Genomic DNA, 68,651 nt, shown 5'->3' on the forward strand with positions numbered 1-68,651 from the left:
GATCTCCCCTTTTGATGGAAACTTTCCAACCCACGACATCTGCTGCAGTCAATCCCACCCTTTAGAATTGTGTGACAATCAGAACTGCACACAGTATTTGATCTGTTTTACAAAGGTGAAATAAGACTTCCTCGCTGTTATATTCAACAGCTCCGGTACTGAAGGAAAGCATTCTGTATGCCTTCTTTAGCAGCCTGTCTGCCTGTGCTGACACCTTCTGGGATACGTAGACTTGTACACCAAGGTTCTTTTGTTCCTCAGTACTCCCTAGGGACCAATCCTTCATTGTATAATTCTTTCCCTTATTAGACCGCCCAAAATGCATTACCTCACATTTATCAGGATTAAATTCCATCTGTCATTGCAGTGTCCAATGTCCTCATACAGTAGACTGGGACCATCCCCCTCACTGTCAACAACACCGCCAATTTTCACGTCATAGAGCAAAGAACAATACAGTACAGGAACAGGCCCTTTGCACTCCAAGGCTACACTGAAACTTTTAATACATCCACACAAAAACTTCATCTGCAGGCTTACTAATTATACATTCTACATTCACATCCAATTGTTAATATGTACACAATAAGCAGCAAGGGTCCCAGCACTAATCCCTGTGATACACCACTGGTCACAGGCTTCCAATCACAAACACAACCCTCCACCATCATAGTTTACATCCTGGCTACAAGCTAATTTCAGATCCAGTTTGCTTAAGACTCCAAGAGCCAATCTTGGACCAGTCTTTTATATGGGACTTTGTCAAAGGCTGTAGGGGTGGCCTCTACCAGGCCAGATAGAGTGGCCCATATCTGTTAACACAAACTGGTGTGTAAGTGTAAAGTAGAATTAAACAACAGGTTGTGAAACAGAAGGGCAGGCAGAATCTAAGCTATACAGCCCACTCACACACAGTAAGGTAAAATGATACCATTGAACAAGCAACTCCAAGGACCCAGCCTGTTCCAATTTGAAACAGTTCTGAAAAGCAGACCGAAGGTCCGGTAAATGAGTAACTCCAGCCACATTAAACGAAAGGGTAATTGTCCCAGTTAATGAACAGACACCAGGTGTTAGTTACAGCCCATTAATCCCCTAAAACAGCTGAGGGTGCAACAGCTAAAGTTATCTTAAAGTTATCCGTTTCTTTAAGTAAGTTTGAATATTACAAAAAATTCTCGTTAAGAGTCTTAGCATTGTCACAGTAGTTTTCAGCATAAAATATAGGTGCATAATACATAGAACATAGAAAAATACAGCGCAGTACAGGCCCTTTGGCCCTCGATGTTGCGCCGACCGAAGCCTACCTAACCTACACTAGCCCAATAACCTCCATATGCTTGTCCAATGCCCGCTTAAATGACCATAAAGAGGGAGAGTCCACCACTGCTACTGGCAGGGCATTCCATGAACTCACAACCCGCTGAGTAAAGAATCTACCCCTAACATCTGTCCTATACCTACCACCCCTTAATTTAAAGCTGTGTCCCCTAGTAACAGCTGAATTCATGAGCGGAAAAAGGTTCTCACTGTCAACCCTATCTAAACCCCTAATCATCTTGTACACCTCTATCAAATCTCCCCTAAACCTTCTTTTCTCCAATGAGAAAAGCCCCAAGTGCCTCAGCCTTTCCTCATACGATCTTCCTACCATGCCAGGCAACATCCTGGTAAACCTCCTCTGCACTCGTTCCAATGCCTCCACATCCTTCCTATAGTATGGCGACCAAAACTGCACACAATACTCCAGATGAGGCCGCACCAGAGTCTTATACAACTGCAACATGACCTCAGGACTCCGGAACTCAATTCCTCTACCAATAAAGCCCAGTACACCATATGCCTTCTTCACAGCACTATTTACTTGGGTGGCAACTTTCAAAGATCTCTGTACATGGACACCAAGATCCCTCTGCTCATCCACACTGCCAAGTAGCCTACCATTAGCCCAGTAATCCATCTTCTTGTTACTCCTACCAAAGTGAATGACTTCACACTTAGCTACATTGAATTCCATTTGCCACCTTTCTGCCCAGCTCTGCAACTCCCGCTGTAACCTGCCACATCCTTCTTCGCTGTCCACAACTCCACCGACTTTCGTTTACCAAAGCATAAAGAGGAAAAGAAGCATTTAAACCTGGAAGTGAAGGTTAGTTAGCTTTAGGTAATGCCTTCTCTTCTGCCCAGAACAAAATAGATTGCTCGCAATCCATTAATCACAAAGTGCTAACAGTTGGGGCAAACAAATTACTTCACACTTTGTAACTAACTTTTTATAATAAAAATTAAAATTACAAGTCTATGGCAAGTAAGTCAAAACAAGCTGTCCTTTTTTTTTCTTCATATATTCCCCACTGTCCTAATTATATCAGAGGAGCAATTGAACTTGATAAAATGGAATACAATGTATAACAACATTCAACTGTCCTGAGAGACAAGCTAGCCTGAGAGAAACCTGAAGGTGTAGTGCGAAGAACTTTGGAATGAGAATGAATAGGATGCATAGAAAGATCACAAGGCCAAGTGATTACAATTTCCGCTAAACTCTGAGAGGTCAGGGGATCCTGAGGCAGTCCATAGAAATGCCCATCATTGATTAGGTATCTCATTGAATAGGATATGCAAAGCAGGAGAGAGGAACATCATAATAAAGTTGTATGTGATTGTTATCAGAAAGTTTATTAAAAATATTGCTTTTTATTGTAAAATCAGAGTGTGTCATAGACCTCTGTTCTGAGGCCAGTCTCAGAGGACAGTCTTTTGTCCTCTCGGAGGCCGTCTGCCTGCACTAACCACCTACCACTTTCCTGAATACTGCCTTCCTGCTGAGTCTTTCATCCCCGGTCTGGGGTTATGCCCCGACAACGGCCTGACTGAAGTACATGTAAACCAAGTCATCTGCTCTACTCTCATCGGTATGCTTCATTGCCAGGACTGGGGGTTTTGAATTATAGCAAAAGGCTGAACAGGCTGTTGCTTTGTTCCCTGGACTGTCGGAGAATGAGGTATGACCTTTGTACAGGTTGTGAAAATCACAAGGGGCATGATAGGGTGTTGGCAAGGTCTTTTTCTGAGTATGGGTGCGTGCAAAAATAGAGGGCACAGGTTTAAATTGTGTAGAAAGGATTTAAAAAGGACCTGAAGGGTTACTTTATCACATAGAGGGTGGTGCTTGTATGGAATGAGCTACCAGAGGAAGTGGAGGTGGTGGGTACAATTACAACCTTTTATAGGCACCTGGATATGTACAAGGATAGGAATAGTTTAGAGGGATATGTGCCAAATGAGACTAGCCATGATGTTGAGGTGCCAGCATTGCACTGGGGTGGACAATGTTAAGGATCACACAACACCAGTTTCTCAGACAACAGGTTTATTTGAAAGCACTAGCTTTCAGTGCACTGCTCCATCATAGTTCTGAAAGCTAGTGCTCCCACATAAACCTGTTGTACTATAACTTGGTGTCATGAGATCTTAATTTAAATGGGACTAGGTCAGATCAGGATCTCTGGTCAGCAATAACTGCTTGGACCAAAGGATCTGTTTCTGTGCTCTAAAACTGTGTGACTCTCTGAAGGCCACACCTTGATATCATTACTCCCAGTTAGACTCCGCACAATCGGAGTTGCAAAAGTCCATTGCTTTTACCTCCTTGACTCTGAAGAACAGCACAGATCCTTTCTGTGACATTGTGTTCTGGTTTCACTTGTCTGTGAATCCTACAGATACAGTCAAAGAAATTAAGATCATTCCCATTCATTTCAGGAAACATGAACTGAAAACGCTCTCCTTTGCTAACTGGCTGTCCACTTAACAGCAAACATTTAAACTGCTCAGTAATACAATGCAGGAAGATTGAAGCAGGATTAATCGAGTTTGGGCATCCTTCCTGTACCATAACAACTGTTCCTTTCAAAAATCTTTTGGCACAGTGGCTCAGTGGTTAGCACTATTGCCTCACAGCATCAGAGTCCCGGGTTCGAATGCAACTTCGGGTGACTGTGTGGAGTTTGCACATGTCTGTGTGGGTTTCCTCTGGGTACTCCGGTTTCCTCCCACAGTTCAAAGATGTGCAGGTCAGGTGAATTGGCCATGCTTAAATTGTTAATTTGGTGCATAATTCAGAGAGAAAAGGTGTTTGGGTGGGTTACTCTTCGGAGGGTCAGTGTGGACCTGTTGGGCTGATGGGCCTGTTTCCACACTGTAGGAAATTTAATCTAATCTAAAAATCAATGCATGTTCACAACAGCACATGCAGTCAACATTAAATTTTAGTTTCCAAGTTTTTCACAAGTCAATTGCTCTAATCTGTTCACAGTCTGTCCCATCTGAGCAGAGTTTTGAAGGACAATAAGCTGTATCCACAGTCCATTTGAGTAGCACAGACTGACAAGTACAAAGAACTTCCCAAGAACAAAATCTTACCAGTGAATGGAAGAAACAAAATGAGTTCTGCACTCAAAGAAGAACAAACAGTGCAGACTGTTTGTGTAATGAAGGACTTAAAGGAAACTGATCATTTCTGGACAGAACAAAGAGTGAGATGGTGCCAATACACAGTGGGTACAGAATAACTTGCAAAGTACAGAAATACTGTCAGGTCAATAGGTCTATTGGGGAAAAAATAGAAAAGACATGAACTCAAAGAAGTCTCAGTTGGGAGAATTAGCATTTTATTAAACAAGTTATCCAGGTCAGTCTGAGTGTGTGTCAGCCCCTGTGTACAAGTGAACTTCCTATAGATTTTAAATGCATGTTATCAACTTGGTCAAAAAGTACGTTCTACTTGTTTATTAGAAAATACTCAACCTATTGCATGCTGACAATGTATTCCACTTAAGAGGGAAAGAAGTAAATAAAAATCCAAACTAATTATTCATCCAATTATCTCACCATGGCTTAAACATGCTGTCTGACTCTCTGACTGTATGTAATTCATGTATCAATTCTTTTTGTCCAAACCGGAGGAATTAAATAGCAGGCCAAGTGCCAGATTGAAACAAATATTGCAATTTAATTTGTTTCCACCAGGAGAAAACAGAACACATCTCAGACAAAATGACGGAAGACATACTTTGTTTTCAAATAGTCCAAAGGGAAATCAAATATTGACATGAAAAGGTACACATTTAAACAGATACCCAGAGATTATTGGACACAGAATGAGAAACTCTCATACTGGTCTTGTTATGAACATGTGAACAATAAATTCAAAGTACACATTCAGACCAGAGACTGACCAATCCAGAAGCTATCTTACAATCATAAACTTACCATCAAATAAACTCTGGAAATTTTCCAAATTGCTTTAGAGTGTCAGAGACTGACAGTGGTATAAAAAGTCTCACTTTCATTTACAGTACGTAAAATTTCTCTAGTGCAGATAGAGGTCATTCGGCCCATCAGCCTGCAACAACTCACCAAAGCACATCCCACCTCGATATAGACCCCACCCTACCCCCGTAACCACATTTTTACCATAGTTAACCCACCTAGTCTGAGCATTGCTGAGCAGGGCAATTTACAATGGCTAATCCAGCTAACTTGACTGTGAAAGGAAACTAGAGCACCAAGAGGGAACTGTTATGAAGATGTGGGTGTACTGTACCTTTAAGAAAGTTATCAGCCAGTAGAACTACCGGACATCATCAAGTATTCCGCCAAAAATCAGTAACATTTAGTCAAACAACTCAAGTAGCTGTTTGCCTGGAGACAAAAACATTTGAATTCAACCAATTAGTTGAAATTATATCCCAAAAATATCAAATTCCAATCCAGTTTGAATTGTGTATATTGACAATCTTAAAAGTCAATGACACATCCGAAGCTCTGGAGGTATAAGACCGGGGAAAATTGAACAGTTGGGAGGAGAATTGCCAAGCCACCAGCATGTAAAAAACCTGCCTGAAAATTAGCTCTCTTAAAGGTACCTTTATCGATCAGTGACCTGTGAAGCACAATCCCCAAGAAGAACAAAAGACAACCCGAATACAGAAAAGTACCAAAAGCTGCCTGGTTTTGAGATAAGCAGTTTTGTTTTGTTAATCTTAATCATGAGTTCTATCAGACTAGTATTATTGAAGATAAGTTAGAAGAAGGAGTTGTAAATACTTGTTAGTTAATCACTCTGTTATACTTTAATATATAAAACTGTTTACTTTAACTAGTTCTTGGCCAATCAAATTTTCACAGATTACTGCATGGGTTAAATCTTTTCAGTGTTGCTGGTTTTAAATTAGCAAAGGGGTTTACCCCATGTTGTATCAAAATCAATGCAGATATGGGGAACATGTCTGTGTGCAATTTGCACAATGAGCCAAGGCTGGAATTGAAACTGGGTCCCTGGCACCAGTGTGCCATCATGCTACCCTGACATGGGTGGCAATAGATAAAATCTTATTCATGTTGATCAACAGAGACTTGAAGTAAAAAAGTGCTCCTGCAGTTTCTGACAAGTGTCATGTTAAACAGAACCAAATATTATAAGTACACTCACTTATTCACAGTGCACACATTGAAAGATACTTTCAAATGCACTCATCCATTCATTTAGTTGAAACTGTCAGGTACAGCTTGAAAACTGCACTTGAAAAATTCACATTGGAGAAACTTACGGGTATAGATTTAAAACAAAGTTCTCATATTCATTTAAAAAACTGGCAGGTACATTTTGATAACACACATTCTCAGAACCTTAGTACACACAGGCAGATAAAAATGTCACTGACTTCTCATTTTTCTTATTGCCTTCTGCTTTGAGACATTCCAAAGTGGTGTTTGGTCACACTCAAAATTGCCGATACGAAATGAGACACATTCTTATGTTAATGACTGACACCTCGAGACTAAAAACAACAAGTTACACTTCAGAAAGTTTGAGTTACAGTTCAGTAACATACTGGCTTGTAAAGACTGTGAAAAAGAATAAACAAAAATGCCTTACCTCCCAGAAATGGATAGACACAGATTGGAGGAACATTTCCAAGTGGCTGGCAAATGGTATAAAGTTTTACCGCTTCCATCAGTGTTTGGTGGATACAGAATAAAACCTGTCTTGAAGTGACCCTAATTGACTATTACACAAAGAACGAGAGTCTCAATGGACAGGTGTTGAATTCATGCCAAATATCTAAATAAGGATTTGATAGATACAAAGTTAAAGTGATACATATATAACATGCTAACGGTTGCTGGTTGATAGGCATTCATATGAGACTGAGAAATGTTCTCAATCCCTGCGTGAAAGTTCAATACTCCGAAATAAAAACTGCAGCAACGTGGTTCTGATACACTGTAGTTACTTGCAAAGCACACAGTTACAGATCGGTCTCGGGCCCACAGTAAGCAATCAAGTTCTCAGAAATATACAATCCCACAGTCAAGACAGGCATTTTCAACCCGGTACTCAAGAAAAGTTTTAAATGGGAGCTTTTTGTCATCTCTCTCCAACTCCGTGCAGTTGAGAACGAGTTCCATCAACCCCAAACCTAGAAAACACTCTCAGTCTTAGAATCCCTACAAATGTCGAGTTAGGCACTTCGGCCAAACAAGTCAACACCGACCCTCCGAAGAGTAACCACCCAGACCCAATCTGCATTTACCCCTGATTAATGCACCTAACCTACACACCCCGGAACATTATGGGCATTTAGCATGGCCAATTCACCTTCCTACACGTCTGAATTGTGAGAGGAAAACTGAGCACCCGACACGGGGACAATGTGCAAATTCCACACAGACAGTCGCCCAAAACTGGAATCGAACCAGGGTCCCTGGCACTGTGAGGCAGCAGTGTAACCACTGAGAAAAGTGGCAAGCTCAGTCTTAATTCCATCCCAGAGAGAGGACCAGAAACAGTAAACAAATCTCCCTCAGTCAGACTGACAGGAACAAAATCACCATCCACTTCACGTTTCGTTGCAGACTCTGACTGATCCACGTTGGGTCCCACCCTAACCAATCACAGCTAAATATATGGACATATGATTGATAAACGTACAGACCTGTATATAAAAATGGTAAATTCTGATCTCTGTATGTAAATGTTTGCGTATGTATGGCATGACCAACTGTACAGACCATCAAATTATTTTATGAATAAAGTATATTTTTGAAATATTAAAAAAAGATGAGAAGAAAGCACAGCAACCCTCCAAGAAGGGCGCTAAGAAAGCGGTGAAGAGGGTGCCAGCGAAGGGTGGCAAGAAAAGGAGGCGGTCCAGGAAAGAAAGTTACTCCATCTACATCTACAAAGTGATAAAGTAGGTTCACCCCGACACCTGCATCTCCTCCAAGGCCATGAGCATCATGAACTCATTCGTCAGTGATATTTTCGAGCGCATCGCGGGGGAGGCTTCCCGCCTGGCCCATTACAACAAGCGCAGCACCATCAGCTCCCGGGAGATCCAGACCGCCGTGCGGCTGCTGCTGCCCGGGGAGCTGGCCAAGCACGCCGTGTCGGAGGGTACAAAGGCGGTGACCAAGTACACCAGCTCCAAGTGAAGGACCGCATTGCACTGAGATAAACACACCCAAAAACCAAAGGCCACCCACGACCTTCCTGACACAGCTGAACAATTTCTTTAAGACTTGTTTGTTTTAGTTTACATGTGATTCTTGATAAGGTATTTTAAGATTTCGCACTGCATTCACTTTTATAATTGCTTTGCAATTTGATGAGATGCGTGAATGAAGGGGAAGGGGAGGGGGGTGAATACATCACATACAGCCCCTTCCCCTGTCTATAGGGAGACAGCAGATTAACCACTAGTGAGTCATTTTTAAGATTGATTTGTTTTAGTGTGTTTTGACCAGGTATCTTTCTTCGAGAAGTATATTTGATATTATAAGTGCTTTGCAAATTGACGAGGCGCGGAGAGCGACTTCATAAGAGAGAGAGCAGATTAAACACGAGGGAGTCATTTTTCATCTTATTTGTTCAAGTTGGTAAAAGCCCTGGTGGAATGTTAACACTTACTTTCACCCAAAAAAACAACAAACGGAAGTGCCAACAGCTTTCAATCGCACGGATTGACGCATTTTACCCTTTAAGAAAAACATTTCCATTGCGCGGATTTAATCCGATTTTTCAGAATGCAAATGCAAAGCCCTTTCTGCTGTCGGTGAGAGGCTTTCAAAGTTAACGGAGAGAACACCAAAACAACTGGCGGACTGAAACGTGGTGATTATGCTGAATCTGATCGAGAGCGATAAGGGAGGACGGCTTTAAAATATCGTCTAAACATCGCCATCGATAGTGAGCCGGAAGAATGTTGTGTGCTCCTTTATCAACATGCCGGGGTGCTATTGAAATGTGTTGTAGACTGCAGTGTTTGACCTGTTTTGTTTTAGCTTAAGTTTTAGAAAATTACCCACTCTCAAGATCAGAAATGGACAGATAATGGTGGGCAAGTGGGGGAAAGTAAGACCGTGAGAAGGATACATTTGTAAAGTAAAAGTAAATTGTCATACGAGTAGGAAGTGTTTTAAAAACCTCCTCAGTTTCTTTTAGTACTTCGTTTTTCAATGTAAAACATATTCCTTTGTAAATTGGCGGGCTTTTCATGTTGTAACAAAGGCGGTTGATGGTTTTGGCGCCGGTACTTTCCGCCCTCTACGTGTCCTGTCCGGATTGAGGAATGAGGCAGATATCTGATTGGGAATCTAAACAATATTAGTAGATGCTGAACAATGGGACCAATCAGAAATGTACGACGCACCATTCCGCCCGAAGGTATAAAAGACCGCAATGTGGGCGGAGTGTATTATTCTCTGTGAAAGTGCTTGTGAGATTGTGGTAATGTCTGGGAGAGGAAAGGGCGGTGGGAAAGGTCGCGCCAAGGCGAAATCTCGGTCTTCCCGGGCTGGCCTGCAGTTCCCGGTGGGCCGTGTTCACAGGCTCCTGAGAAAGGGTAACTACGCTGAGCGTGTGGGTGCCGGAGCGCCGGTCTATCTGGCTGCGGTGCTGGAGTATCTAACGGCTGAAATCCTGGAGCTGGCCGGCAACGCGGCCCGGGACAACAAGAAGACCCGCATCATCCCCAGGCACCTACAGCTGGCCGTGCGCAACGACGAGGAGCTCAACAAGCTGCTGGGAGGGGTGACCATCGCTCAGGGCGGGGTGCTGCCTAATATCCAGGCCGTGCTGCTGCCCAAGAAAACCGCCGCTGGGGGAGCCGCTAAAAAGTGAAGCGTGTTCTTGAATCTACCAACCCAAAGGCTCTTTTAAGAGCCACTCACAGCATCTGTGAAAGGAGTTGACCTCTGTCTAATTAAGTATTTCAGAGCCCTGGGCTTTGCACCCGACGTCGAGGAAATCCTATCTCCTTTTCATTGGCTACTGTTACTGTCTGTGGGAGCAGAGGAAGAATATATAAAATGCGATTGCAACAGTGTCTGGAACTACGTTATTTCTCACTGCCTGACGGATCTGGCTTTAGGTAATGTCCAATGAGTTTAGGCTGATGTTACGAACGTCCCCGATCGCGTTTGACCTTCCATTAGTTTCACAGTTCCTTGAAGTTGGGACTGGTTGGGTTGACCCAAAGCAGTAACTCATCAGTCGCTGAAGGAGTCGTCCCTGACCCTCTGCGCTTTACTCTCTGCTCGGTTTATATACAGTCTTTTCTCCCCATCCTCTGGAGAGAGAGAGCAGATTGAACACCATTTTTCAGCTGAAAAGGAGAGGATGGGGTAAACTGAGACTGTCTGAACTCCAATTTTGTAATGAAAAACGCAATCAACGCACACATTCTCCTCTATAAAACATCCAGCTCTTGGCGGGCATTTTCAAATTTGAAAATAAGCCGTTGATGTCTTGGCGCCAATATTACTTATCCCCTGGCACCCATGACGCTAACAGTTCAAGAGAAGAACAATGGGCTCTATATCACTAGATACTTCCACAGTCCGTGTTTCCTGTATTGACAGCACAATGCCAACAGAGTAAAACAAAAGCCAAACAATGAAATTTCACCACTCTTCGGAAAACATTTTATTCCTGCACTTTAGCTGCCTCTGTAGTCTGTCATCAATTATCTTTCTATAAATGTATCATAGCCAGTTTCGCATTGCTCTAACCGCATTAGGAACAGCTGAAAATGACCCAACTGATCGGAAATCTCACCGCCTGTGCTTGATTGTCCAGTGCGATCATAAGGTCCCTACCCGGAAAGAGAGAATACATTAAAGTGCACTCGGTCATTTAATGCGCTCATTGGGAAGAATGTTCATACCGGTATCTCCAAATCATGACTACTGTCGGAGATTAGAAAATCTTGATGAAATGTCTTTCTGCTCATTGTCCCTCAGCTGTAACTGAACGTGGCTGAGGAGGGTGGGTTGGAAATTGGCGCCAAAACATCAACCGGTTTCTTTCAGATTTGAAAATGCAGTCAAGATGTAAAAATGTCAAGATGTTGAGAATGTATCAGTGATCACACAACTGAAATTATACACTGAAAAACACCTTGACGAGATGAAAGGCTCAGCAAACGATCAAGGTATTGTTTCAAAGTATAATTTCAGTTACATCACACTAAATTTTTGTTATAAATTCTGTGCCTTACAATTGTGTCTTCCACAACCACATAAGGAGCGGCGCTCCTAAAACTTGCGTTCTTTCAATTAAACCTGTTGGACTATAAGCTGGTGTTGTGTGATTTTTAACTTTAATCTCAGACATGTATAAAACCCGTACTTCATTTATATTGTGATCACTGTTAAATTCTCACCGTGTAACTCCACTGCCGCTTGCTGACGATTGACCCTAATGAACGCCAAACAAAAGCATCAGGGCACTTACATCTCGGGTAGATTCAGTTCCGTCAAACACAGCTGAATCAACCCGGTGTAAAAACAGCAACGCATGAGTTTGTAACATAAAACCAAAAGCCCTCTCTGGATGGTTTAGTGGCTCTGAAAAGAGCCGTTGTGTTTCTCTCTCTCGGGGTGAATGTGCAGGGCCGGTCAGGCTCCGTTTAGGCGCGCTCCCCGCGGATCCGGCGGGCCAGCTGGATGTCTTTGGGCATGATGGTGACCCGCTTGGCGTGGATGGCGCACAGGTTGGTGTCCTCAAACAGTCCCACCAGGTAAGCCTCGCTGGCCTCCTGCAGGGCCATCACCGCCGAGCTCTGGAAGCGCAGGTCGGTCTTGAAGTCCTGAGCGATCTCTCGCACCAGCCGCTGGAAGGGCAGTTTGCGGATCAGCAGCTCGGTGGATTTCTGGTAGCGGCGGATCTCCCGCAGAGCCACCGTGCCGGGCCTGTAGCGATGAGGCTTCTTCACTCCGCCCGTGGCCGGAGCGCTCTTGCGGGCCGCTTTGGTCGCCAGCTGCTTGCGGGGAGCTTTCCCTCCGGTGGATTTGCGCGCTGTCTGCTTGGTTCGGGCCATTCTCTCCAACTCTCTGTAACACACACACAGGCTGCTGCTGTCAATGCTGAGGCTGCTGCGGTGCTGCCTGTTTAAGGGAATGGAGAGCCCGCCCTAGAGCTGGGATTGGATACAGCCCTGTCCCTCAACCCACAGAGAAACAGCTCCGGAAGGGACAGAAAAGACAGGAAAAGAATTGTTGGAGGCTGATTGGGTAACGTGAAATGACAGTTGGCCGATTTCAAAATGCCCGCCGAATTCACCCTCTCAAACCCTGAAATCAAATAACAATACAAGATTTATTCCGCCACTCGTCCGCAATTCAAGATACTTTATAGTAATCGATTAAAACCTAGTTCGCTGTCATCTCGGACAGAGGCGGGATCATTGCCTGATCTGTCTGTAACAGGCAGGAGGAAAGGCTGGGTTTAAAACAGCCCAGACAAACGAACAACCGAACCTTTACCCACAGTGAATCAATCTAAATAACTTCGACGATTTAAACATCTTGATTTTGTACCACGATAACATTACGGAAGTTCGCCGAATCCATATTTTATTTCAACCAGATCATGATCAGCCGAAACACAACTTAATGGCTGCCTGAAAAGTCTCTAACAGGCACATGAAAACATCTGCTGTGTCCCAGCATCAAAACTCATGAAGTATCGTTTCTGAAAGGGTCATTTCAGGGCAAAATGACACGTTATAGAACCGTTACACTATACCCTCCCAATCTGCTGCATTCTCCATCCTCAGGTCTCTGCTCTCTATCGGAGAGTTTGGGTGGCTCTGAAAAGAGCCTTTGGGTTCGCTGGAAAAGGGTCGCTTTACGTTCAGCCGCCAAATCCATAGAGAGTGCGGCCCTGGCGTTTCAGAGCGTACACCACATCCATGGCGGTGACCGTCTTGCGCTTGGCGTGCTCAGTGTAGGTGACCGCATCCCTGATCACATTCTCCAGGAAAACCTTCAACACCCCGCGGGTCTCCTCGTAGATCAAGCCTGAGATGCGCTTGACCCCGCCACGGCGAGCCAGGCGCCGAATGGCTGGTTTGGTGATGCCCTGGATGTTATCACGGAGCACTTTGCGGTGCCGCTTCGCTCCGCCTTTTCCCAGGCCTTTGCCTCCTTTGCCTCTTCCAGACATCACGTTTCTTCACTCCAATCGCTGCCAAATGAGACCCCAGCTGCCTCCCCTTCCATTTTTATACAGCCCGGCCCGACCTGGCTGAGAAAGAGCTGACAGAGAGTGAGAGGCGGGTCCGGAGAGGAAACTGAGTGACTGACAGAGCAGGGAAATGGCTTTGATCATCCAGCTCCGCCTCCAGCTCACTCCCGCCCCAACTGTATCTGGGACTGAACCTTTTCTTCCCAAAGCTGACTGTTCCTGAGTAGAGGAGCTCATGCGTGAGGCCCTCCCCCAGCGCTGCCATTGAGGAGCATTTACTCAGTTTGTTTGAAACAGACCGCAATGGAGAGATCAGTGCCCAGGGAAGGGAGGGAACAGCAGGCTCCTTCCAGCAGCACATCGGGATGGGAGCCTGGGACACAGAGGGGGCTCCGAGACCGGGATTGAATCGGGGGGAGTTCAGGGAGAACCGGGGGCTGTTTGTAAGAGGCCGAGCGGAGCAGGAACTGGTCCCGGAACTTGGAGTGAGCGGGTTGGGGGAAGAGAGAGGCCTTTCTCGGGCTGTGTGTGGCCTGCTGAGGGGGACAGAGCGGGAAGAAGCTGCTGTGGGACATTCTTGTGTTTTTTAATCCTCTAAACCCTGTTGAAATTTCATTCTGTTTCCCATTGTTTGTTGAAAGTGTGCAATCAATAGTGGAATCGCAGACCGACTGAAGGAATGGGAAACCCCTCTAAAAGGACAAACATATGGGTCTTGGTAAAAACATTAGATATCGCGCCGTTTTACCGCTCTCCAACAGATAGTATATTAGGAGTTGGATATTGAACTGTATTAGCATCCCGGTGCTGAATAGTCCCATTGACGGACCTGCAGTTATTGCTCAGTTTGTAGATCTCACTCAATTGGTACCGAATCATATGAGAAACAAACACAATCTCCAGTCAAGGTGCAGCGCGGCGCAACGTCTGTCCTGCTGATGAGCACAAGGAATCATTGAGTCATAGAGATGTACAGCATAGAAACAGACCTTGTGGTCCAACTCGTTCATGTTGATCAGGTATCCTAACCAAATCTAGTCCCATTTGCCAGCACTTGGCCCATGTCCATCTAAACCCTTCCTATTCATGTACATATCCTGATGCCTTTTAAATGTTGTAATTGTACCAGCCTCCACCACTTCTCCATGCCCCTTGTGATTTTATGAACCTCAATAAAAGGTCACTCTCCAGGGAAAAGAGATCCAACCTATTCAGCCTCTCCCTATAGCTCAAATCCTCCAACCCAGATGAAGCACATTAACATGTGACTGAGAAGGACAGAATTAATCCTTTACTGAATAGTTCTCAGATACAGAGATGACAATTAAATGTGAATTCCAAACAATTTCTGCAAAAGTCTGAGTTTTTCTCACTCCTAAATGACCTCCTCGTGGTAGCTCACACGTTATTCGACACCTCCCTCTATAACCCACTGGCAATACAACTCGATAAACTTCTGCATATTTCTCATCAGCCTGAATATGTGTTGGTCTCCAGTTCCTCATTAAGACATCATTTTTAAAGATGCAGGGACAGATTCACATTCTTCTTGTGTGTTTGCCTTTTGATACAATTGCTTTAAATTTGCTCAAGATTTAAGCTAAACACATTTGCTTTTTTATCTGTGTGCTCCTGGTTTGTCTCAACCATCTGATCCAACAGGGTCTTTGCTAATTTCACTTCAACTTTCTTATCTGTACTCTTTGATCTCTTCTGTTTCAACTGGTGACTGTGACTTTGTCACTACACAATCAGGAATAATCCCAGGATATATGTCCAGCAATAATTCAGTTGCCTGAGTTTCCATTGGCTTTTCAACAACAGTAGGTAGCGGATGTATGGATTCTTCTGTACAACAGTACAACAGTAGCCAGAACCTCCATTGTGCTTTCTGTTACCACCCCAACAAAATTCACTGGCTTATCCTGTTTCCTACATCTGGCTTCCCAGTGTTTTTCCTAACCACCAACACTGATTTATGTAGCGTATTGTATTGCAACGAAAACACCAGAGGTTTTTAACTTCTCTTTCCCCTTCAAGGGTTTCCTTTTTACCCTGTGGTAAGTCATATTTATGACCTTCACGAGATCTATTCCTTTCCATGTGAGGATTTTTCTTGTCCTCAATTTCTATCCCTCATGGATTGAAATAGGTTTTGGAAGCCAAAGTTTTACTTATGGACCAACTCATAACCATCAGCCATTTCAGCTGCCAATCTAGCCATTATAGCTCTCTGCTCTTCCACATGAGTTTTCACTAATTCAGGAAGTGCCAATTTCCAAAGTTCAAACTGCGTCTCTTTCTTCCTTTCCCTTCTCTCCTTTTCTCTCTCTTCTGTATTTAATCATAATTCAAAAGATTTTGTTTCTGTCGACCTTTCCTTCTGTTTTGCCTCTAACTCAAGTTGCTGAATTTTCCATTGAATGTTAGCCATCTCTAAAGATTCTGATGGTGTTTCCAATAAATTTAAATGCTGAGCTACTGCTGTAATTATCTCTCCTTTCCTCATGGAAGGACACAGACTCAATCCCAGCTTGTCTGCTATTTCCAGCATCTTACCCTTAATCACCTTTTGTAAAAGCCCCAAAATCGCTTCTTTCACCCCCACAGAAAACTCTTGTTGACTAAAAGAGTCATTGCTCTCCCAAACGCTGTTTAAACCAACTGTATTCAAAACCCAGAACAAAAGACACTAACACCTACCACTCGCTGCCTTAGAGTCCAGTAACCCTAATCCCAAAGCAAAACTATAGAACAAATCCTGCAAAGAGCCCCCAAACTGGTATAGACCATGCCGGATCCTCTCAAAACATTTCAAGTAGCCTGGACCCCAATTTTGCTAATTGTTTTAAGCAGGTGTAATGCGGATATTCCAGAAGTGATGTAGCTGGTCAAACCATATTGTTTTAAACAAAACAAAATTGATTTACAAGATCTATCAAATGAAACACAAACAAATGCTATGTCTTATAAGGGAACAGAATGCTAAATAAATTAACCTATCTGAAAACCCAACAGATTATACAAACTTAACGATATTGTTCCCAATACTTGCAACAATCCCCACAAACACCCTTTGGCACAAAAAGGTAAAACAACACAGGGTCTTACAGGAGAGATGTCAGAGAGAGAGTACCAGCATGGACCTGCTTCATTGGGTTCAACAGCTTTTTCAATTGCCTGACTGCTTTCAGTCAACAGCTAGACAGCCAAAAACCAAATCAAACCAGAGAAAAGCTGAGCTGGGAAAATTGGGCCACTCCCCTTTCATCGTTCAAATGTTCTTTTTAAAGGTTTGGAAGCCTCTTGCCTGAGGTATTACTTGTTAGTTATAATCAAAATGGCCCTAAAACCCATCAAGTCAGACTTTTCGGAGCCTGTGTCTTTTACAAGATTGTTAAAGGAGCATTATCATCACAGCAAACTGCTCCAAAAAGTAAAAGCTGTGGGATACATGCTAATATGTTGAATTTGATGCAAAATTGGCTTAGTAACAGAAAACAAATGGTAATGGTTAATTGCTGCTCTTGTGAATGGAAAGTTGTTTCAAGTGGTGCTCTGCATGGCTCAGTGTTGGGACCTCTGCTGTTTGTTTTATACATTAATGATTTGGGCTTGGATGTGGTGGACGAATTTGTGAAATTTGCAGGTGACACAAAAATTGGCTGTGTAGTGGATAGTGTATAGGATAGCTGTAAGCATCCAAATCTATCATAGATGGTTTGGTGGATTGGGCAGAAAAGTGGCAGATGGAGTTCAGCTCTGATAAGTGTGAGGGAATGCATTTTGGGAAGTCAAACAGTAAATGAGAATATGGTAGAGACCTTGGTGTGCAAGATAGATGGGGTTGTAAAGAAGTCATATGGAATGCTCTTCTTCATGGGAAGAGGGATGGAGTACAAAAGTAGGGATATAATAATGAAACTGTATAAGGCACTGGTGGCTACAACTGGAGTATTGTGTGCAGTCGGGTCCCCACATCACAGGAAGGACGTCATTGCTCTGGAGAGAGTGCAGAGGAGATTTACTGGAATGTTGCCAGGGCTGGTGAATTGTAGTTATCTGGACAGATTGAAGAGGTTGGGGTTACATTTCTTGGAACAGAGGTGCCATGATAAAGCAATACTAAATAGTGGGCTACTAATGAAGGAGCAGAACGCTGGAAGCCAGTGCTTCCAAATAAACCTGTTGAACTATAACCTGGTGTTGTGCGATTTTTCACGAAATCATGAGAGGGAGAGATGAGAGGAACCTGTTTCCTTTGGCAGAGAGATCAAACACCAGCGATCATTGATTCAAACCAAGCGGCTGTAGAATTAGATGATATGAGAGTAAAAATGTGTTTTATGCAGAGTGGTGGATATCTGGAATTCGCTGCCTGATCGCTGTCATGATTCTTAAAGAGGAGAGACTTAACAAACAATTCGGGTCTTTTTCAATATATAATTTCAGTTACAACACACTGGAAACTTTTGCTATAAATTCTGTGTCTTACACTCCACAATCATCTGATGAAGGGGCAGTGCTCCGAACACTAGTGCTTCCAAGTAAACCTGTTGGATGATAACCTGGTGTTGTGTGATTTTTAACTTTGATTTGGTGGCGCAGGCAGAGACCCTAAACTCTTTTAAACAAAAATCCATGGAACTGCACATTGAGTTCTGTAAACTTCAATGCTATGGGCTGTGACAGGAAGGTGGGATGAGGAAGGGCATCTGGGTGTCTTTGGGTTGGCATGGACAAGATGGGCTGAATAGCCCCCTCTGTGCTGTATTATCGTTATGATTCGATAGTTATCAATTGGACCCTGCCAGTCTCTGCAGTGTGAATATGTAAACATATTGACCATGTAATGAATGTTACAGTTTGATAACTACACTCTCACATTCACCAAGCCGGAACTGGCAGGTATAGATCAATAACTGAACTCACATACCCACTTGCATCAGGTAGTCCCATTCATGGATGTTGTTTAGTTTCTGGATCTCACTCAATTGGTCTTAGAATTTTAAGAAAAAATGGACAAAGAGCAGATCAGGGCAGGAGTGGAATCAGACCCATGGTTCTGTTTAATTTGCTGGCTTTAAATGAAAATCATAATGATCATTAACTGAATGTTACATTGATGTTGCCAATCACAGCTGATGTTGATTTACAGGAGGTATCTCTTCTGTCTTCCTCCAGGCAAGTACTCAAAGGACTAAGACAATGTAATATTCCCTCAGTACAGAGCCAAGTGTGACCAGCTGCTTCGAACAAACAGCAGGTATGTTACTGCTGTCAGAGCGAAGAACATCCTTTCCACAGTCACAGAGTGGACTGAATCAGAGACACATTGAGCACCATTTCCAGATATGTTCAAAGTCAAACACCACCGATGAAATGGAAGTTTCTATCTATTCAATCTATATTCTAAATGCATTCTACCCAGTTTCAATCAATTTGAATGAATCCTCATCCAATATTATACACTGCATTAAATCTGAACATGGAACGGTACAGCAAACAAATGGGTCCTTCAGCCCACGATGTTGTGTGGAACATGCCGCCAAATGAAATTAATCCCTTCTGTCTACCATCCATTTCTTGCATGTTCATTTACTTAGCTAAAATTCCTTTCAATACCCTTATCGTATCTGCCTCCATCTCCACCCCTGGCAGTGCGTTCCACTCCTACCACTCTCTATGTTTAAAAGAAACTGCCCTGTATGTCTCCTTCGAACTTTCCCCCCCTCACCTTATACGCATGCCTCTTAGCTTTAAACATTTCAATTCCTGGAAAAAGATTCTGAGCATCAACCTTAACCATGCATCTCAATTTTAGAGACTTTTGGATATGAGTCCACTACACTGGACAAACAGGCAGAAAACTAGCCACCAGGATACATGTACATCAACTAGACACAAAATTACATGACTGACTCTCACTAGTATCCTTACATACAGTTGAGGTAGGACACCACTTTGACTGCGACAACACATCCATCCTAGGACAAGCCAAACACAGATATGAATGAGAATTCCTAGAAGCATGGCATTCCAACCGGAACTCCACCAACAAACACATTGACTTGGATCCCATTTACCACCCCATGAGAAAAAGAATAGGAAATGACATCACCACAGGAAACTACAGAAACGTGACTCAGAAATGGACAGGACTGGCAGTTTAATGTTCCAGGATACAAATGCTACAAGAAGGACATAAAGGGAGGCAAGAGAGGAGGGGAGTGGCATTTTTGATAAGGGATAGCATTACAGCTGTACTTAGGGAGGATATTCCCGGAAATACATCCAGGGAAGTTATTTGGGTGGAACTGAGAAATAAGAAAGGGTTGATCACCTTATTGGGATTGTATAAAAGGCCCCCTAATAGTCAGAGGGAAATTGAGAAACAAACTTGTAAGGAGACCTCAGCTATCTGTAAGAATAATAAGGTGGATATGGTAGGGGTTTTTAACTTTACAGACATAGACTGGGACTGCCATAGTGTTAAGGGTTTAGATGGAGAGGAATTTAAGTGTGCGCGAGAAACATTTCTGATTCAGTATGTGGATGTACCTACTACAGCCGTTAAAAAGTGAAGACCGTTCTTGAATCTGTCAACCCAAAGGCTCTTTTATGAGCCACTCGCACAGTCTGTGAGAAGATTGCTTATTTTCTTTTTAATGTGGTGAGCCCTGGCCTTTGTACTTAACACCGAGGAATTCCCATCTTCTTTTTATTGGATACTGTTCCTGATGAGGAGCAGAGGAAGAATATAACATAAAATATGATTTTAAAAGTGTTTGAGGCAACCTCTTCCTTGAGGTCGTGTGGACCAACTGTAGGAGTGTGATACTCTTGTAAAAGAATATACAACTGGGGTCTTAGTAAAAACATTAGAAATAGCGCCGGTTTCCTCTTTCCAACAGGTAGTTGGGGAGTTGGATATTGAACCGTGTAAGCATCCTGGTGGTTGAGTACTCCCATTCATGGTGCTGGTCAGTTGTTGCTCAGTTTCTGGATCTCACTCAATTGTTATCAAGTTAAAGATCACACAACACCAGGTTATAGTCCAATGGTTTTTCTGGAAGCTCCTGATGTGTAATGTGTAACATTGTGCACCCCAGTCCAACACCAGCATCTCCAAATCAATTGGTGTCAAATCACATGAAAAACAAACACAATCCCCAGACAAGGAGCAGCTCAGGGCAACAATGGAATCAGATCCGTGATTCTGGTTAAGTTGCTGGCTTTAAAGAAAAAGACAAAACACATCCTAATGAAGGTGCAATGAATGTGACAATGATCAGTTCAATATTGCCAGACTAGCCTCATGTTGATTTACAGGTGGTATCTCTCTGTCTTCCTCCAGAAAAACACCTGAGGGACTAAGACACTGTAATACTTCCTCAGTTCAAAGCAAAGAGTGACCAGCTACCTCTAACAAACGGAAGGTATGTAGCCTATTGACGTTTACACACCAGTGTTGAAGATAGATAAACTGAATCCTCATCCAAAATAGACATTCAGGAGCAGCATTAAAATCTGCAATTATTAAGGGCATTTTCAAAGTTACAATGAAGATAGGCTAATAGGCCACATTGCGCATCGTTTCAACAACCATCCGTGAAGGAGGGGTTAAGTACAGAGATAGAAGGAAACTGTGCTCACCGACAGGGCAAGAGTTACCAAAGAGTCGTCGAGTCATAGAAACGTATAGCGTGGAAAAAGACCCTTTGGTCCAACTTGTCCATGCCGACCAGATATCCTAACCTAATCTGGTCCCATTTGCCAGCACTTAGCCCATCTCTCTCTAAACCCTTCCTGTTGATATTGTTAAAGTACAGATTTGAGACAGCCCAGGGAATCCCTAGTGGACTCAGACCTATAAGCCTCTCTTGGTTAGTCCTGGAGTTCATACTCTTTGGTAATCTGGAATAAAAACCTCTTACAAACAGTTTAATGTAATTTTAGCCTTCCCCTTTGTAACAGTGATGCTATTTGTAAATAATGTAACATTTACACTTATAAGCCCGGCTAGCTGAGGTTCTAAAACCTTTGAAAAGTAGGATACCAGCTCATCCTATAAGAGCCCTCGAAGGCTTCTGTCTCAAACAGGCTTCCTTTTTACAAAGTTTTACAAAAAACACTGCATGTTCTTAATTAGACAGACAGTGGAAAGGCAATAATTTGTAATGAAGAGAAGTTAATTAACAGGTCTGTGCGCGCTTAACTGATCACTCCTGTAGGCCCTTAGCCATTCATCAGGTGGGAAAAATAGACCCAGCCAAGTCAGGTGCCTGTTGGTGAGGTAAGTTGCTATCATAAAGAAGTAACAGTCTAAACAAAGTGGGAGAGATCATAAGGGAACCTTGCACAGCTTGCATGTCAGATAGCATTGTTTTACAAAATGGCATCTTAGTGAGGAGGGCAAGCTTTGACCATAAAATGTCTTCATGACAGATTGTGTCAGAATCTCTTCAATGTTAGGTTTAGAATAATTTTTAAGCTAGGAGCAGACTCCTGCTTTTTATCTTAAACACAGAATCATTCTGTACCTGAGGCTGAAAGGTTAAATTTTAAATGATTCATTAGCCTCGAATTAACGTGCTTTCTTTGCAGGGTTGTGTTTCAAATTCAAAAAAGACATAAGATCTGACGAGTTAGAATTGACAGAGGGGCAGTCGTGGTGTGTAGGAACACTAAGCAAGTTCAAGCATCATCAATATTACATTATAGAGTTTGTATTTCATAATCAGCGATGGCTACTCAAAATCATCATAAAATCCCAAAATGCAAATAAATTCAAAACATTCATCTCACACACACATGGGTAATAAAAATCCATTATAATTGATAGGACCTGACCGGTTTTTACAAGGCTTTTGACATGTTTCTGAGATGATACAAAGTTTCCGAGATCACAATCAAACACTGTCATTAATTTCACAAGTTAACAACTGTGAATGTTATCACTCTGTGTCCTTTTTACATAGATTCTTTGATTTTAAGGCAAGTGTTCTTAATTGCTTTAGAGCATCATGTTATCACGGATGTTCTTTATCTTCTGCATATCCGAGGACCCCCTTTTGTGGCCTGATACCCCCCTGCTTGCCCTGTTTATTTTTTTGTGTTCTATAATTCAACATTACATTTCGACTAAGTATTTAAGGACAAGTTTTAAGGCTTTCTCATTATACCCATCCAGATGCCTTTTAAATGTCGTAATTGTACCAGGCTCCATCACTTCTTCATGCGCCTCATGATTTTATAAACTTCTATAAAGGTCACTCTCCAGGGAACACAGTTCCAGCCTGTTCAGCCTCTGCCTACAGCTTAAATTCTCCAACCGAAATGAAGCATATTTACATGGAGTTTATCTGTGACTGAGAAGGACAAGATTCATCCTTTACTGAATAGTTGTCACATATTGAGATGACAATTAAATAATGTGAATTTCAAACACACAATCTATGCAGGTAGCTCATGTGCTACTTGCAACACGTCCTTTGTATAATCCAATTGCAATACAACTTGATAAACATCTGTCCATTTCTCATCTGCCTGAAAATGTGATGTTCTCCATTTCCTCATTAAGACATCACTTTTAAGATAATAACAATCAGGGATACATTTGGATTTGTTTTGTGTATGTCTTTTGATACATTTGCTTTAAATTTTCATCTTTCTCATGTAACTCAGTTAATTTACCTGAGTTAAAGCTTTGTCGTCTATCTGTTCCTGGATTGTCTCAACTGTCTGATCATACAGGGTCTCTGCTAATTTCCCTACAACTTTCTTATCTGTACTCTTTGATCTTTTCTGTTTCAACTGGTGACTTTGTAACCTCGTTACCACACAGTCAGGAAACATTCCAGGATATGTGTCCTGCAATAGTTCAGTTGCCTCAATTTCCATTGGCTTTTCAACCACATTCAGCAGCACTTCTACCAGTGAATTAGCAACATCATTAGCAACGACCAATTGTATTCCTGGAGCTGAAAGCTTGTCCAGTACTCCTTCTATGACCTCTCCCCACTTCTTTAGACACTGTCACCTCACTTCTGACAATTGAGCATTTCTTGTCTCAATGTGAATTGCCGTTACTTGTACCTTTTCTGGCAATAGTCCTTCAGAGGTACATATATCCACATCTTTTAGCATCACAGATTGAGAGGATCCTTATATGTGTGAATATTGTCACTTCTTTACCTGCTGCTCCTGGCCGATGCGAGTAAACTTTACCTTCACGGTGTATGGTTTAAGAAGATCTGGCACGTCCTCGAAAAACAACCTCCGACCAGCTGCTACATTCTGGTGCACCTTTCTAGTCTCCACAGTGCTCTCTGTTACCACTCCAACAAAATTCACTGGCTTATCCTGTTTTCCTACATCTGGCATCTCAGTGCTTTTCCTAACCCACTAATTCCATGTGGCCTACTTTATTGAAAACACCAGAGCTTTTTCACTTCTCTTTCCCCTTCATGGTTTCCTTTTTACCCTGTGGTAAATCATCCTTAAGATCTTCACCGAGATCTCCATTTTACTTTCCACGTGAGAATTTATCTTACCCACAATTATTATCCCTCATGGATTGAAATTGATTTTGGCAGCCCAATTTTGATTTATTGATCAACTCAATCATCAGCCATATCTGATGCCAGTCTTGCTGTTTTAACTCTCTGCTCTTCCACATGAGTTCTCATTAATTCAAGAAGGAAATTTTTGAACTTGTGTCTAAATGTCAATTTCTAAAGTTCAAACTCCCTCTTTCTTCCTTTCCCCTCTCTCCTTTTCTCTCTCTTCTCCCTCTCTTCTGCTTTTAATCGTAATTCAAACTGTTTTGTTTCTGTTGCCCTTTGCTTGACTTTTGCCTCTAACTCGAGTTGCTTCATTTTCAATTGAATGTTAGCCATCTCAAGATTCTGATGGCACTTCCAGCAAATTTAAATGTTGAGCTATTACTCTCATTATCGCCCTTTTCCTCGTGGATGGCGGCAGTGGAGCTCCAGCTGGTCTGCTAATTCCAGCAACTTGGCCTTAATTACTTTTTGCAAAAATCTGAAGTCACTTCTTCCAACCCCAGAAAACTCTTGATGACTCAAAGAGCCATTGCTATCCCAAACACTATTTCCTGATGAAGGGCTGATGCCCAAAACATTGATTTTCCTACTCCTCATATGCTGCCTGACCTGCTGTGCTTTTCCAGCACCACACTCTCGTCTCTGATCTCCAGCATCTGCCGTCCTCACTTTCTCCAAGCACTGTCTAAACCAATTAAATTCAACACTCGGAACAAAAGACACTAAGACTTACTATTTGCTGCCTTTGAGTCCAACAAACCAAATCCAAATCCGAACTGTGTGGAGTTTGCACGTTCTCCCCGTGTCTGCGTGGTTTCCTCTGGGTGCTCCGGTTTCCTCCCACAGTCCAAAGATGTGCAGGTCAGGTGAATTGGCCATGCTAAATTGCCGTAGTGTTAGGTAAGGGGTAAATGTAGGGGTATGGGTGGGTTGTGCTTCGGCGGGGCAGTGTGGACTTGTTGGGCTGAAGGGCCTGTTTCCACACTGTAAGTAATCTAAACTAATCAAATCAGAACTACAGAATAAATTCTGCAAACAGCCACCAGTCTGTTATGGAAAAGGCCAGATGCCCTCCAAAGATTTCAAGAAAGTAGCCCGGACACTAACTTTGCTAGTTGTTTTTAAACGGCTCTAACGAAGATATTCTTGGAGGGATGCAGCTGGACAAACCAGTAGTTTTAAACAAACAGTCTGATTTACAAAATTCCTGAATGATACACAAACAAAAGAGAACAGAATACTACATAATTTAAAAATCTGGAAACACAACAGGTTATACCAAGTTAATGATGGTGTTTCCAATATTTACAACAATCCCCATAAATACCCTTTGGCACAAAAGGTAAAATCAAACACAGGGTCTTACAAGAGAGATGTCAGAGAGAGAGTACCAGCATGGACTGACTTCCTTGAGTTCAGCAGCTTTTTTAACTGCCTGACTGCTTTCAGTCAATAGCCAGAAGCCAAAAACCAAATCAAACCAGAGAAAAATCTGGATTAGCGGTGCTGAAAGAGCACAGCAGTTCAGGCAGCATCCAAGGAGCAGCAAAATCGACATTTCGGGCAAAAGCCCTTCAGACAGGAGCAGGGACCCAGGGAGATAGTGAGGGAAGGAATCAATCTGAGACTGGTACAGTTGGGAAAAGGAGCCATTCAAACAGTCAGGGCAGGCAGGAACAAAGCAGAGATTGAGGTAAGACTGATAAATTAAACTGCATTTGTTTCAGTGCAAGAGGCCTAATAGATAAGGTAGATGAACTCCAGGCATTTTAGGAACATGTGACTTGTATAAAACTTCCATCTTTCATAATGGAATATGCTGATTTCTGTTTTTGATATGTAAATTCCAGAAATTCTTTTAAATTACATTCTCAAGATAGCTCAGCTTTTTATACAACATGTGTGTAGTCTGTCTGTGTCCCAATGCGATGTCAGACTTACAAACACTGTCCATAATTTTGCAGCATTTTACATTTGTATGAAGATACAGTTTTTGACAAATCCTTGGTACAGTTTTGCAGAGTTTTACATCACTTCATGCATTTTCTCAGCAAAATAAAATGTAATTCTTCAAAAAAACATGATGAAGTGCTTATGCTTGAAACATGCACTCTCATGCTCATCTGTTGCTGCCTTACCTGCTGCACTTTTCCAGCTGCAGACTGAGTATAGGAGTTGGGAGCTGAGTCTGTACAAGACATTGCTTCAGCTATTTCTAGAACATTGATTGCAATTCTGTTGTCCCTCAGACTAATGCACCCAACACTGTGGGCAATTGAGCATGGCCAATTCACCTGATCTATACATCTTTGGACTGTGGGAGTAAACCGGAGCACCTGGAGGAAACCCTCTGCACGGGGAGAATGTGCAAACTCCACACAGTCACTCGAGTCTGGAATCGAATCTGGGACCCTGTTGCTGTGAGGCAGCAGTGCTAACCACTGAGGCACTTGGATAGAAGGCCTCCTGTCTTCTAAGCTCCTAAAGTTTACAGAATTCGTTTACAGAATTTGGAATCAATCGTGCTCCAGAGTTAGAGAGAAACCCAAAACCATTTCTTCGACGTGAAGTTTGCTGTGTTAATTTGGTCTGTTCTTTCTTCAATTGAAGATGACAAATGAAGATAAGTCATGTCTGCCATCAGAAGGAACTTCTATCTTTCACCAGTAGGGGCAGCAGAGTTCTGTGACTCACTCCTCCGAATATTCTGATAGATGGACGAGCCATTATTTTCCTGCCTTCTGGCACCGGCATTTTGGTCCCTTGTCCTTTCAAGGTGTAGTAACGATGTGTAAGTCACATGACTGTCAGCCTCCCTCTACAAGGGAAAAGGCAATGTCTTAATCCAAGGCTTATTGCATTTTCCGACCATTTCTGCAATTGTCCTTAAACAAAGGGGCTGAAGGACAGGAAATTGAAGCAGGAGTATTGGCCACATGGCCCTTCCATCCTCCTCCAGTGGGATTGCCGAAATCAGTCTCCTATTTCCCACTTTCTCCCTTTAGCCTCCAAGTACTCTACCCAAATCTTCCTTGAACAACATTGTGTTCTGGCCCTGATCGCTTTCTGTGGTAGAGAATTCCACAGTCTCCCAATTCTCTGGGTGAAGACATTTCTCCTCATTTCAGCTCTACAACCTTTAGATTATGACCCCTTGGTTTGGAACTCCTCCCCTTTACTTCTGTTAGGGGGAACATGCTTCCTGTTTTTACCCTGTTGGAATTCATCCCACCCTCATTCTTCCAAACTCTAGTAAGTATAATCCTAACGAATTCAGTCCTTCCTCATTTGTCAGTCCTGCCTTCTCAGGAATCAGTCTGAGGCAGTGAAGAAGGCAGTCGGTTAATTAAAAATAATTAGAACTGATTGAAGGTTACTTTCCCACTTTGAGACCTTACCACCCTACTGTGAGCCTGGAGTTACTTAGAGTCAAAGTCAAATAGTACCAAAACAGACCCTTCAATCCAACAGTCCATTCTGAACATATTCCCAACATTCACTGGTTCCATATGCCTGCGGTTGACCTATATCCTTTTAAAAATCTCTTAATCGAGTACTTATCTAAAATGCTTTTAAATATTGTAATTGTGTCTGTATCCATCACTTATTCTGCAAGTTCATTCCACACACAAATCACTCTGTAAGAAAAATTGCCAATTATGTCTGTATAAAATCTCTCTCCTCTCGTTAAAAATATGCCCTCTAAATTTGAAAGCCCCCACAACTGTTATTTCCTTATCTATGCCCCTCATTATTTTATAAACATCTCTAAAGTCACCTCTTAACCTCCCATGCTCCAGTGAAAAATGTCCCAGCATATCCAACCTCTTCTTATAACTCAAACCTTCAATTAGCTACAACATCCAAGTAAATTTCTTCTGAACCCTATCCAGTTTAATAATTTCATTCCTATAATAAGGAGACCAGAACTGGATACAATACTCCAGAAAAGGCCTCACCACCATCCTGTTCAACCTCAATAGAACATCCCAAATTCTATACTCAAAAGTCTGAGCAATAAAAGCTAGCGTGCTAAACGCCTTCTTAACCTCCCTATCTATATATGATGCAAACTTCAGAAATCTCCTAGGTGTCTCAGTTCATCAACACAACCAATGGCTCTTCTTTTAATTGTATAGGTCCTGTCTTTTTTGTTTTACCAAAATGCACTACTTCACATTTATTCAAATTTGACACCATCTGCCACTTTCAGCCCATTGACCAATTAATTTATGCTATTAGATAATCTTCTTTTTTCTCCACTTTTTTACTAACCCTGGATTCATCTGCAAACTTACTAACTATGCTTTCTATATTCTCATCAAAATCATTTATATAAATGAGAAACAAAAATGGACCCAGTCTTCCTGGACACTGAAGCTCTCCATGAAGCTTCTTGAAGTTCAAGATCGTGGACCTTAAATGATCAGGTGAAGCTTACTATCAGTCTGGAAAGCCAGACTGGGTACAGATTTCCTTCGGTCAAGGACATAATTCTTTTTAAAATAATATACAGTCGTAGGATTTGTGTGTGACTGAGATGAGGAATTTCCCCTTCGTCTGTTGAATTCTTCGCTGCAGATGGCGGTCAAGGTTAGGTTGTGAAGTATACTCAAGGCTGAGATTTTTAATCAGGAATTAAAGGTTATGTGTTGAAAGTGAAGTTGAGGATTATCAAATCAGCTGCATTGAGTGAAGCAGACATTAATAGCTGAATGGCCTGTTGCCACTCCTACATCTGATAATTTTAATGGACTTGGGGAAGAATAATGCATCTAAGACATAGACGATAAGTGCAGGATCCTATAAGAACTGAAAATCCCACAATCCTGGCAGGACAGGTTAATAGTTAAGAAGGCATTCAGGACACTTGCCTTTATCAGTCGCGGTGTAGATTATAAGAGCAGGTAGGTGATATCAAAACTGAACAGGATTTCGGTGGGGCCACCGCTAGTTAACTATAGAAAAGGATGTGATTACAGTGGAGGGGGCGCAGAGCAGATTCACGGCGATGTTGCCTGGGATGTGGCATTGAGGAGAGGTTGGATAGGCTCCGTTTGTTCTGTTTGGAGCAGAGAAGGCTGAGGGGTGACCTGATAGAGGTGTATTAGACTGTGAGAGACACATAGCTGTAAGGCACATTTACAATGGGTAAAGGAGTCAGTAAGCAGAAGTCATGGATTTAGAGCTAACAGGGGATTTGTGGAGAATATTATTTGTCCAGAGGATGGTGGGCTTTCTGGAACTGACTGCCTGTAAAAGTGGGAGATACAGAAACCCTCGTTACATCAAAGAAATATTTAGATGTACAACTGCATTGCTGTAGCCCCCAGGGGATAAGGGTGAAAAAGCAGAAAAGTGAGAGTGTTGCTTTCAGATCTTTGTTGATATGAACCGCTTCTTGTCCTGTGAAGGCGTATGAAATAACGAGAACTTACTGATTCTCTTCTTGCCCTGATGTAACCTGGAGAAACAACCAGAAAAAAAAGATTTTAGTGCACAGTATGGTGAGGGATTGCATTTTCCGTCTCCCTAGGCATTGTGTGTCAGTTAATAAAATGGGGGGCACGAGCAGAGGCGGCTGGGCGGTATATGTGCACAGATGACTGAAGGTGGCAGGACAGGGAGAGAGCGTGGTTACTAAAGCACACAGCATCCAAGAGCAGGAGGTGATGTTGAATTTGTACAAGGTGATTGCTGCACATCAGCTAGAATATAGGGTGCAGCTGTGTTTACCAAATTATAGAAAAAATATGAATGCATCTCAGTGAGTGAGAGAGCGCCGAAGTGGTTTTGATTTTATTTATTGTTGTTGCACGCACAGAAACTCAGTGAAAACTTTTGTTTTGCATGCTCCACAGGCAGATCATAAAATACAAAATGCATCAGGGCAACAGAAACTACTGCAGAATACAGTGTTTAAGCTGCCAGGAAGGTGCAGTCAACATTAAAATTTGAGAGGTCAGTTCAAAAGTATGATAACAGCGGGGAAGAAGGTATTCTTTTTCTGTTGGTATCTATATTCAAATTTCTTTAGAGCTAATAAAGTATAGCCAGGTTGGGAAGACTCTGTGAATATTGGCTGCTTTCCTGAGGCAGTGGAAAATGTAGGTGGAATCAGTGGATGGAAAGTTAGCTTGTGTGATAGACGTACAAGAACCAGGGACCAGGGATGATAAACTCCAAAGATGACAATACTGAAAGCTGTCCAGGACTATGCTCCCTTGGAGAAGCAGAGAGAGAGAGAGGAATGTGTTCAAAATCACGAGCAGGAGTATGTCGGATGGATCAGTTTTTATCCAATGTGTACAGGAGGGTTTCCTGACACAGTATCTCGAAGGGCCGACAAGAGGGTAGGCCACACTGGATCTGGGGCTTGGTAATGAGCCAGGCCAGGTGTTTGGTTTAGTTGTAGGTGAGCAGTTTGAAGAGAGTGACCATAATTCAGTTATGTTTAGTTGAGTGATGGAATGGGATAGGTACATGCCACAGGTTTGGAGTTATTAGAACATAGAACATAGAACATAGAACAATACAGCACAGAACAGGCCCTTCGGCCCACGATGTTGTGCCGAACTTCTATCCTAGATTAAGCACCCATCCATGTACCTATCCAAATGCCGCTTAAAGGTCGCCAATGAATCTGACTCTACCACTCCCACGGGCAGCGCATTCCATGCCCCCACCACTCTCTGGGTGAAGAACCCACCCCTGACATCTCCCCTATACCTTCCACCCTTCACCTTAAATTTATGTCCCCTTGTAACACTCTGTTGTACCCGTGGAAAAAGTTTCTGACTGTCTACTCTATCTATTCCTCTGATCATCTTATAAACCTCTATCAAGTCACCCCTCATCCTTCGCCGTTCCAACGAGAAAAGGCCGAGAACTCTCAACCTATCCTCGTATGACCTACTCTCCATTCCAGGCAACATCCTGGTAAATCTTCTCTGCACCCTCTCCAAAGCTTCCACATCTTTCCTAAAGTGAGGCGACCAGAACTGCACACAGTACTCCAAATGTGGCCTAACCAAAGTCCTGTACAGCTGCAACATCACCTCACGACTCTTGAATTCAATCCCTCTGCTAATGAACGATAATACTCCATAGGCCTTCTTACAAACTCTATCCACCTGAGTGGCAACCTTCAAAGATCTATGTACATAGACCCCAAGATCCCTCTGTTCCTCCACCTGACCAAGAACCCTACCATTAACCCTGTATTCCGCATTCTTATTTGTTCTTCCAAAATGGACAACTTCACACTTGGCAGGGTTGAACTCCATCTGCCACTCCTCAGCCCAGCTCTGCATCATATCTAAGTCCCTCTGCAGCCGACAACAGCCCTCCTCACTGTCCACAACTCCACCTATCTTTGTATCATCTGCAAATTTACTGACCCACCCTTCGACTCCCTCATCTAAGTCATTAATAAAAATTACAAACAGCAGAGGGCCCAGAACTGATCCCTGCGGAACTCCACTTGTAACTGGACTCCATGCTGAATATTTACCATCTACCACCACTCTCTGACTTCGACCGGTTAGCCAGTTTTCTATCCAATTGGCCAAATTTCCCTCTATCCCATGCCTCCTGACTTTCCGCATAAGCCTACCATGGGGAACCTTATCAAATGCCTTACTAAAATCCATGTACACTACATCCACTGCTCTACCCTCATCCACATGCTTGGTCACCTCCTCGAAGAATTCAATAAGACTTGTAAGGCAAGACCTACCCTTCACAAATCCGTGCTGGCTGTCCCTAATCAAGCAGTGCCGTTCCAGATACTCGTAAATCCTATCCCTCAGTACCCTTTCCATTACTTTGCCTACCACAGAAGTAAGACTAACTGGCCTGTAATTCCCGGGGTTATCCCTATTCCCTTTTTTGAACAGGGGCACAACATTCGCTACTCTCCAGTCCCCTGGTACCACCCCCGTTGCCAGTGAAGACGAGAAGATCATTGCCAACGGTACTGCAATTTCCTCTCTTGCTTCCCACATAATCCTAGGATATATCCCGTCAGGCCCGGGGGACTTGTCTATCCTCAAGTTGTTCAAAATGTCCAACACATCTTCCTTCCTAACAGATATCTCTTCTAGCTTATCAGTCCGTTTCACACTCTCCTCTTCAACAATACAGTCCCTCTCGTTCGTAAATACTGAAGAGAAGTACTTGTTCAAGACCTCTCCTATCTCTTCCGACTCAATACACAGTCTCCCACCACTGTCCTTGATCGGACCTACCCTCGTTCTCGTCATTCTCAGGTTTCTCACATACGCATAGAATGCCTTGGGGTTATCCTTGATCCTATCCGCCAGGGATTTTTCATGCCCTCTCTTAGCTCTCCTAATCCCTTTCTTCAGGTCCCTTCTGGCTATCCTGTATCCCTCCACTGCTCTGTCTGAACCTTGTTTCCTCAACCTTATGTAAGCCTCCTTCTTCCTCTTTACTAGACATTCAACCTCCCTCGTCAACCAAGGCTCCCTCACACAACCATTTCTTTCCTGCCTGATCGGTACATACATATCAAGGACACGTCGTATCTGCTCCTTGAAAAAGTCCCACATTTCCACCACATCCTTCCCTGACAGCCTATGCTCCCAACGTATGCTCCTCAAATCCTGTCTTACAGCATCGTAATTTCCCTTCCCCCAATTGTAAAAACTTCCTTGTTGTGTGCACCTATCCCTCTCCATAACCAAGGTGAAAGTGACAGAATTGTGGTCGCCATCACCAAAATGTTCACCCACTAACAAGCCCACCACTTGTCCCGGTTCGTTACCGAGTACCAAATCCAATATGGCCTCCCCTCTGGTTGGACAATCTACATACTGCGTTAGAAAAGCTTCCTGGACACACTGCACAAACACCGCCCCATCCAATCTACTTGATCTAAAGAGCTTCCAATCAATATTTGGGAAGTTGAAGTCGCCCATGACTACGACCCTGTGGCTTCTGCACCTTTCCAAAATCTGTTTCCCAATCTGTTTCTCCACATCTTTGCTGCTATTGGGGGGCCTATAATAAACACCCAACAAGGTGACTGCACCTTTCCTATTTCTGACTTCAGCCCATACTACCTCCAGAGGCAGATCTCCCTCAAACTTCCTTTCTGCAGCCGTTATACCATTTCTAATTAGCAATGCCACCCCCCCTCCTTTTTTACCACCCTCCCTAATCTTACTGAAACATCTGTAACCAGGAACCTCCAACAGCCATTCCTGTCCCTCATCTATCCATGTTTCCGTGATGGCTACAACATCGTAGTCCCAGGTACCGATCCATGCCTTAAGTTCACCCACCTTATTTCTGATACTCCTTGCATTGAAGTATACGCACTTGAGCCCATCTCTGTGTCCGTAAGTAGTCCCTGTCAGTGCTACCTTCTCCACAGCCTCCCTACAGTCTTGGACATCCTGACACACAGCTAGCTTACTTGCTGGACTACAAGTCCGGATCCCATCCCCCTGCCAAATTAGTTTAAACCCCCCCGAAGAGTGCTAGCAAACCTACCCCCCAGGATATTGGTGCCCTTCTGGTTCAGGTGCAACCCGTATGATGGAGTAAGGGCAATTACAATGCGAGTAGGCAAGAATTAGGATGCATAGAATGGGGTAGCAAAATGCAGGAGATGCAGACAATGGAAATGTGGAGCTGGTTTAAGGAACAGATATTGTGTGTCCTTGATAGGTATGTCCCTGTCAGGCAGGGAATAAGTGATAAGGTAAGGGAACTGTGGTTTACTGCAGAAATTGCATCTCTTGTTAAGCAGAAGAAGGAGGCTGATGTGTTGATGAGGCAGGATGGTTCAGGTAAGGTGATGGGGAGTTACAGATCAGATTTAAAGAGAGAGTTAAGAAGAGCAAAGAGAGGACATGAGCAGTCTTTAGCAAATAGAATAAAGGAGAACCCTAAAGCTTTCTACAGGTACATGAGGAATAAAAGGATGACTCGCGTAGGAATAAGGCCAGTCAAAGACAGAAGTGGGAAGTTGAGTGTGGAACCCTGTGGAGATCGGAGAGATGCTAAACGAACATTTCTCATTGGTGTTCACTCAGGAAAAGGAGAATATTGTAGAGGACAAGAATGAGGTACGAGATATTAGACTAGAAAGGATCAAGGTTAGTTATGAATAGGTGTTAGCAATTCTAGAAGGATTGAAAGTAGATAATTCCCCTGGCCTGGATGGGATTTATCCAAGGATTCTCTGGGAAGCTAGGGAGGAGATAGCAGAGCCTTTAACTTTGATATTTGAGTCATCATTGTCTACAGGTTTAGTACCAGAGAACTGGAGGATTGCAAATGTTGTGCTCTTGTTAAGGAAGGGCATTAGAGGTGACCCAGGTAATTATAGACCAATGAGCCTTGCATCTGTTGTCGGAAAGGTTTTGGTAGGATTATAAGAGATAGGATTTATAATTATCTAGCAAGGAACAATCTGATTTCAGATAGTCAACATGGTTTCATCAAGGGCAGGTCGTGTCGCACAAACCTCATTGATTTTTTTTTGAGGAGGTAACCAAGCATGTAGATGAGGGTGTGGAATTGATGTGGTATACATGGACTTCAATAAAACCTTTGATAAGGTTCCACATGGTAGGCTGTTGGAGAAAATGCAGAGGAACGGGGTTGAGGGCAATTTAGCAGTTTCGATTAGAAACTGGCTTTCTGAAAGAAGGCAGCGAGTGGTAGTTAATGGAAAATATTCAGCCTGGCGTCCGGTTACTAGTGGTGTGCCACAAGGATCTGTTTTGGGACCACTGCTGTTTGTGATTTATTTTATGAATGACTTAGATGCAGGCATAGGTGGGTGGATTAGTAAATTTGCAGATGGCACTAAAGTCGGTGGAGTAGTGGACAGTTTGGAATAATGTTACAGATTGCAACTGCAGAATTGGGCTGAAAGGTGGCAAATGGATTTCAGTGCAACTAAATGTGAGGTGATTCACTTTGGGAAGAAAAACAGGAAGACAGAGTACTGGGTCAATAGAAATATTCTTGGTCGTGTGGATGTACATAGGGATCTTGGAGTCCATGTACATAGATCCCTGAAAGTTGTCACCCAGGTTGATAGTGCTGTTCAGAAGACACACAGCATGTTAGACTTCAATGGTAGAGGGATTGAGTTCCAGAACTACAATATCATGTTGCAACCATACAAAATGCTAATGTGACCATACTTGGAATATTGTGTACAGTTCTGGTCGCTATATTTCAGGAAGGATGTGGAAACATTGGGAAAGGTGCAGAGAGATTTACCAGGATATTGCCTAGTCTGGAGGGAAGGTCTTATGAGAAACAACTGAGACTCTTGGATCTGTTCTCATTGGCAAGAAGAAGGCTAAGAGGGGCTTTGATAGAGACACACCAAATTATCAGAGGATTAGATAAGGTAGACATTGAAAATCTTTTTCCAAGGATGATGATGTCAGCTTGTATGAGGGTGATTGTACAAATTTAAGGGTGATCGATTTAAGACAGATGTCAGAGAGTGGTAAGGGTGTGGAATGCCCTACCTGCTAATGAGTCAACTCGGCCAATGTAACTAAGCCACATTAGGGAGATTTAAACAATCCTTGGATAAGCACATGTATGATGATGGAATAACGTAGGGGGTCGAGCTGAGAATAGTTCACAGGTCAATGCAACATTGAGGGCTGAAGGGCCTGTTCTGCGCTGTATTGTTCTATGTTTTATATCCGGCCCAATTTAGGATGTGGCCCAGTGTGACATCTAGCCTAGTTTAGAATGAGGCCCAACAAAGGATGAAGTCCAGTTTAGGTGAGGCAAATTTACTAAGGGGCCCACTTTACATTTGGGCCAAGCTTACAATCTGAACAAAATGTGTGGGAGGCTTCCCTTACAGTGGGGCCCAGTTTAGGGTGCAACCCAGTTTGGGATGTGGCACAGTTTAGATTGAGGCCCAATTTTAGATGTTTTACAGTTTCAGGTGAGGCCCAGTTTGAGATGTGTCACACTTTAGAATGAGACCCACTTTAGGATGTGGCCAATTGTAAGTGTGCAGCTCGATTTGGGAAGTTGCCCAGTTTAGGTTGAGGCACAGTTTGTGATGTGCCTCTGTTTAGGGTGAGGACCAGTTTGGGAGGTGACTCAGTTTACGCTGAGGACCAGTTTGGGATGTGGCCCAGGTTAGGATAAGGCCTCATTTGGGATGTGGCCCAATTTAGGGTGAGGCCCAGTTTAAGATGAGGTTCAGTTAATATGAGGCCTGATTTGGGATGAGACACACTTTTGGACGAGGTCCACTTTAAGTTGTGGCACAGTTTATAGTGAGTCCCAATTTAGGATGGGCCTAGTCTCCAATGAGGCTCAATTTTGGATGATACCCAGCTTCATATGCGGTGCAGTTTAGGATGAGGCCCAGTGTAATATCTGGCCCAATTTAGGATGAAGCCAAATGTGACATCTGGCCCTGTTTAGAATGAGGCACAGTGTAGGATGAGGTCAAGTTTACGAATGGGTGCACTTCACATTTTGGCCAAAATTACAATCTGAAAAAGAAATTTCTGTGAGGGTCAGGTTGGGATGTGGCCCAGTTTAAGGTGAGATCCAGTTTGAGCTGTGGACCAATTTAGGGCGAGGCCCAGTTTGGAATGTGGCTCAGTTTAGAGTGAGAATCCAGTATGAAGTGTAACCCAGTTTAGAGTGAGGCCAACTTTGGGATGTGGACTAGTTTAGTGTGAGGCCCAGTCTCTGATGTGGCCCAGTTTAGGGTGAGGCCCAGTTTCATGTGAGGCCCAGCATAGAATGTGTCCCAGTCTATAATGAAGCTCAGTTTGTGAAGTGGCCCAGTTTAGGGTGAGGCCCAGATTGAATGTGGCCCAGTTTAGAATAAGGCCTCATTTGGGATATGGCCCAGTTTAAGGTGAGTCTAGATTAGAGTGTTGCTGGAAAAGCACAGCAGGTCAGACAGCATCTGTGGAGCACGATGATGAAAGCCCTTCACCATCATTCCTGATGAGGGACTTTTACCCAACCGTTGATTTTGCTGCTCCTCGGATGCTGCCTGGCCTGCTGTGCTTTTCCAGCAACACTATTCTAGATTCCAATTTTCAGCATCTGCAGTTCTCAATTTCACCCAGTTTAGGGTGAGGCCCAGTTTGGGATGCGGCCCAGTTTAGGGTGAGACCCAGTTTGGAATGCAGCCAAGTTTAGGGTGACACCCAGTTTGGAATGCGGCCCGGTTCAGGGTGAGGCCCCATTTGTGATGTGGCCCAGTTTAGTTTGAGATCCTTTTTCAAAATTGGCCCAGTTTTTAGTTTTGCCAAAGTTGGGATGTGGCCCAGTTTAGTTTGAGGCCCATTTTGGAATGTGGCCCAGATTAGGGTGAGGCCCAGTGACCACTTTGGGCTGTGGCCGAGTTTAGTGTGAGGCCCAGTCTCAGATGCAGCCCAGTTTAGATTGAGGCCCATTTTTGAATGTGGCCCAGATTAGGGTGAGCTCCAGTTTGTGATGTGGCCCAGTTTAGGGTGAGGCCCTGTTTGGAAAGTGGCCCAGGTAATGGTGAGGACAAGTTTGGGATGAGGCTCCATTTGGGACGACGCACAGTTTGGGATGTGGCCCAGTTTTGGATAAGGCCTGTTTGGGATGTGGCCCAGTTTAGAGTGAGTCTCGATTAGAGTGGTGCTGGAAAAGCACAGCATGTCAGGCAGCATCCGAATAGCAGGAAAATCGATGTTTTGGGCAAATGCCCTTCATAATCAATTCCTGAAGGGCTTTTGCCCGAAACGTCAATTTTCCTGCTCCTCGGATGTGGACTGACCTGCCGTGCTTTTCCAGCAACATTCCAATCTAGACTCTGATCTCCAGCATCTGCAGTCCTCTCTTTCACCCAGTTTAGGATGAGTCTCAGTTTAGAATAATGCCCAGTTTAGGGTGAGGCACAATTTGGGGTATGGCGCAGTTGAGTCCCACTTTTGGATTTATTGAACAGGTTTGGCTTTTTGAATATCCAACTGAATCTGCATCGCTTCCCATTATTACAATGAGGGTTTGTCTGCCCTCTTGAGTGGATGTAGAAGATCCCACGACCACTATCTGGGTAAGAGTGGATGGGGGAGGGGAGTTGTCCCAGGGTCCTGTAACAAGGACCTTTCCTCAGCCGTCACTGCGATACACACACAACCAATCCGGAGCATTGTCACCTTTCTACGTGTGGGAGCTTGCTGAGCGCTAATTGGCTGCAGTCGTTCCCACGTGACGAACCATCAATAAAGTTGTGGCGAAGTCTAAAATGCATTGAGACATTCCAGAATTTCCGATACCCATGCAGTTTGATCAGGGGACGAAGTTTTTCCGTTACGGGACCCTGACTCCAAAGGGATATAAACTGTCCCTTTGGTTGGATGGATGGTCAGTTTGAGACTGTTCAGAGATGGGTTTATTCTCAAAGCGTTCAGCTCAAAGGCACTTAGGGAGAGTTTGAAGATTGGTCACTGGACTCGAACCATTAACACTGTTTCTCTCTCCACAGGTGCTGTCAGACCCGCTGAATTTCTTCGTCAGTTTGTGGTTTTGCTTGGTTCAGACAGCATCCACATTCTTTGTTTTGTTTTATCGAAGGAGAGCATCTTGCTCCCTGTACTCGCCCCGGGTGGACACTCAGTCTTCATCAGTTCAAGGGGGATGTGGAACTGGGTAAATCAGCTAGATTTAAACTGAGTGTTCTTACGTCTTGACATAATATATAAGAACACATCGGAGAATAAGGCACGTATAGGGTCAGCGACCACTCATTAAAGAACATTTATAAAACACAAATATTATAGAGACATTAATTGCATATACCCAGCAACATAATGGTTTCGGGGGAAATACGGGCGTGTTTGTTTCAGTTCAATGCAGACATTCACTTGGAGCTGGTGTACTTGGTCACCGCCTTTGTACCCTCCGACACGGCGTGCTTGGCCAGCTCCCCGGGCAGCAGCAGCCGCACGGCGGTCTGGATCTCCCGGGAGCTGATGGTGCTGCGCTTGTTGTAATGGGCCAGGCGGGAAGCTTCCCCCGCGATGCGCTCGAAAATATCACTGACGAACGAGTTCATGGCCTTGGAGGAGATACCGGTGTCGGGGTGAACCTGCTTCATCAGTTTGTAGATGTAGATAGAGTAACTTTCTTTCCTGGACCTTTTCCTCCTCTTTCCGCCCTTTCTTAGCGCCCTTCTTGGAGGGTTGCTGCGCTTTCTTTTCCTCTGCCGTCGTCCCGCTCAATGTCAGAAACAGAAGAAGGGAAAGTGGGCTGGTAGTTCGCTTTTGATACATTGAAGGCGTCACAATGCTCATGAAGGATGGGGGAAAAGTCTGGTTCCTGATTGGAAAGGGTCAGTTAGACTCGAAACGTCAGCTCTTTTCTCTCCTTACAGATGCTGCCAGACCTGCTGAGATTTTCCAACATTTTCTCTTTTGGTTTCAGATTCCAACATCCGCAGTAATTTGCTTTTATCCTGATTGGGTAGTTTGCAGGAATGCCTCACTGTGATTGGTTAGGTAGAGACTCAATGTGAATCTTCAGAGTTAAAACTCACACATCAACAGGATATCGTCCAACAGGTTTATTTGGAAGCACTGGGTTTCATAGTGCTGGTTCTTCATCAGGTGGTTGTGAAGCAGGACCATAAAACACAGAAGTTATAGCAAAAGGTTACAGTATCATGCAGCTGAAATATATTTAAAAACTTAGATGAAGTGTTTCATCTTTTAAAAGGGCTTTTCTAGTTTTGGTTACTTAATATGTAAATCCCAGAATTCCTTTTAAGTCACGGTCACATTCTCAAGATAACTTCAGGTGTTCGAAGAAAATGTGTCATCTCTGCTCAGGCAATGCTTTCAAGGTGTGAGGTTAAAGTCTGTCTGTGTCCCAATCTGGATTCAGACTGGTTCCATTTGTAAAGTGGGATTTACAGAATCTTACATGGATTTGCATTGTAGGTTATGCATTTCGTTGAACAAAATAAAATTCGACAAATACAGATTCACCACATAAATTGTGGGATATAGGTAAAGCAGTGTTACTTCTGCAACCATAATTGCTTATTAACATCAGTATATAATTGTTTCAGCCAAATTAATAATTGCTTATTAATGCCAGTATCAGCCAAAAGCTGAATTAATGATTGCTTACATAAGGTAAAATGAACTAACACCAAGAATGGAAACTATGTGAAGGAAATACATACTTGCTTTTCATTAGCTGAAATGTGCATACAGGAATGAAATGTGCCTGCAAACAATGGAAGATGTTACAGACAGACACATAAGGTGAAAAGAACATCAAGTTATGCCAAACTCGGCACGTTACCCTCATGTCGGCACTGAAACGAGCCAAGTCACTTACAAATAAGGGACAGGGTAAATAAGAGGGTCACCCGACTTGGAGTAGGGGGAGCAGTAAACAAGGGCAAAGTACAGCTAGGCAGGGGCAGAACACAATTAGGAATATTGATAGGTTTGAAGGCCAATGAGGTAAACAGGGAAGTACCAAGAGAGACTCAATGGAATTCTATAAATTGTGGAATAATCTTTGGATCGGGGTGCCTACTTGTTAGACACCCGTCTTGCAAGAACGTTTCAATAAAATTCGCTGCTTCAGAATTTGACTCGGACTGAAATTTATTATATGGTGAGATCTGTTTCTCACATAAACTTATATGTGTGTGCTTGCAAGAGAGAGGGAGAGAGAGAGAAACAGTGTGTGTGTGTAAGCTTGGTAAATTAGTGTGTAAGTGTGATGGGGTATAACCCTGTGAGAGGGTGCATGCATGGATGCGTGGGAGGGATATATGTGTGTGCATATAAGATTGAGCTTGTAGATGAGAGAGGGTCTGTGTTAGTGTGAGAGTATGTAGGAGTGTGTGAGTTTGTGGGAGGATGCGTGTGTGTGTGTGTGGGGGGGGGGGGAGGTGTGCATGTGTGTGTGACAGAATGCATTGGGGTCACCTGTAGTGTGTCATGAACCCAAGGTCCCAGTTGAGGCCATCCCTGAACTGGGTTTATCAGCCTCTTCTCTGTCATATATCCTGGACTTCTGAAGTGTTCCCCGACTGGAAGGGAACACCCTTGCCTGCTGATTGTTGTGCAGTGTCCATTCATCCATTGTCATACTGTCTGCTCAGTCTTGCCAATGTACCAAGCCTCAGAGCATCCTTGCCTGAAGCGTTTGAGATAGACAATGTTGGCTGAGTCACAGTCGGGGAACACGTCAGTCCTGCCTTATTCTCTGCTTTGTTCCAGCCTGCCCTGACTGTTTGACTTGCTCCTTTTCCCATCTATAACAGTCTCACATTGATCTTTTTCCTCACTATTTCCCTGGGTCCTCCACCTTACTAGTTTAAATCTTCCAAGCAGCTGTAGCAAATCTCCCTGCCACTATGTTAGTCCCTTTCCAATTCAGGGGAAATCTGTCCTTCTTCTACAGGTCACTTCTATCCCACAAGAGATTCCAGAGATCCTAAAACGTAAAACCATCACCTTTGTACCAGCTCCTCAATCATACATTCTTCTGCTATATCCTCCAATTCCTACCCTCACTAGCTCAGAGCACCAGAACTTATTGAGATATTAGTACCTTCAAGGACCTCCTTCTTAAATTCCTAACTAACTTTCTACATTCTCCCTTCCGAATCTCATCCTTTTCCCTTCCTATGTTGTTAGTTTCAATGTGTACAATGACTTCCTGCTGGTCCCTTTTCCAGTTGAGAATATTCTGCATCCTGCTTGAAATATCCTTTATCCTGGCACCAATGGCAGCAATTCACCATTCTGATTTTTTGCTGCTGGCTGCAGAAATGTCTGTCTGTGTCTCTAGAGAGTCCGCTATCACAATTGATTACTTTGAACTTGGCCAGTCTCACTCTAATGTGGTGCGAATATGGCAGTGTAGTTGTCTATCTGTATCAGTCTGTTTCTGTTATGTGAATATAGAACATAGACCATAGAACAGTACAGCACAGAACAGGCCTTTCAGCTCACGATGTTGTGCCTACCATTGATCCGCATGTAAAGTAAACCTAATGCACGAACCCTCACGTTTCTGTGACCATATGCATGTCCAGCAGTCTCTTAAATATCCCCAGTGACCTCGCTTCCACAACTGCTGCTGGCAACGCATTCCATGCTCTCACAACTCTCTGCATAAAGAACCCGCTTTTGACATCCCCTCTATACTTTCCACCAAACAGCTCAAAACTATGACCCCTCATGTTAACAAGTTCTGCCCTGGGAAAAAGTCTCTGGCTATCAACTCTATCTATGTCTCTCATTATCTTGTACACCTCAATTAGGTCCCCTCTATTCCTTGTTTTTTCCAATGAAAAAGGCTCTGTCAACCTCTCTTCGTAAGATATGAGTGTAGCAATCATTGAGAGTGATAGTGTTGTTTTAAAAGGTGTATTTTGTTGTGTCAATACACAATAGACAATAGGTGCAGGAGTAGGCCATTCTGCCCTTCGAGCCAGCGCCACCATTCATTATGATCATGGCTGATCATCCTCAATCAGTATCCTGTTCCTGCCTTATCCCCATAACCCTTGATTCCACTATACTTAAGAGCTCTATCCAACTCTTTCTTGAAAGTATCCAGAGACTTGGCCTCCACAGCCTTCTGGGGCAGAGCATTCCACACACCCACCACTCTCTGGGTGAAGAATTCTTTCCTCAACTCTGTTCTAAATGGCCTACCCCTTAGTTTTAAACTGCGTCCTCTGGTTTGGGACTCAGCCATCAGCAGAAACATGCTTCCTGCCTCCAGAGTGTCCAATCCTTCAATAATCTCATACATCTCAATCAGGTCCCCTCTCAGCCTTCTAAACTCAAGGATATACAAGCCCAGTTGCTCCAATCATTCAACATATTTTGTCGTGTCCACAATAGTTAACATACAACACGATAAAGAAGGAATTGGAATAACTTAACTCTATTGGAATAGTTAACAGAATAATGGATACAGTAACTCTTCCTAATTAACTGTTGCAATACAGTAACATCCTATAAACATCCTTAGCAAAAGACAAATTCAATAAAATAGATAGTCTCACAACCGACTCCAGTAGCAGAAAGAGAATCTGCAGCTTCTGACTGTAACTGAGAGGGGAAAGCTAGCTTTCCCATATTCAGGATGCCAACAGTTTTGCTGAAAGCCAAAACTAAAAATCTCATTCTGTGAAAGCTTGACCACACTAATTCAGGCTCTTTCTGCTGTTCCAACTTTAAAAAGAGCCTCAGTATGTTTACTCTAGTGGCTCTGGTAGACTCCACACTTCTAACAAAGAAGCTCTCTTCAACAAGAAAGAAAGGACAAAATGAACATCTTAAAGCTTCATATCATCAAACCTTCCACCCCTCTTAAAAAGAACCCATCAATATACAGGAATGGCCTAATGTTTAAACATTCTTTAGCCTTATACTATTAGAACACAATACATATACATTTCATTGACTCTAAGCATGCAAACACTAACTACGACAGTCTACCTTTTCCTGCTATGAAATGCATCCATCTTTTCTCATCAAAGTCACGACAACACCTTGGCAATTAGGTTCTGACATTCTGCCTTGTATGTAATTTGCAAATTGAATGACTGTGATAATAAGCTTTATCTAAAGAGTTTGTAATTTTTGTTCATAAATTTCTCCAAAAAACAAAAAATTAAAGGTGTCCTTCTCAAACATGAAGTATTTCTGTTGATGAGTCTTCGGTTTTCTGTAAAGATACCCAATAGGCCTCAAATTGTTTGCTCTAGTGGCTCTGATTCTCTGCCTTAAATTTGCACATCAAGAACAAAAGGACAAAACAAACTCTTAAATCCACAGCCTTGTCACACAGTCTCCATCTCTCACTTCCTGCATTGGGAATATGAAAATTCATTTATCGACCTGTACCTGTCCATTTTTGTCACATGAACATGTAAATGTTGTCATTAATGCATCCCTGTCAGTTATTGCAATTCAAGCGTGTGACTGTTGTTATAAATCTTCCCTCTCAGTTTCTGCAGTGTGAATGTGAGTTGAGTTCTCAATCTGTATCTGTCAATTTCTGCTTGGTGTAAAAGTGTGATTGTCAATATATGGCTGTCAGATTTTGTTCCATGAATAGTTATCAAACTGTACCTGTCAGTTCATATTCTGTGAAATGGGAGTGTTATCAACTAGTTCCTGACAGTTTCTGCATTGTGAATATGGGAGTGCACTTTCTCGGACAGTTACTGTTGTGCAAAAATGTGAGCGTATTTACCAATCTGTCTGTGCCATTTTCCAATGTATGAATGTAATTTTAGTTATCGTAACGTACCTTTCAGCTTTTCTTTATCTCTGCGGAAGAGAGTGTCACCTTCAACTGACAGCAGTTGAGTTTGATTGTTGATCTGAAGTATCAGTTTCCGATTAGGTGGACATTTGAGCACAATTTTTCATCTCTGTTTGATACTATCTGATATCTGAATATAGAAGTACAGTTGTCAACCCGTTCTTGTTGCTATGTGCAATGAAAATAAGAAAGTGTGCGTCACTTTCTGTCATGTGAACATCTGAGTGTTACGAATCTATCCATGACAGTGCCTGCAAGGTAGAGGGTGTTCTAATAGTGTGTGCGCGCGCATGTGTGTGTAACTAACTGCCCTGTCAATATGTATGTCATCATCAATGTCATTTTGCTTGTTTCTGCACAGTGAATGAGTGAACAAAGGTATCAATGCATGCTTGTCAGTTTCTATCTGGCAAAGGGACATAACTGCCTCAGGCGACTGACTGTGTGGAGTTTGTACGTCCTCCCCGTGTCTGCGTGGGTTTCCTCCGGGTGCTCCGGTTTCCTCCCACAGTCCAAAGATGTGCAGGCCAGGTGAATTGGCCATGCTAAATTGCCCATAGTGTTAGGTAAGGGGTAGATGTAGGGGTATGGGTGGGTTACGCTTCGGCGGGGCGGTGTGGACTTGTTGGGCCGAAGGGCCTGTTTCCACACTGTAAGTAATCTAATCTAATCTAATAACTCTCTGGCAGCCACTAATAGTCTCTGTGAGGGTGTGATTCATGATGTGATACTTGTTATGAGGGTGATTTGAGGCAGATTTTTTTCAGTTCTTGAGACTATATTTTGGATAAGAGTTCAGACTTTGCAGTTTCAAAATTGTGCAAATGTCAATGAGCTGTGAATGGTAACATTTGTTCAAACTGGACACATGTGCATTGTCAATTGTGAGACCAAAAAAAACAAACTGATACTTTCTCAGTTGTTTGAACATCTCTCTCTCAAACTGAGCTCAACGTGTAGCTTACCTAATCAACTCTGACAGTGGAAATGATATTCTTCACTCTGACAGCGGTAACATACCTGTTTTTTGTTAGAAACAGCTGGTCACACTTGGCTTCATACTGAGGTAATATTATATTGTCTTGGTTCTTCAAGTATTTGCCTGGAGGAAGACAGAAGAAAAATCTCCTGTAAATCACCATCAGCCAAGTTTGACAATCTCTAACTGACCAATGCAACATTCTGTTAATAATAATTAGGATTTTTTTAAAAGCCAGGAATTCAAAAAGAACGGCATGTCTGATTCTACTCTAGCTCCATGTCTGGTGATTTTTCTTTTTGTTAATTCAATACCAATTGACTGAGGTCCAGGAATTAACTAATAACTGTAACTGCACGAATGGGACTATCCAAGGCAAGTGGGGCTGTGAATATGAGTTTAGTTATTGAACTATTCCTGTCAATTCCTAGTATGTGAATAACAACTACTCTCTCACATTCTGTACTTCTAAGCTTTGATTCAATTACTTACATATTCAAATAGCAGTGACTCACAGCAACAAATTGATATAGAACTATAGATCTATTGAAATGACATTGCACATAAGAGGGCCATTTGGCCTATCTTGTCCATTCCACCCTAAAGACACCAGATAGCCATTCTAATCCCAACTTTCAGCATGAACTCATAACCCTGCAGCTGAGAGCACTGTCCATTTTTTTGCAATCTGAATGTATTTCTCAATTTGTTTATGTCCATCTCTGTTTCGTGAATGTGTAAATACAGCTATGAATTTGTACCTGTCAATCTCTTCTGCATGAATATTTGAATGGAGTTATCCACCTCTACTTGTAAATATCAAAATACAGTTATAAATATGTAATTGTCCGTCTTTACAATGTGAATGTGTGAGTTTATTGACCAGCCTATTCCTGTCAGTTTCTGCTCTGTTAATCTGAGAGTGTCAGTAATAAACTGTACCTGTCAGTTTCTGGTTTGTTAATAGCTGAATGCGTTTTTCAACTTATACCTGTCAGTTTCTGTCAATTTGCATGTGGGAGTGCTGTTATCAATCTGTGCCTGTCAGATGCTGCTATGTTAATGTGACTGTTATTTTCAGTCTCTACCTGACAATTTTTTAATGTTAACAAGAGACTGTCAATAAATGTGATGCTGTCAGATGCTGCAATGAGAATGTGTGACTGTAGTTATCAATCTGTTCATGTCATTTTCTGCGATGTGTGTAGTTATCAATCTGTACCTATCAGTTTCTGCTCTGTGCCTATTGCTGTCAGTCTTTGCAATGTTGTCTGACCAGAGCCTTATACAACCGCAGCAGTACACCCCTGCTCTTGGAGGTAAAAACCAGGACTGTAGATGCTGGAAACCAGATTTTAGATTAGAGTGGTGCTGGAAAAGCACAACAGTTCAAGAAGGAGCAGGAAAATCGACGTTTCGGCAAAAGCCCCTCATCACCTTTATTCCTGATGAAAGACTTTTGCCCGAAACGTCGATTTTCTGCACCTCGGATGCTTCCTGAATTGCTGTGCTTTTCCAGCACCACTCTAATCTCTAATCCCTGCTCTTGTATTCTAACCCTCCCGAAATGAATGCTAACATTACATTTACCTTCCTAACCGCCAACTGAACCTGCCTGTTAACCTGAAGAGAATCCTGAACTCGGACTCCCAAGTCCCTTCGTGCTTCAGATTTCCGAAACCTTTCCCCATTTTAGGAAACAGTCTCTGTCTCTATTCTTCTAATCCCATTGTATACCCTCCCACACTGTCATCCATCTGCCAACCGAACCTTAATAGGATCCTGAACTCGGACTCACCCCCGAGGACCTTGTTTGTGCTTCAGGTCTGGCAGCATCTGTCCAGAGACAGACAGAGAGAAAGCGGAGTCAACGTTTCGAGTCCGGGGGCAGCCGTCCTTCGGGAGAGTGGCCTTTGGTCTTGATGTGCCGCCGCACAGTTTCTTGTTCACTCCCACCTCTCTGTCTGTGTGTGTATTTGTCATTATTATTGAGTTTGGTGAGTCCCGGAGCCGGCCCTGTTGTTTCTCTCTCCTGAAAGGGTTGTCCCTTTAAAGAGTCTTTCCCCTGAAGCAGCTGCTAACGGTCACTTGGGGCACGAGGCGGCCGTTAACCGCCATCTCGCGCGGGGCCTGAGGGGGCGGGGCCTGAAGCTAAAATGGCGCCGGGGCCACGCGGGAAGGAAAAGCGCCGAGGGAGAGCGGACTGTGTCAACATGTCCCGTTCCCGAGGGTCAGGATGGTGGTTATTGGGGGGGCGGAGGGGGACAGGAGAGATTCCCCCTCCCAGTGAGGCATCTTGTACAAACCGTGAGGTTTCTCTCCCTGTCTCCCTCTCTCTAAACATCTATCTCTCTCTGTAACTGACTGTTAATGACTTGCTTTAACTCTCTGACTAGGTCGATTAATCTCGATGACTCTGTGATCTCGTGTCTCTCTACGGCTGTTTCTTTCTAGCTAAGTCCTTCTGCTTGTCTATGTCTCTCTCTGTTTCTCCCTGCGTATGACCCTCTGTCTCTGCTGACTCTCAAACTCTCTCTGACTGTATGGTGGGAGTACTGTTTGTTGCTGAACACAACAACAACTCCTGCCTTAGAAAAGTGCTGAACGGTTTTGTTTAATCACAGACATCCCTGTGTCAGGCCGAGAGCTGAGTGCCCGCCCTGGAAATAAGGTCGTGGAGGGAGACAGCACCTCGTTAAACGACTCGGTTTGACCCCACGTCAATATACTTTCTACAAGGATTGTGAGATTTACTGTGAATACTCCAACCACAGCAGAACCATACACACGATCATCAACACCAGCAAAAGTCAAAAGGGCAACTATCACTCTGTTGTTTCTAACCAGGAGGGAGAATCTCTCCTGATCACAAATTTCTCGCAGTTTCAGTGATCGGAGAGTTTCAAAACAACTCTATACAAATCCACGTTATCGGAGCAATGTGATAGCGCTGGGGGAGCATGCAGAGGGAGATTTACCAGGATGGAGGGTTTCAGTGATGGAGAGAGATTGGACAGACTGCAGTTGTTTACCTGAGAGCAGAGCAGATTGAGTGTGGCGACATGATTGAGATGTATAAAATGATGAGGGGGAATGAAATATTTTATTCCAAGGTCGGCGATGAGAGATCGAGCTGATGACGCAAGTGAGGACAGACCTGCAAGAAATTTCAAACACGCAGAGATCAGGTAAAGCTGATTGAACGGTGAGTATGAATCTGTGAGCTGCTGATGCTGCACCTTCACATATAGGTCAGCGTTCATGCTGGTATTCGTCTGATTGGGAAGATCTGCAAAACCAAACCTCTTTGGAAGCGTTGGAGGGAAGTTTTATAACAGACAAGGTTGATGGGGGAGGGAGACATGGATGGGCTGGGACTATTTTCACTGGAGCGTACAAGTGTGAAGGGGATAGAGGTTTATGAAATCATGGTGAGCACAGGTGAGGGGAATGGTAGGTGTCTTTTCACTTGTGGAAGGGGGACTTCAAGACCAGGTGAGATATTTTTAAGGTGTCACGAGTAACATTCTTAAAAATGGCATGGGGCAACTTTTTTTTATGGAGAGTGGTTCACGTGTGGATTGAACTTTCAGAGGAATCGGCGGATAGGGAGATAGTTACAATATTTAAAAGACATTAGGTAAGTATACGAACAGGGAAGGTTTGGAGAGATATGGGCCAAGTGCAAACAAGTGGGACTAGTTTAATTTATGGACGGCATGATCTAGTTGGACAGAAAGGTCTTTTTCCTTGCTGTGTGACTATTACGAAGGACATGGACAAGGGGACAGGAAGCAGCTGTTTCGCTTAGTCGAAGGCTCAGTAACGGGGGGAGGGAGGGGGGTGGGACATCATTTTAAAGTGAAGGGTAAGAGGTTTAGAGAGGGATTTGAGGATTGTTTCACCCAGAGCATCGTGGGGATCTGGGATGTGTGAAAATAAAATATTTTTGCCTGCTGTTTGTGGAAGAGAGTTACAAACTCTCCCAGCCTTTGTTTGTGGTAGTACTTCCAAACATTTCTCCTGAACAGTCTGGCTATGCCCTCCCTAATTCTAGGATTCCCGACCAGTGGAAACACTTTCAATTTATCCATCCTGTCTTTTCCTGTTAATATCTTCGATCAGATCATCCTTAAACTCTGTATATTCTGTACAGAACAGGCTTAATTTGTGTAATCTCTCCTCATAACGTAACGCCATGAAGCCCAGGTATCATTCTTGTAAACTCATGCTGTCCGCCCTCCTAGGCCAATCTATCCTTCCTCTCGGGTGTGGTGCCCAGATCTGCTCTGAGTGGGGTCTAACCAGGGTTTTGTATAACTGCCGCATCCCTTCTGCATGCTTGTAATTCCAGTCCTCGCGATATAAAGGCCAGTATTCTATTAGCTTTCTTCTGGCAATGAATGTCAGAAATAAAAAGAAACACAGAAATTGTTGGAGAAACTCAGCAGGAACAGATATTATTTGCCACCTGGGGACTGACTGTTGACTGTTGAAGGCAACTTTCCATCTTTTCTTTTGATCCTTTAGTTTTGCTGGAGCTGTATACTGTTCAGTAAAGATCAGGGGGACACACGATGGCAACTATTCATTTTGTTTACAAACCTTGAGATTCTGGAACAAGGGGTAACTCTGAGAATTATTATTAAAGGGCAGAACATCAAAGGCTTTCCATATATCTGTGGGAGGCTGTGTGCGATGGGTATGACTCAACTTGGAATTTGTAGGGTAGACCCTGGGATCCATCTGAGGAAGACAGAACTATATTGATTCTTCATGATTTTATTCCTTAGAGGGATACATATGGTCAGAATCTTCCCTGATTGAGCCATTCCAATTATCTCACTCTTAAGTCAGAAGTGTGATGGAATGCTCCCCACTTGTCTGGATGGTTGCAGTTCCAACAACACTTGAGGAGCTCGACATCAACGAGGGACAAAACGGCCCCACTTGATTGGAACCACATCCACAAGCATCCACTCCCTCTACTAACCATGCTCAGTAGCAGCAGTGTGTACCATCTCTAAGATGTACTGCGGAAATATGCCAAATACAGGCAGCACCTTCAAAACACAACCACTTCCATCTAGAAGGACAAGTGCAGCAGATACATGTGAACACTCACCCTTTACAAGTTCCCATTGCAGCCACTCAGTGTCCTGACATGGAAATATAACACTGTTCCTTCCCTCTGGGCAATGTGTGTCCATCTGCAGCAATTCAAGAAAGCAGCTCATCCCCACCTTCTAAACGGGGCAACTAGGGATGAGTTCGGCAATAAATGCTGGGCGTAACTGGTGATGCCAATGTGCCATGAGTGAATAGTAAAACAAAATTGTAAATTACCCCAGGGCCTCCACCTTCCCTCTGAGAGCTTGTTCTGGGAAGGTAGGCACAAACCTTGTAGTGAATGTTGATGCAAAATACACATTCAATGTTATTGAGTCACCTGGTTCGTGAACTGATTTGAAAAGGTCAATATATAGCCAAGAGATTAGGTTTATAACCCTGCTGGGTTGGGGCTGTGACCTTAATTATCACTCCATTTCTACTTTTGAGGCATTGTTTGCTGTTGGTTTAACATTCTGATCTCTAACCTTGCTTATTTTTCACTTTGCTTATTTTTTTTATTATAGTTGATTCCAAAACGGTAGCAGTTTGTGTATTCAGTTTTCACCATCTCAAAACCAAGAAATGCTGGTAGAGGATATAGTATATGTACTTTCATAACATTTCTGGTTCAGTGAAAGTGGAAATTGTCTCTAATTTATCTTAACCTTCAAAAACCCAGCCACTTTTAAACGTTGCTAGTGTTACCCTTGCTTATAGCATGGAGTGAATATCTGTCCACGCTTTTTGAATCTTTTTATATCATTTGAATTTATTAATAATCAATAGTGTTTGCAATCATCTGAATCATAGATGGAACGTGTCCATGTCAACTAAATTAGCAACGGAATTGGAAGAGGAAATTTTGCACTGATGGATAATTGCTTTATCTTTCATCTTGTTTTGAGGGAATGTCTAAATTTTAGGCCCTGGGACAATACTCAGTTGATTTCCCAGCTAAATGTCTGGTCCTTTCTTTATGGCAAGGAGCCATTCACTCTGGGTCCAGCATCATTCACATGAGGAGCATTGCCATTTCATTGTCCAGAGTGTTTCTTTGATGACACAAAGATAGGTGGAAGGACAGGTAGTATTGAGGAAGTGGGGAGGCTGTAGAAGGATTTGGACAGACTTGGAGAGTGGGCTGCGAAATGGCAGATGGTATGCAATGTGGGAAAATGGGAAGTTATGTACTTTAGTGGGAAGAATAGAGACAGAAACTGTTTTCTAAATGGGAAAAGGTTTAGGAAATCTGATGCAAAAAGGGACTTGGGAGTCCGAGTTCAGGATTCTTTTCAGGTTAATGGGCAGGTTCAGTTGGCAGTTGGGAGGTCAAATGCAATGTTAGCATTCATTTGAAGAGGTGTCGGATACAAAAGCAGGGATATTCTGCTGCGGCTGTACAAGGCTCTGGTCAGACCACATTTGGAACATTGTGAGCAGTTTTGGGCCCCCTATCTAAGGAAGGATGTACTGAACTTGGAGGGGGTTCAGAAGGAGTTTACAAGAAAAATGAAGAACTTGTTATGTAATGAGAGGTTGAGGACTCTGAGTCTGGATTCGATGGAGTTTAGAAGGGGGAGGGAGAATCTGATTGAAACTGGGAGAATTCTACAAGTCCTGGATAGAGTGGACATGGAGAAGATGTTTCCACGAGTAGGAGAGACTAGGACCAGAAGGCACAGCCTCAGAGTGAAGGGAACTACCTTTAGAATTGAGATGAGGAGGAATTTCATCAGTCAGACAGTGGGGAGTCTGTGGAACACATTACTGCAGACGGATGTTATTATTTCTTTAAGACAGAGATAGATAGATTCTTGATCATTAGGAGGATCAACCATTAAAAAGAGAAGGCAGGAGAATGGAGTTAAGAAACATATCAGCCATGATAGAATAGTGGAGCAGACCTGATGGGCCGAATGGGTGCTATATCTTATGGTCTTGGTTATTAAGAGACTAATAGACTGTGATGCAATACACAGTTTATGCCCTCAGATTCAGAGCTTTCTGAGCATGTGCTATGAGCCAGCCACACTAAAATGTGTTTAGGCAGCTGGACGATCAACGCAACATACGGACTAGGAACCCTCTGGATTCTACTTCTCCCATTCTTTAAGGCTGTGGCTGATCTCATCGCAGTCTCAGCTCCAATGTCCTGCCCCTGCTCCCTTTAACCCCTCACTAATTGACAATCTGTCTATTTCCTCCTTCAATTTATTTGGTGTCCCGAATGCCCCCACATACTGGAGGGTAAATTCCCAGAAATTTCCACCCCCTCTCCCTTGGAGAGGAAGCCATTCCTCACCATCTTTGTGTTCAATCTGTCCCGCCCCCTTCTCCTGAAATAAGGATCCTGTCGTTCTAAATTGTCCCACATGAGGAAACATCCTCTCTCTGTCTCCTTTGTCATTCCCACCCCCTTTAGCATCCTATATCCCTCAGTTGGATCTCCCCTTGTTCCTCTAAACTCCAGAGAGTATTGGCCTAAATTGTTCAATCTCTCTTTCGACAACAAACCCCTCATCTCTGAACATGAAATATTCAAAGTCATGTTACAGTTAGTTGGCATCTTGGATGTAGAATACACATCCCAAAGTGAGTTAGTCATAGTTTCCGAGATGTCCACAGTGCAGGAAAAATGGCCCATTGGCTGATCAAGTCTGTGCCGGTCAGAAAAAGCACCTCGCCATTCTCTAAGACCACTTCCCCAGTCCTTAACCCATAACATTAGCATCACGAGTGCACATCTTAATCCTCCTTCAATGTGATGACAATTTCTGCCTCTCCCACCCTTACAGGCAGTGAGTTTCAGATTCTCCACCACCGTCTGGGTGAACAAGTTTTTCCTCACATACCCTCAAAACCGCCTGGCCCTTACCTTTAATATATGCCCCTCCCCCCACCTCACTTTCAATCCACTCTGCTGTAAGGACTACAACCCCAGTCTGTCCAATTTCTCTTCCTCACTGAAACTCTTCAGCCCCCAATTTAATATGCTCGTAAATCTCCCTGTGCATCCTCTCACAGTTCATTGAGATATATACTGTTGGTAAAATGTCTTGTCTTTGATTTACAACTTACTCAAATCATGCATCAGGAAGGAAACACCAGTTATTTTGCAGTGAAAAAGAGGGCAATTAATTTTTAATCAGCAGTTATATTTTTAGCAGGTGGTTAATGTAAAGTGACCATTGTCTTTTTCTCGCCCACATCTCTTTCTCTCTCTTTCTAATGAGAGAAAAAGCAACAACTATTTTATGGTTTAACCTGAGGCACAACACATCGAAGGCACAGGGGATGATATTTCACAGCAATCTCAACCAGAGCAGCAATTGAACCACATGCTGTCAGCATGACCATACATTGTAAGCCAACATTGTAAGTCCACTAAGCTAACTAGAGGCAATAACATTGGGTTGCATAGTGGCTCAGTGGTTAGCATTGCTGTCTCACAGCACCAGACACCTGGGAACAATTCCAGCCCCAGGTGACTGTCTTTTGGAGGTTTGCACATTCTCCCCTTCTCTGCGTGGGTTTTGTTCGGACACTCTGGTTTCCTCCCACAATCCAAATATGTGCAATTTAGATGAATTGGCTGTGCTAAATTGCCCATAGTGTGAGAGTTATGCAGGCTAGGAGGGTTAGCCAATACAAATATGGGGTTGCAGGGATTAGAGTAGAGCGGTATGTCTGGGTGGAATGCTATTCAGAGGGTCAGTATGGACTCAATGGGCTGAAAGGCCTACTTCCACACTGTAGAATTCTATGATGTGCAGGTTAGGGGATTGGCCATGGTTAATACAGGGTTACAGGGATAGTGTCAGGGTCTGTTTGGGATGTTCTTCACTGTCTTGGGGCAGACCGAATGGGCTGAATGTTCTCTTTCCACACTGTACGGATTGAGGTGACATCAATGCTTAGCTCAATGATGCGGGGCAATTTATTCTGATCTCAATTTTGATGAGATTCACTTTCAGTTTCTGAAATAGTGGGGAAGCAAAATTCTGTATTTTCAGCTCCCCAGGGTATGTCCTGGAGATTTGAATTTGAATCTTGCTGTTGCAGGTGGTGAATTTGGAATTCGATTTTAAACAAAAACAGATCTGGAGTTAAGACTCTAATGATGACTGTTGTCAGGAACAAACAACCATCTGGTTCAAAATTGAAGACAGAGGTGAGGAGGAATTTCTTCTATCAGAATTGTGAGTCTTTGGAACTCTTTACCACAGAGAGCTGTGTGTGGGGAGCAGGTTTATAGCTGGGGTAGATATAATCTTGATCAGTCAGGGAATTGAGGGTTACATGTTAAGTGCAGGAAAGTGAGCGTGAGAAATGGGGCATCAGTCATGATGCTATTCAATGGCTGACAGGCTCGAGGGGCTGAATAGCCTTCTGTTCGTGTCTGTGATGGTCATTCAGAGAATGAAATCTGCCCTCCTTAACCGATCTGGTCTGCACGTGATTCCTAACCCTTTCCAAATGATTCACTGCCTTCTGGCTGAGCAAATCATTTGGTTCAAGGACATTTCGGAATTGCATCCACTTCCCACCTTGGCAGAGATGGCCACATCCTGTTCAGAGTACAGAGAAATAGCATTTGTCAGGGTCAGTTTTAGGCTTGTTCCAATCACATGCTTTGCCAAGAGAAATTTGTCTGTACAATGACTCCAGATATTCATAGCTCCTCCTGTACACTCTGATTGTCTTTCAGGCAAATTTGTTATTCTCATCCATTTTCATAGAATTATACAACATAGAAACAGGCCCTTCAGCCCAACTCGCCTGTGCCGATCAGGTTTACCAAACTCAACTAGTCCCATTTGTTTGCATTTGGCCCATATCTCTCTAAACCTTTCTTACCCATGTACCTTTCCAACTGTCTCTGAAATGTTGTAATTGTACCTGCCTCTACCACTTCCTCTGGCAGCTCATTCCATATACCACACTGCCCTCTGTGTGATAAGTTTACCTCTCAGGTCCCATTTTAATTTTTCTCCTCTCACCTTAAACTAATGCCCACTAGTTTTGGACACCCCTACCTTGGGGAAAAGACCATACCTATTTACCTTATCTATGCCCCTTGTGATATTATAACCTCTGTAAGTTCACCCCTCAGCCTCCAATTCTCCAGAGGATAACAGCTCCCAACTTATGCAGCTTCTCCTTTATAATTCAAACTCTGTACGTATAGTCACATCTTTGTAAATCTTTTCTGTACCCTTTCTAGCTTTACCACACCATTTCCACAGCAGGTTGACCAGAATTGTACACAGGATTCTAAAAATGGCCTCACCAACATCCAATACAGCTGTAACATTATGCCCCAACTCCTGCCGTCAATGCTCTGACCAATGAAGGCAAGCATGCCAAATGCCCCCTTCACCACCATATCTCACTGCAATACCACATTCAAGGAACTATTCATCTGCACCCCAAGTTCTGTTTGTTTGTAAAAACACTCCCCAGACTTGTTCTATTTACAGTATAAATCCTGCCCTGGTTTGCCTTACAAAAATACAACACCTTGCATTTATTCTAGTTAAACCTCATCTGCCATTCTTTGACCCACTGGCCCAGTTGATCAAATTTCCATTGTACTCTTAGATAACCTTCTCTGTCCACAATGGTACCAATTTTGACCCTGCTCCTGTTTCTCTGTTGTCCCGTTTTCAGGCTGACCAAGCAGAGCAGCAACCACCCTGCATCACACATACTACTCTGAGGCGCACAGATACAGGAGGAACCAGGTCAAGAAGAAGAGGGAAACGTTTATGCCAACTTCCACATTCACAAATTGATCAGTAGCAATCCTACCTTTCAGCAAATAAGGAGGACAAGCAAGAGAAGGCATAGCAATGTCACATTTCTGTGACTAGGCTAGGCTTTGTCTCAATTCAGTCAGCAAGATGTCAGTTCCAAAGATGGACTTGTCTTGAAAAACCGTCTGCATAATTGTCTCTCTCACAACCTTCAGTGTGTCAGTTTATCTCACTGTAGCACAATCTAACTGTTGATGGCAGAGGTTTGAGATTTTATGCTGTTCCTTCCTAACTTGAGCCTCCATTTGATTTCCTGGTGAATGGATAGAGGCAGATGTGCCAATGAATTGAAAGTACTCTACACATTTTGTGTAAATTGTGGTGAGCTGGAAATAATTCAAGGTGGGATTGTTTTCCAGCCCGATCTTCATTGCCCTCTAACTTCATCACTGTCAATACACATCCAACTCTCTTTTCATACCTCATATGGAATCGACACCACGATCCCAGGCTGCACAATCCAAAACTCTGAGTAAAGACATTTCTCCTCATCTCACTCCTCTCTCTCTCTTTCTGACAATCTTGAAATTGTGACCTCTAGTTACTGACAACTAAACTAGTGGTAACAAAATATTCCTCTTATCCCTGGCAAAATTCTTCATAATTTTGAACATCTCCATAAAGTCCCCCTCTTAACCTTTTCTGCTCCAAGGAAAAGGAGCCTGATATCACTAATCTTTCCTTGTATGTAAAATCCTTCATTCATGCTGTCATTCTAAAACAAAATCTTCAATGAATGCTCTCCAAAGCTTAAAGTTCCTTCCTTAAATAAAGTGCCCATTACTGAACACAAATGTGATCTGACCAATGATTTGTGGAGGTGGAGCAGCACTTCCTCAGTTTTATACTCAATGCCTCTATTTATAATGGCAAGGATCCTACCAACCTTCTTCACAATGGTTTCAGCTTGCCTGGCCAACTTCAGAGAATGATAAACATGAACCCTGAGGTCCCTCTACTCCAGTGGTACCTTCAAAGACGTACCATTGACCCTGCATTGTTGCTCTGTGTTTCTGGTAGCAAAATGCATTACCTCACATTTCTCTGCATTGGAATTCATCTGCCAGACATCTGCTCATTTGGCCAACTTGTCAATCTCCCTGTGAAGTCACTCAACATCATCTCCCAATCAGTCATCTCCCTGGTTTAGTATCAATGGCAAATTTGGAAAGTATATCATCAACACCAACTCCTAATTATTTATATAATCAACGTAGTTATCATTGTGTACTTGTCAGTTACTTCTATGTGCATGTAATTATCAATCTCTACCCGTCCATTACCCCTATGTGAATGTATGAATGTGTTTACCAGTCTGTTCCTGCTCTGTGAATTGAGACTGTCAATATTAACCTGTATTTGTCAACTTCAGAGGATACTTGTCAGCTTATGCTGTATGTAACTTGGAGTGTAGTTATCATTCTGTTCCTGTCAGTTTTAGCTTTGTGAATGAGAGTGTAGTTATTAATCTGTCCCTGACAGCTACTGCAATGAGAATGTGACTTACGTTAACAGAAACAGACTGTTGGAAACTGTTAGTCACACATTTGCATCACAGTAAGTGTGTCATCATCATTTGTTTGTCTGTTTCTGCAACATGAATGAGTGTGCAGTTATCAGCCTGTACTTGTCAGTTTCTACTCTTGTGTATCAAAGTGGAAGCTAGTAATATTCTCTGTGTCCATGTGATACATTCTGTGATATTTTGTGATTTTTTTTCAGTTGACTGTCAATCTGTTGGGGTGGGTGGGGGAGAGAGGAGATAGGGCGATGGCAGAAGGGAAACTGCTTTATTCCGAGAACCAAGTTTATTCTTGTGCTGCCGATCCGTACCCTCCGTGCATATTGATGTACTTTGTTTCAGTGTATAGTGATGTACTTTTCTGAACACTGCTGAACTAACAATCATTGTAAACTGAATCCATTTGCAACAAAGTGAAAGGGTGACAAACCATTGAATTGCATTGGAGCTGACTGACCATCATCAAAATCAGTCACAGATATGTTACAGCTCAGAAGCAGACCATTCAGCCTATTTTATCTATACTGGGACATTCTCTTATACGTCAGTTCTGCAGTAATTGTTGGGAACGTGAACTTCATCGACTGATTGTCAGTATCTATATGGAATGGACACTTTGACATCAGTTCTGCAGTCATCTTACTTTTAATAACTATAATGTTAGTTTTGATATGTTTCCCACAATCTCAATGACAGATCACATTTGTGTTCTGTTCTGGGCACTTTATTTAAGGAGGATTCTCAAGCTCTGAAAAGGGTTAATTGGAGGTTTACTTGATCTCATTCATTTATGTTCAGTTGTGAGTTTGTGTCTGAGTGTAGCATGAACTCTGTAAATGAACTCTTTTCAATGATGCTTAGTTGTATTACATTTCAGTCTCAGATTATTGTTACATTGTGTGTGCATGCCTGTATAGTAGACTTTATCAGGCGCTGCTGGGCACTATATATCCTCAGCTGTGATAAGTGGTGTTAAGAGTCAATTAATATCTGGAAATAATTGAGGCCAAATTTTATTTTTTTCCTTTCAGCATCCAGTGGCTGAGTGAGAGTGAATTTATTCTTGTGCTGCCAGTCTGTACCTCAGTTCATATCTCCTGTAATGAATGGGAAACAGCCAATGTTCTTTAATTGTTAATGCCTGTAGGAATCACGTGCAAGTGAAAACATAATACACTGCAACAGAGAAGATTCTGTGCTGTTCTTCAGAGTCAAGGTAGGAAACACAATAGACCTTTTGTATCTTGTATAGTGCAGAATCTAACAGGCAGTAATGATATAAAATGTCCGTCTTCAGAATGCCATTAGTTTTTGTTTCAGTGCATATTGATATATTTTTCTGAACACTGCTGAACTAACAATTAATGTAAACTGAATCCATTTGCAACAAAGTGAAAGGGTGACAAACCATTCAATTGCATTGAAGCTGACTGACCATAATGTTCGTTGCACAGAAAAGACAATTGACTAATTCACTTCTATTTTCTGAGGTAGACAGAACATCATCCTGCTCTGTTGTGTGATGATTAGTCATTAACAGCACTCTTTGGTTACTCTAAAGTAGGAAGGAGGAAAGGAAAAAGAGTTGTTGTTTTTTGTTATGCAATGCACAATATGTAAACTACCACATTCAGTTTATTGAACAATCAACACTGTTCAACTCTGATTGAAAATAAAATTAGCAGTTCTGCAAACCTACTAATTTTGGCCTTTTCTTTCCCTTTCTCCACTGTTTTGAAGGGTGGTTATTAAATTCCACTGATACATTTTGTCAATTGCAGATAGATGTCTGAGATACCTCCCAGGGAGGGGGAAGAGGAATGCAGAGTTCTTTGTCAAAAATTGCAACCAATTTTGAAGGAAATACATAATTATCTAAAAACAAAAAGAGTTTCTGATTGGACTGAACCAGACAAAACAAAATATTCTCCTGCAATTTGAAGAAATGGAGAACAATGATGTGATAAAAATCGGAATGGCAGCTCCTCTGCTACCATGATACATTTATGCAATTGAATGCTGCATGATCAGGATGAAAATTGTTAACTGGTTGTTTCTGATCGTGCAGACTCAAAAGTTTTCTAGGGTTTGATTCTGTGCTTTAGGCGACTCTGACAAGGGATTTGTGGGTAGAAATCATTTTGAATGTAACATTTTTCAATGCCAATGGAACTGTGTGTATGTGTGTGTTGGGAGAGGGCGTGAGGGGAAACTGCTTGGTTACATACCAACACATTAATCATTTTTGTCAGGCTTTGACATAGAATGTGCACTTGGAATTCATATTATTTGATTGCTGTTTCTATATACATGACAAAAGATTACTTGTCATTCTCAGTTACTGATAGCTAAAATGTTTCCTTCAATAACAATTTCTACTCAATATGTACTTTACATATTGAGCTCAAAGTAATCGCATCAGCTATTCGTTTGCCTTGACTGTAACATTAAAACTATAGTTAATAAATGCAGACAATATAAACATTGGTGGATTTGTGTGTAGTATAGAAGCTTGTCAAAGGATAAAGCAAGAAAAAGATCACTTGCAGATAGGGTCAGGTAAATGATAGATTGAGTTTAATCCAGTAAGGTGTAAGAGGCTGGACTTTGGGAGATCAAGTGTTAAGGAAGGGTATACAGTTAATGGCTGGGCTCTGAACATCATTGATATACAGAAGGATTTTGGGGTTCAAGTCTATTGCTCCCTGAAAGTGGCCATGCAAGTACTCAGGGTGGTATCTAAAAGGCAGCATGTGGCATGCTTCCCTTATTGGTCAGAGAATTGAGTACAAGAGTCAGGATGTCATATTGCAACTTTATAAAGTTTTGGTTAGGTCATACTTCGAGTATTGTGACAAAATATTAATTCTGTCCTTCTCAGTTACTGATAACAGAAATGTTTCCTTCAATATCTGTACTCACGATCTACTTCATATATGGTTGTTCAAACGAACAGCATCGTCTATTTGTTCCCCTCTATTGTAATGTGAAAAGTATACTTACTAAAGTTCAGAACCCATGAGGACAGCCCCAGTCGGGACCTTGAGTTCCTGTCACTCTACAGACTCTGTCACTCACACACATGCACACACTCGGGCAGATGCTCTCTCATCCACATGCTTTCTCTCATACACGCACACATACACCCATGCACACACCCTCTCACAGGCTTATACCCCATCACTGTCATATATACACAAACACACATATTTACATATGTACTCACACTCACATACATTCTCTCTCTCTCTCTCTCTCTCCCACACACACACACACACACACACACACACAAGTCTATGGGGATGAATGTGCATTTGCAGAATTATATTTGCAGATATATTGTATTTTGCTCAAAAAAAAGTACAATCTACAGGCAGTCACTCCATGTAATGTTTTATATATTCCTACTTTGGCAATAGAACCAGTCTGACTCAAGATTGGGATACAGACAGACTCTAACCTTACACCTTTAATACATTATCTGAGCTGAGATATCATTCTTCTTAAAATAAAACCTGAAGTCATCTTGAGAATGTGACTTGAAAGAAGTTCTTGGATCTGTATGTTAATGGACTGAAACCTGCAACCCATTCTAAAAGATGAAATACTGGAATAGCAGTCTAGGTTTGTTCAATATAGCCTTTCAGTTGCATAACACTGTAACCGTTTGCTATAAATTCTGTGTCTCATGATCCTGTTTCACAGCTACCTGATGAAGGAGTGGCGCTCTGAAAGCCATTACTTCCAAATTAACCTGCTGGACTATAATCTGGTGTTATGATTTTTCAGTTGTGGTTACCACATTACAGGAAGGATGTGGAGGATTTAGAGAGGGTGCACAAGAGGTTTGCCAGAATGTTGTCTAGATTAGAGGGTATGAGCTATAAAAAGAAGCTAGAAAAACCCGGGTAGTTTTCTTCTGGGCAGCAAAGGCTGAGGAAGGACACCACTTTGACTGGGATAACACATCCATCCAATGAAAGGCTAAACTGAAAAATGCATGAGAATTCCTAGAAGCATGGTATTCCAACCAGAACTCCAGCAACAAACATATTGACCTGGATCCCATTTACCATGCTGGGAGAAAATGAACAGGAAATGACATCAGCAACCCAAGGAAACCTAACTGCATAAATAGAAAGCGGGCCATACCACCAGTGCTTCATCCAGAGGCTCACTGATGATGTTATCTAGTATGTTGACAGAACGTCTGAAAACAAACCTTCCAGTTCAGCAAACAAACCTATATCCAGAAGTATCTAAAATTATGAGATGCATGGCTAAGGTTAATGGTCAGAATCTTTTTCCAAGAGTTGAGATGTTGAAAACTAAGAGGCATGTGTATAAGGTAAGAGGAGGAAAGTTCAAAGGAGGCCTAAGGTGCAGTTTGTTTTAAACTAGAGTGGTAGGAGTAGAATGCACTGCTGGGGTGGTGATGGAGGCAGATGTGATACAGGTATTGAAGGGACTTTAAAATAAGCAAATTAATATGCAAGAAATGGAGGGCAGAAGGAATTAATTTCGTTTGGCGTCATGTTCGACACAACTTTGTGGACTGAAGGACCCCCTCCTGTGCTGCACCATTCGATGTTCAGATTTAATGCAGTGTATATTTCAGATGAGGATTCATTCAAGTTGATTGGAAGTGGATAGCATGCATTGAGAATATAGGTAGAAAATATAAACTTCTATTTCCTTGGTGGTGTTTAACTCTCTTGGTTTGAACATATCTTTCTGAAATGGTGCTCAATGTGAACCTGACTCAATCCACTCTGTGACTGTGGAAAGGATGTCCTTCACTCTGATGGCAGTAACTTACCTGCTGTCTGTTCGAAGCAGCTGGTCACACTTGGCTCGGTACCAAGGAAATATTACATTGTCTTCATCCTTTGAGTATTTGTCTGGAGGAAGACAGAAGAAATACCCCCTGTAAATCGACATCAGCTGTGATTGACAACATCAATGTAACATTCAGTTAATAATCATTAGGATTTTTTTGTTCAACGCCAGTAATTTAAACGGAACCACCAGTCTGATTCCACTCCTGCTCTGAGCTGCTCCTTGTCCATTTTTTTTCTTAAAATTCTAATACCAGTTGAGTGAGATTCAGAAACTAAACAACACCCATACAGCTCCATTAAAGGGGCCACCTGTTGCAAGTGGGTATGTGGATATGTGAGTTTATACCTGTCAGTTCCTGCTTGGTGAATGTGTGAGTGTAGTTATCAAACTGTAAATATCCGTATATGGTAAACATATTCACACAGCAGAGACTGGTAGCGTCTGTTGATAACTAGAGAATCATAGAAATAATACAACATTGGGGGTATTCAGCCCATGTTGTCTATGCCAATGCAGACACACCCAGATGCCCCTTCTCATCCGACTTTCCTGCCACAGCCTGTAACCTTGCAGTTTACAACAGTTGATGTGCAGTTCCAGGGAATTTTTGTTTTAAAAAAAATTAGGCAGCGAATTCTGGATACCCACCACTCTCTGCATAACAAACATATTTCCTCATATCATCTAATCCTACAGCCACTTAGATTGAATCTGTGATCTCTATTTTTTTAACTCTCTGCTAAAAAAAACTGCTCTACTGTCTACTCTAATGTCTCCCTCTCACTAATTAGTTAAAAAAAATCACTCAACACCATGTTATGGTTCAACAGTTTTACATGGAAGTGCACACTTTCAGAGTGCTGCTGATTCATCAGGTGGCCCACAATTTAGTACTGTAGACAACCCCCCCCCCCACCCTCCTGTATCTGTGGGGGTTACATTCCTATGGTGGAAGCCCAAAACTGCAGATAGGTGCGAATCCATTAATTTAAATGGGAAATATACCCGCCCAGCAGCCTCCTGGTCCCTGGTTCAGGTACATTCCCTTTTATATACTCAGAATATGGTAAACCACAGGTAAGTGAAACCACGACACCCAGACCCGCGGATAAAGGTGTCGCCCCTGTAATCCTTAATCATGGCACTTCTGTTCCAAGGAATACAACCCCAACCTCAACCCCAATAGCAACAATTCACCAGCCCTGGCAACATTCTAGTAAATCTCCTTGGCACTCTCTCCACAGCAATGATACCCTTCCTGTAATGTGGTGATCCAATGGCACACAATACTCCTGTTGTAGCCACCAATGCCTCATACAGTTTCATTGTTATTTCCCTACTTTTGTGTTCCATTGCTCTGCCAATGAAGGAGAGCATTCCATGTGCCTTCTTTACAACCCCATCCATCTTTAGGGACCTGTGCATTTGCACATTAAGATCTCTCACTTAACCTTAACACTTAACCCCTTCAGTATATTCCCATTTATTAGCTATTCCCATTTATTATCTGACTTCCCAAAATGCATTCCCTCATACTTGTCAGAGCTGAACTCCATCTGCCACTTTCCTGCCCACACCACCAAACCATCTGCTCAACACTATGGCCAACTTATTGTGTTGTCTGCAAATTTCACAAATTTGCCCACCATATTCAACTCCAAATCATTAATGAATAAAACAAACAGCAGCAGTCCCAACAATGAGGCATGCAGCGTACCACTCAAAACAGCTTTCCATTCACAAGGGCAGCATTCGACCATGACCCTTTCTTTCCTGTGACTGAGCCAACTTTGGATCCAATTCAACACATTAACCTGTATCCCATGAGATTTTACTTTTTGGACCAGTCTGCTGTGATGATGCTGCTCGTTTAACAAGCTTGTAAAAGAGGCCAATGCCCTTAACAATTTCTCCTTTGAATCTTCCCACTTCCGCCAGACCGAAGGGGTAGCCATGGGCACACTCCGCTACATTGATGACTGCATTGGCACCACCTCGTGCTCCTGTGAGGAGGTTGAGCAATTCATCAACTTCACCAACACATTCCACCCTGACCTTAAATTTACCTGGACCATCTCTGACACCTCCCTCCCCTTCCTGGACCTCTCCATCTCCATTAATGATGACCGACTTGACACTGACACTTTTTACAAACCCGCCGACTCCCACAGCTACCTGGATTACACCTCTTCCCACCCTACCTCTTGCAAAAATGCCATCCCGTATTCCCAATTCCTCCGCCTCCGCCATATCTGCTCCCAGGAGGACCAGTTCCACCACAGAACACACCAGATGGCCTCCTTCTTTAGAGACCACAATTTCCCTTCCGAATGGTTAAAGATGCCCTCCAACACATCTCGTCTACATCCCGCACCTCCACCCTCAGACCCCACCCCTCCAACCGTAACAAGGACAGAACACCCCTGGTGCTCACCTTCCACCCTACCAACCTTCGCATAAACCAAATCATCCACCGACATTTTCGCCACCTCCAAACAGACCCCACTACCAGGGATATATTTCCCTCCCCATCCCTTTCCGCCTTCCGCAAAGACCGTTCCCTCCGCGACTACCTGGTCAGGTCCACGTCCCCAAACAACCCACCCTCCAATCCTGGCACTTTCCCCTGCCACCGCAGGAACTGTAAAACCTGCACCCACACCTCCTCCCTCACCTCTATCCAAGGCCCTAAAGAAGCCTTCCACATCCATCAAAGTTTTACTTGCACATCCACTAATATCATTTATTGTATCCGTTGCTCCCGATGCAGTCTCCTCTACATTGGGGAGACTGGGTGCCTCCTAGCAGAGTGCTTTAGGGAACAGCTCTGGGACACCTGCACCAATTAACCACACCACCCCATGGCCCAACATTTCAACTCCCCCTCCCACTCTGCCGAGGACACGGAGGCCCTGGGCCTCCTTTACCGCTGCTCCCTCACCACCAGACACCTCAGAACACGTCAACCCCAAGGCATCAATGTGGACTTCAACAGTTTCCTCATTTCCCCTTCCTCCACCTCACCCTAGTTCTAAACTTCCAGCTCAGTAACTGTCCCCATGACTTGTCCTACCTGCCTATCTTCTTTTCCACCTATCCACTCCACCCTCTCCTCCTTGACCTATCACCTTCATCCCCTCCCCCACTCACCCATTGTACTCTATGCTACTTTCTCCCCACCCCCACCCTCCTCTAGCTTATCTCTGCACGCTTCAGGCTCACTGCCTTTATTCCTGATGAAGGGCTTTTGCCCGAAACGACGATTTCGAAGCTACCTGGATGCTGCCTGAACTGTTGTGCTCTTCCAGCACCACTAGTCCAGAAGCTTGTAAAAGACACAGGCTCCGAAAAGTTTGAGTTTTAGGGCCATATTGATTATAACTTAACAGATAATGTCTTAGCCAAAGGCTTCCATATTTTTAAAAAGAACACTTGTACAATGAAAGGGCAGTGGCCCAGTTTTACCAGCTCAGCCTTTATCTGGTTTGATTTGGTTTTTAACTGTCTGGCTATTGACTGAAAGCAGTCAGGCAGTTGAAAAAAAGCTGCTGAACCCAAAGAAGCTGGTTCATGATTGTACTCTCTCTCTGATATCTCTCCTGTGAGACCCTGTGTTTGATTTTACATTTTGTGCCAAGGGGTATTTATGGCTCTTTTCAGAGCCATCCAAACCTTCCGATAGAGAGCAGAGACCTGAGGACGGTGAAGGCAACACATACGGAGAGCATAGTGTAGTGTTGCCGGTAATTTAACGTGTCATTTGTCATTTAATTTGTTACGTTATAATTTGTCATTTTTCCCAGACACTGATGTTACATATTGCAGTATTTGTATTTCGTTGACCCTTCCAGAAATAATACATTCATGAGATTTGATGCTGGGACCCAGCGGAGTTTTTCATCGCCTGCTCTTTCCACGTACCTGTTACAGCCAATAAATTATGTTCCGGCTGATTCTAATCTGAGTTAAATAAAATATATCTATACAGTAAGGTGCTGTAATTTTATCACGGATCACTTTCAATAGATTTAAATTGGCGGGGCTGTTTAGATTGATTCACGGAGGGCACACGTTCGGTTGTTCAGTTTGTCTGGGCTGTTTTAACCCCGTCTTTCCTCCTGCCTGTTACAGACAGATCAGGCAATGATACCGCCTCCTGTCCACGCTGACAGCTAACTAGGTTTTAAGTAATGATTATAAAGGATAAAATTTTATCTTAATTACAGAAGGATGGAGGCTTGTGTTTCAATGTTTAATTTAATCTCCGTGTTTGTGAGGGTGAATTCGGCGGGCATTTTCAAACTGACCAACTGTCATTTCACGTTATCCAATCAGCCTCCAACAATTCTTTTCCTGTCTTTTCTGTCCCTTCCGGAGCTGTTTCTCTGTGTGTTGAGGGACAGGGTTGTATCCAATCCCAGCTCTAGGGCGGGCTCTCCATTCCCTTAAACAGGCAGCACCGCAGCAGCCTCAGCATTGACAGCAGCAGCCTGTGTGTGTGTTACAGAGAGTCGGAGAGAATGGCCCGAACCAAGCAGACAGCGCGCAAATCCACCGGAGGGAAAGCTCCCCGCAAGCAGCTGGCGACCAAAGCGGCCCGCAAGAGCGCTCCGGCCACGGGCGGAGTGAAGAAGCCTCATCGCTACAGGCCCGGCACGGTGGCTCTGCGGGAGATCCGCCGCTACCAGAAATCCACCGAGCTGCTGATCCGCAAACTGCCCTTCCAGCGGCTGGTGCGAGAGATCGCTCAGGACTTCAAGACCGACCTGCGCTTCCAGAGCTCGGCGGTGATGGCCCTGCAGGAGGCCAGCGAGGCTTACCTGGTGGGACTGTTTGAGGACACCAACCTGTGCGCCATCCACGCCAAGCGGGTCACCATCATGCCCAAAGACATCCAGCTGGCCCGCCGGATCCGCGGGGAGCGCGCCTAAACGGAGCCTGGCCGGCCCGGCACATTCACCTCGAGAGAGAGAGAGAGAAACACAAAGGCTCTTTTCAGAGCCACTAAACCATCCAGAGAGAGCGGGAAACGATGGGTTGCATTACTATTGTAATTATAAAACCAGGAACTAAAAAGGCAATGAGTTATAAACGATATTGACATGGCAGTGAAGTCATAACTGATGAGATCCCCCGTGTTCGCAGAATGTATTATGACAAATTGTGGAATATAATTTTAACATGATATTCTGGCAGTGGATTATAAATTCCCGCGAATCTCCCCCTCTGTCTTGGTATTCATAAAACTTATCATTGGGGGAAGGGAAAGATTTGGCGCCAAGACTTGCTACTTGCAGACATTGGTATTTTAGGAAGTGCATAGGAGCTGAGTACAGCATCAATGATGAGTCAGTTAAACAAGAAAGTCAAGTTCCAACTACTGAGTTCTCTGGTGATCGCAGATTTTGTTATAATACATTCTAGGATTTAACTAATAGGGGATGAGATAGAATTGGCGCCAAAAGATCAACGGCTCGTTTTCAAAATTGAAAATGTAGAACATGAAGAAAAGAGTGCGAAGTTTTACAGATGAGAATGCGTTGATTTGTCTATCGATTACAGAGGTGTAGTTCATACAATCTCACTTTGCCCCCTTCCCTCCTTTACAGCTGGGGGAAAAAAAATCACTCGTGGGTATTTAATATGTTCTCGCTCTCTCTGAGAAGAAAGCCTGTCTATGAACACACTAGTGAACAAAGCGCAGAGGGATAGGGCCGCTCAGTAGTATTTGCTACATTGACTGTATGCTTACTGCACTGGGTCAATTCAGCTCTTCCTGATGCAGTTAAAGGGAATGTGAAACCAAAGTCAACCCGATCGGGGACATTTGTCATTCTAAGTACAAATTCACCATGTGGGTGGGTGTGTGCGTTTTGCCGGGGGTGGGGGCGGTATGAGTGTGTGCGCGCGAGTGTAAAGGGATAAACGCGTACGTCTGAGAGGGTGCATG

At 43.1% G+C, this 68,651-nt stretch overlaps 4 protein-coding genes and 1 long non-coding RNA gene across 6 annotated transcripts; 2 read left to right on the forward strand and 3 right to left on the reverse strand.

Moving 5' to 3' along the window:
* The first annotated feature begins 9,748 nt into the window (after positions 1–9,748).
* On the forward strand, positions 9,749–10,189 carry LOC140470825 (histone H2A-like). Its single transcript, XM_072566807.1, has one exon. It carries the CDS (start codon positions 9,749–9,751, stop codon positions 10,187–10,189), a length of 441 nt encoding a protein of 146 aa, XP_072422908.1.
* A 1,789-nt stretch (positions 10,190–11,978) lies between these two features.
* Positions 11,979–12,389, reverse strand: LOC140470611 (histone H3). Its single transcript, XM_072566659.1, has one exon. It carries the CDS (start codon positions 12,387–12,389, stop codon positions 11,979–11,981), a length of 411 nt encoding a protein of 136 aa, XP_072422760.1.
* Positions 12,390–13,204: 815 nt separating this feature from the next.
* On the reverse strand, positions 13,205–13,516 carry LOC140470612 (histone H4). The gene has a single exon (XM_072566660.1). The coding sequence runs from the start codon at positions 13,514–13,516 to the stop codon at positions 13,205–13,207; it is 312 nt and encodes a 103-aa protein (XP_072422761.1).
* An 8,877-nt stretch (positions 13,517–22,393) lies between these two features.
* Positions 22,394–47,650, reverse strand: LOC140470847 (uncharacterized). 2 transcript variants are annotated; one of them, XR_011956751.1, is made up of 5 exons: positions 47,208–47,650; positions 45,451–45,532; positions 44,416–44,560; positions 29,544–29,569; positions 22,394–26,923 (listed from the first exon to the last, which is right to left on the reverse strand). It is a non-coding gene; the product is annotated as an uncharacterized lncRNA (long non-coding RNA). The 2 variants fall into 2 exon arrangements; XR_011956750.1 differs by having other exon boundaries at positions 22,394–29,569.
* A 19,541-nt stretch (positions 47,651–67,191) lies between these two features.
* On the forward strand, positions 67,192–67,677 carry LOC140470945 (histone H3). The gene has a single exon (XM_072566872.1). The coding sequence runs from the start codon at positions 67,222–67,224 to the stop codon at positions 67,630–67,632; it is 411 nt and encodes a 136-aa protein (XP_072422973.1). The 5' UTR covers positions 67,192–67,221; the 3' UTR covers positions 67,633–67,677.
* Positions 67,678–68,651: the final 974 nt, after the last annotated feature.

The sequence above is a fragment of the Chiloscyllium punctatum genome, chromosome 52, assembly GCF_047496795.1.
Source record: "Chiloscyllium punctatum isolate Juve2018m chromosome 52, sChiPun1.3, whole genome shotgun sequence".
In the NCBI taxonomy this organism is placed as follows: domain Eukaryota; kingdom Metazoa; phylum Chordata; class Chondrichthyes; order Orectolobiformes; family Hemiscylliidae; genus Chiloscyllium; species Chiloscyllium punctatum.

Excerpts from the sequence above, each read along its gene's own strand:
- LOC140470945 (XM_072566872.1), top strand. The coding sequence starts at position 67,222 with ATGGCCCGAACCAAGCAGACAGCGCGCAAATCCACCGGAGGGAAAGCT.
- LOC140470612 (XM_072566660.1), bottom strand. The coding sequence starts at position 13,516 with ATGTCTGGAAGAGGCAAAGGAGGCAAAGGCCTGGGAAAAGGCGGAGCG.
- LOC140470825 (XM_072566807.1), top strand. The coding sequence starts at position 9,749 with ATGTGGGCGGAGTGTATTATTCTCTGTGAAAGTGCTTGTGAGATTGTG.
- LOC140470611 (XM_072566659.1), bottom strand. The coding sequence starts at position 12,389 with ATGGCCCGAACCAAGCAGACAGCGCGCAAATCCACCGGAGGGAAAGCT.